At 37.7% G+C, this 72,089-nt stretch overlaps 1 protein-coding gene across 7 annotated transcripts; it reads left to right on the top strand.

The window, feature by feature from the left end:
• The first annotated feature begins 16,673 nt into the window (after positions 1 to 16,673).
• On the top strand, positions 16,674 to 59,609 carry CRISPLD1 (cysteine rich secretory protein LCCL domain containing 1). Of its 7 annotated transcripts, none has more exons than XM_087751262.1 (15): positions 16,674 to 16,867; positions 17,897 to 18,219; positions 40,013 to 40,131; positions 40,256 to 40,388; positions 41,864 to 41,979; positions 42,595 to 42,695; positions 43,818 to 43,997; positions 44,090 to 44,150; positions 44,276 to 44,342; positions 45,008 to 45,138; positions 48,447 to 48,490; positions 48,584 to 48,656; positions 50,589 to 50,664; positions 57,135 to 57,265; positions 59,175 to 59,609. In XM_087751262.1, the coding sequence occupies exons 2-15, from the start codon at positions 17,962 to 17,964 to the stop codon at positions 59,224 to 59,226; spliced, it is 1,542 nt and encodes a 513-aa protein (XP_087607388.1). In that variant the 5' UTR covers positions 16,674 to 16,867; positions 17,897 to 17,961; the 3' UTR covers positions 59,227 to 59,609. The 7 variants fall into 7 exon arrangements, with proteins under 7 accessions (XP_087607388.1, XP_087607383.1, XP_087607389.1 ...); XM_087751257.1 differs by having other exon boundaries at positions 16,674 to 16,922; XM_087751263.1 differs by lacking the exon at positions 59,175 to 59,609 and adding an exon at positions 51,924 to 51,972 and having other exon boundaries at positions 16,674 to 16,922.
• The last annotated feature ends 12,480 nt before the right edge of the window (positions 59,610 to 72,089 follow it).

Raw genomic sequence — 72,089 nt, 5'->3', positions numbered from 1 at the left:
ATCCCTTCCACACATAGCCCCTCATGATTATGTTGCAGCATCTCTGAAAACAAGAGGTTCTTACTTGCAATTTATCTTGTGTGTGCTCTTTCCTTTCAGACTGATGTGCCAGCAAGCCATGGTGAACCTGGAGGCCATTGGAATCATAGCTTATCAGTAGCTATGTGAAAGATGTCAGATATTGCTAAAATTTCCTATAACCTTGATCTAGGCCATATGATTCAAGCCAAGGAAAAAGTAGCAATTCCTTGCCTGTACGCTTCTGCATTATTGTGTTATGAAGCATTAGAAGTAAGCTGAGTCTTTGTCAATGCCAGAAGAAATTACGTTGCTTGAATTGCTCACTGCATACAGGAAGCTATCAGAAAATCGAAGGAAGTATGCGAAATGAGGTGCTTTCACATTTTATTCATTAAATATTTTCTGAAGGAAATTGTAGATGTTACAGTCTACTGTTGATTATAATGGTAGGACCAAAAGTGCTAGAAATTAGTCCACTGGCAATGTAAAGAAGATGAGGAACTGAGACAAAGTACAAAAAATGCTGGCATTCACTTTAAACCATTACTTGATGAAGGCAAATTTACAAGAAATATAGCAGTCAGGATGAAATGTGGATGGAAGTTTGCAGGTAACAGAAGTTTGGAGCTATCATCAGGAAAATACTCCATAGGAATGTGGCTAAAACAAGAACTACAGTTAAACCATCTTTGTGAATACTTTGTTTAATGAGATCTGGCTATTTGCAGAGACATAGAAAATAGGTTATTCACACTGCCTAATTTCAGGCACCTAAACTAGGAGTCTGAGCTCCTGCATAGTCAGTGTAGGCTCCTTTAGAGGGCTGGCCAAGATAAGGAGGTTAACTTTGATGTTCAAAGTCATCTTCATAATGGGCATATTTGTGATAACTGATGAAACAGTGAGATCATCCTTACTTAGCTACCTATCTCAAGTATTCCCAGTTAGAAGTTGTGAATAGCCTCTAGCAGATGCTATCACATTAATAGTCAGCACATTTGTTCATGAAGCAGAGGCCACATTCCAGGTGTAACCATTTGACATTATGTTAGGAATGTGTGTTCTGAGACTGTCATTTCAATTCACATAATTAACAAATGCATTATTTGTTTTATTAATGATAACTAAGTCTAAATGAGCTTATTGAAATAAATTGACTCTGATTTTGTGAAGAGAGTGAAAACCATGCTCCCCAATGAAAATATTAATATGTAATGAAAGGACAGAATAAGATTTAATTAAAAAGTCATATAAAAGAAGACAGAAAGGCAGAATAAAAAGGCAGAGAAGTAGCACTAATGAATAAATGCAAATGAGGTGTCTTATTTAGCACTCCAGGAAGGAACAGTGACAGACAAGAGTGTTTCTCTTATTTTAAACTACAAAGAATTGCCAACTATAGTACAGCCCTGACCTGAAGGAAAATATTCTTGTAAGTATGAAAAGAAGACGATGATGCAAAATCAGAGTTCTGTGTTAGATTGATTAAAAAAATGGCAAATTATAAATCCAGAGTCTATTAATAGTTTTCTGATAACTACAATTAATTCTTAAAAAGCAAGTATCTCTCTGAAACTATATCTGCATAGATCTAAGGTAGTCTTTTAAGAAAGGAGGATTACCTCATTAATGAAATATTATTACAGATTTTCTTTTAATGGGGGAAAAAAGCGAGGTGCATTGAAATCAGAGTTTCCTCACCAGGAGATCTTGCCTTACAAATAACGTAATATAGTTCATTATGGGTTGTTTTCATCAGCTTTTTCTCATCAGCTCATCAGTTTACCTGTGCCAAATCAACATTTCATTTAGTGAATTTAAAGGCTTACCAAAGAATTTTCTTTCCATCCATCTTGCTTTTAGAACTTAGTAACAAAACTATGGATTTTCTTCAAAGACAAGTCATCTTTGAAATGGTCACAATTAAATGGCACACCTGGAACTCAAAGCAGTGGAAATACTATAACCAGCATACCAGTTTGTTACTCTGTGTAAGATTTCTGAAGATGCTTTCAGAGAATGAACAGAAAACATCTGAAAAAAACAAGGCAGACTACATTTTTTTCAGTTCCTTAGAGAAATCTGAAATGGTGCTTGCTGTTGTTCTTCATTCACTGATATTCCATAGTATGTCTAATAACCAAGAACATCAAAGCCAGGATCCATATTATATTCTGTAGCCAAGTGAGAGACTGAAGAGATGATAGGTCTCAATCAAGGAGGTAGAGAGAATCGGCATGAGATTAGAAAGTGATTGTACTTGAGAGACACAGTATTATCTGTCAGAAGCTCCATACCCTCCCTACATGCTATGCAGCTTCTACTTCTGTTTTATTAACTATTTTGTAGCAGTGGTATTTAATTGATATTGTACTGCATTGCATCTTGAAGGGTAAAGATAAAAGTAGACATCAAAAAAAAAAGAAAATACAGGCACTTGCCATTTAACAATCAAACTTTTAGTAAAAATCCGATCTGTGTAACATGACCTGGCTGTCTTCTGCCCTTGCTATATTTGGCATTTATAGCTGGAAAGGACATGTTTTACTGAGTCTAATGCAATGGTATTGGCCTGAACTACCATGTCAAGCTGGTGGAGTAGGAGGGAGAGACAGTGGAGAGAAGATAATAAAAAAAAAGGTGAGGAAAGTGAAAACTGTTGGTGAGGAGTTGAAGAAAGAGAGACAGCAAAACATATGCCTGCTTTATTCCAAGAATGAAAGGAAAAGAACAGTGAGCATAAGAAAGGCAGCAGGGAAGAAGACTTCAGGATCAAAAAAGGAAAGAAAAACTGTGAAATGAAAGAGATTGAGAAAATTCATTCTGGCAGGCAACAAATGGCTGAAAAAATATTGTGGTGAGCAAATTGTGGAAAATATTTTTTAAGGGCTAACTGGAGAAAAATCCTGAATTTGATAAAAGACGGTTGTAAGTGCACAAAGTATAGGGTATAATATTGAATACTGCACAAACAAATTTCAATACATTCCAGTTAAACTTAGTGGATTTCTTGTATTCAGTAGATGGTATGGAACTGTTCATGGGTTATTTATACAAGTCTTCTGGAAATGCTTCAAAATGTAGCAGTCCTGGTTAGGCATTTTTTTAGGCTCTATCAAGAATAGATGGTTGTTCACGAGATCTGAAGTGCCAGCTGGCCTTTTTGAGGGTTCCCCAGGACAACTGGATACTTTCCGCTTAGACAGGAGACGTGTGCAGCTTGCCTTGGCTTGTGCTACCAAATGTACCGTGAGATTAGGGATATGTTGAATCACCAGAGGTCCAAAGTCTGGTTTGAAGAATTTCTGCAGTCCAAGAAAGAATAAACACTTCCCAAACAGTTTTGAGAGTAGCATCTCACATGGAAGGGAAGGTTGGGAGTAGGCATGGAGATACCTCTAAGAACCAATGAAGACACTGTACTAAGAGCAGCAGCCTGGCAAGGTATGGTAGGTATAAGCAGTTGGATATGGGAATTGTGAAATATAACAGAAATAATTTCACTTGGATGTTTTAAATCACTCTTCTACACATGGAAATATATACATTATAATTAAAGATTCTTATAAAAAAAGCTTTAAAATTAGAAGGAATTTGACCTTTAGTTTCCGTACAGCAATCTCTATAGACATTACCAATGCCAAACCATCTTTCCTGCACTTAGCGCTGTTTCCTTTATGTGCCTTTGTCCCTTAAACTGTCTTAAAAGTTGGAAGAACTTGCTTTCTCAGCATTTTCTAAAGAAACATGCTATTTATTATACATCTGGAAATAATGCATTATATAGCTCCCTCAGAGCATTTTTTCTAATGTATATTTTGGGAACCTTAGAAATTTCAGTTATTTTTATCATGATTAGTTAAGTATAGATGTGAGTCTTGCTGACAGGTCATTTTTCAAAACCTTATCATATGTCAGTGAGTGGGTGGTCCTGATGTCAGAAAGTGATTGTGAAGGCGAAACCTGGCTGAGAGGACAAAGTGCGTAGAGTTAAAATTTGCCCAGTGTCAGGTGGGTTACCACATTAATGCTGTGTGGCTTTTTATTATGATAATATTATTTTGAGTATGTGGTATGCTATCATTCATACATAGTAATTCAGTTGTAAATTCGTGTGATACGAAATATTTAGGAGAAAAATGCCATAATGCATAAAAAATGTCATCCACAAGTTTTCACCAAAACCACAAGGATTGGGTTTCACAATCTTCCCAAAAAACTTTCAACCTCTGAAAATTTTCTGAGAAGTATTTACCCCAGGCATAAGCACCTTTTAATAAAACCTCCCTACTATGCACCCTGACAACTTTGCACATAAGTGGCAGTATTTCACCATTTCATTATTTTTCAAAGTGCTATGGTGAGATTTTTTTTTGAAACTGTGTACACTTATTAGATCTATTACAGAATATATTACAAACCCCTAAATATTTAAATATTAAAACTTTACTTTCCTAATACTAGACTGGAGACCAGAAATTATGTGCTATTCCATTACAACACTGACAAGCAATAACAGAGAACACAAACACAGCAGTATTTTGATTTGGTAACTGCAAAGGACATACAGACTATCAGCAACTTTTGAGGGATACATCCTTTTTTCCTCCATTACTGAATCAATATGATTTGCGCAGAGGAAATGAAGGAATCAGAATATCCCCTTTCTATCCATGCACTCACATGTGGGGAAGTTACATGTCTAGCTCATTAGTAATAATGGAAGCAGACAGTGGTACCATTCCCATGTAGCACAAGCGTCCAGCTCACTGACCCTACCAGATATATGTCTCAATTGCACAATCATACTGTGCCAGCCACAGACTCCTTGGCACCCTCTTTTGATGTGTGCCAAAATAACTTGAGGAAGCCTTCTAACTCTCTGTCCCCACAAGATCCAGACTGTGACTCCGGCAGCCCTACTGCATTTTGAACATTTCACACCTCCTCTGTAGTCAGTGTATTTCTTGCATGGTACAAAGACCTGTCCCTTTTCCCGTTTTTTTCAAGGCAAGAAGGAACTGTGGTGTGAAAATATTGCAGTCCATACTCTCTGTAACTGTCTTGTTTGCATATATAAATATTGCTTCTTTAAGAAAAACAGACACTGGCACCAGTGTAAGAATGTATGTTTTAATATTTGCACACATACAGATATCAGTCTGTTTAGAGCAAGAAGGCTGAAGAACAGGCACACACAACTGGCACAAAAGGGAAGCTGACCTTTCAGTATTTACCCTGGTGGTGTTTTCAATGGCACCTACCTGGCTGACGTTGGCGATGCCGTTTCGGAAAGCGCCAATAGACTTTGCAAATCTGAAAGCTTCTTTGCAAAACGTTTACTATACTGCTTTCTTGAACTTCCTTTTCTGGGGCCCCACATTCTGTAAGCAATTAATTATGTTTTATAACATAAGCATTCAGAGAACAGGTCAGTGTTTTGATAGGTATAACCTGCACTCCTTTAAAGGTGCAATTCCGTCAGTGCAGCAACTCAAATCCTCACATACCCTCCTTTAGCTGTAGCTGTAGCTATAGCTGGAGCTGTGTGAGTTTGCCATTCACTGCAGCAACTGTGGATGCAGCATATTCCCCAGTCCTTGGCAGAAGTGCTCTGTTTTAACTGTGGGTCAGAGGAAAGGGAGAGTTGGGATTACTGGATGCAGAACAGCAGGGTATGGAAGACTGATGAAATGGGAGATTCCTAGGAAAAAGGAATTCTCTAATAAACATCCCTTTATATTTTTCAGCCACCTGTATACCCATGCCCATACTGCTGCCAAATGTCGGATTTTTTAATTTAAATAAATAGTGTATGTATGTACTTAGAAATATGTGCCCAGTTATTCTGAGACATGAGGTAGTCAGCTAGGGAATTGTAAAGAGATTGCTCCCGAGGAGGATTCGGAGGTCCCAGTATGAGGCAGGTAAGTACATGCAATAACAGAGTTGAAGAGGCAGAAGATAAACAGCTGGATCTTACTGTGAGAGAGAGGGAGTATGGGGTCTGGTTGCTTGTTGGTGGAAGGACACAGCAGAAGTGCAGAGGAAGGGGGGAAGCGTGGGACTGGGACAAAGGGAAGTAGAGAGGAGAATTCGGTGCTTGGCTGCTCTCATACAATCAACATTTGACGCCATTAAGTTTAAAGAAGAAATGAGGGAAGAACAGTTCTTCTTGCACTGCCTGCACTGCAGGTGCAGAGATGGAAGCTGCTGCTGCTGGTGGGGGTGGCAGCCCATCTGCATCACGGTATCCTTGCGATGGATGGTCTTACTCTTCTACGATCATATCCATCTCTCCTTTGTACAACCAAATGTGCCACATGGATCGATTCCCAAAGCCATCATTGCCTCAAAAAAAGATACTGCATCACAGACCTTTTCCTGATACTGGAAAATAATTACCCAGTGTGAGGAATGAGTATTTAGAGGTGCTAACAGTCAAGGCTACACATTGAATTGTAAATGACTGGCAAATAAGCTATTAATTAAAATAGAAATTGATTCCATCTTGTGGGATTTAAGGAGAAATAAGATTCTCACAAAGTCTCTTCTGAGTGTTCTTTTAGTACAGCTAAAGGCAGTATTTTAATTTTCAAATAATCCAACCCTATAATTAAAGTTACATTTTTGCCACAAATTTTAAAATATTAATGAAACTTGAGTAAGTCTGGCCGAAGCGCTCCCAGGCAAAATATAGAAATATGCTAATGAGCACCTTCTTCAAAGATCTACTTATGAAAGAGCCATATTCCAACTGACAAAGTTCATTGCTTTCGTTGTCCTTTGTAATTCTAATTAAATCTTCCTTTATGAATCAATTTTTAAACCATTCCTTCCTTTCATGTGCTTGTGGAATCACATATTTAATTAGATTTATCTGGAAATTTACAGGAAATATAATGATAAGAAAAATTAATAATCTTAACATCTTTGTTTTAAACATTGTGTTGAATTTTGCCATCTAGAATGAGTTGCTGCTGAAAACTGAGGTGATGTGTAGGATGACATAAATTAATTCTTAATAAGTGGATCATAACTGTCCATGCTGGTATAATTTATAAAGACCCTGTTTTGCACAGCAGGGTATGAGTAATTTATATAGAAGAAAAAAGAATTACTAACAACCTATAATAGAAAAATTAGCATGCTTAGTCATGCCAACATAAAACCAGAATTAAATATTCTTATTGATCCTTGAACAGTCCTGTTTCAGAGTGTTCCAGTTGCATTATCAGGATGTGGATAAAGGTAATTTCACCTGACCTTTAGGCTATGGTATCATGACATACTAAAGGACTCCCAGCACCAACTCAGAATTGTAATATTTTCCTGTCTGATCTATATGCCTGTACCAGTTCAGATTTGTTCAGGAGGAAAAAAAAAAGTCAATTAACTGTGCAGGAAGTTATTCTGTGTTATTTAAAATTATCCTGTGCTCTCGATGTACTAGCTGTACCACAGGCATGATCTCTAGTACTGCCTTTGTTCCTTTAGCTGCTGGTGCTCCTGGGGGGTTCTGCCCCCCAGTCCCTTAAAAGCATCAATCCTTTCCCTAGGGGAATGCTACCTATGATCAGTGGAATTATGATGCCTCTGTCTGGTTTTGTCCACATTAAAAAGACATTTGATTCAGCTGAAGCAAAGCCTGAGAGTTGTACATCATTCTGTATTTCACTGCAGGATCTGATATTGAACATCTGTACCTAGGCAGAAGTGCTGGATGTACCAGATCTCTAGGAGAAAGGTTGCTGCAAAGGAGCCGCTTACTAGGGTGGCACGGATGGTATGAGATGTTACAGATACTGATGCAGATGATTCTGTATTGGCACCTGAACATGTTTCTCTGATGAATATGCTCTACCGGTGTCACTATCAGCCCTATTTGTTGTTCTTTTCCAGTCATAAGAAACTTGGAGTAAGTAAGTAGACCTGCTCTTCTCCACCTCTCATTCTCAGCATGGCAAACAGCTTTGAAGACCCAGGATGGTGTGGGAAGCAGAGGCTGAGTCCAAGATAGAGGCACAATCATGGCAGAGGCTGTCCCAGGGTGAAAATGGGTTTCTTAGAGCTAGGTTGCTCCAGGCCAGTCAAGACATCTGAAGTCCTCTGATTATGCTTCAGGGAACTGTGAGAAAAGAAGAGCAGCCTGTGTAGAAGCAGTTCCATAGGTCCTTTTTCATATGTGTTTGATTTAAAAAACAAACAAATATGTACATAACATGGACAAACCAGACCCAAGCATTTCTGTCAGCAGGAAAGCCAAACATTTACGCCTTGCACCGTTTCTAGCTCTGGGGTCAGCGTAGTGCTACTTTCTGTATTTCTCATCCCTGTAACCAGCCACGCATCTCTCCCAGCTCACTCAAAAGAGCTCTGAACCTGCAGGATTTGGAGCACTGCATTGCTATTAGTTCAAGGTACCTCACAGCACTGGTCATACCAGGGCTATGTAACTCATAGGCCCACTGGAAAGAGTTGTCTTCCCCCTGTGTCTTTTACAGAGCCCCAGCCTCCCTAAAGAGGCCAAGTCCCTCCCCGTCAGAGAAAAGAAATGCCAGATAGCTGGTGGGTCAATGCGTCAGTGGTGAGTGGAGGTGCTGATGACAGAACGGTGAGGGAACCGCCTCTGAGGCCTCCCCAGCTAAGAGCTCCACAACTGGAGGAACAGCAAAGGAGCTGCTCCCTGCAGCTCTCTGTGCCTCTCTAGCCAGCTCTACCTCCTGGGCCATCTCTGGGCCATAGCCACAGGCCCACAGGTTACCTTCTCAGGTGTTACAAGACTTTTCCCACCTTAGTGAGGAATGTGCTAGACCCATGATTTAAACTTGCTGGTTTTGTCCCTCTCCCTGAGGTATCTGGCTAGGGGATCTGGACAGCAGGCCACATGGCAATATATGAAGAGAAAAGATCAGAAGGTAGGGGAAGGAAGGAAGGAAACGGTGTACCCCCTGGAAATTATCCTCTTCCGTGCCAGACACTGTTTCCTCTAGTTTGCTGTTCAAGGACCTTGTGTGGCTTTGTCATCTCCAGTCTGTTTTACTGGGTATAATGGGAAGGGTGTAGGTGGTGGATTCTGCACTCGGGTGAGCTCTTTGGATAGTGTTACAAGGGAAGGGTGACATTCAGCTAAAGTGAGTCAACAGCAATGCTGTAGTCAGTGCTATCCACTGTCTGGGGCACCGGAGCTGCTCCTTGCTGCACCAAAGGGCTGTCCCTCCTGAGGTATTCCCACAGCCAGCAGGAATAGCACCCAGCTGCTCTTGCAGAACAGTTCACCAGGTAGAGGGATCTCTCCCTTACAAAGAAAGGTGACAAAAAACATTTCTATTCCTCTCTGTCACACTGTGTGCTGCCACTGGCATTTGGATGATGTTTTGCTGGCAAAAGGAGAGCATGTGGTAGAAGGCAAGGTATTTGCAGCCCGGTGGGCAAGGGCTGGAGGTGAAACTGGCCTAGTGAGGCTAGAAAAGGGAAGAAGGGCAGCACGAGGGAGGGAGAAGAGGAAAGGCAGAAGGGGGATGAAGACTACTTATAAACATAGGGACTCAAAGGGGATGGTGATACTATACACTGAGATTTCCTTCTCCACTGCTGTCAGGGTGTTATCCCCCAATGCAAAGAAGGCCATTCTTATACATCTTAGAGAATTATCACCACAGCTGAGAGCCCCATCCTCTCCTCAATGTCTGTGTGAGTCTCAGGTTGGGGCAAGACAAGATGATCAATGAGGGTAAAAATTTGCCTTAACTCCCCCCCCAAACAAACAAACAAAATTTACCTAGATACTCAGGAGGAGCAAAGGAGAAAGGTGAAGCAAGAGGGAAACAGGACAGAAGCCAACAGGAAGGACTTCCCTCTGTCCCTTCCCTTTCAAGGGAGGATAAACCGAGGAGTCTAGGTGTAGCAGGAGATAGCATTCCTGGCAACACCGACAGTGGTTGCAACAGTTCAGACGGTAAATGTTTGATGCTTCTCCTCAGCCCCCAGCTAGGCAGTAGGGATTTCCATTTCTGTGCTGCTGTGGCCATCAGGCCCTGCCATGAACACAGGCAGTGGGGCAGGGCCCGTCCTTCTGTCCTGGCTGGCCTCTGCTGGGCTGCAGCTCACTCTGGCAGGGGAAAAGACAGCAGAAAGTGGCTGGCTCACCTACACTCCCTGCGCAGCCTCCTCTATGGCTGGCTTTGGAGACAGCGCACTGGGCTAGATGGACCATTGGTCTGACCCAGCAGGGCATTCCTTACGTCCTTCATTTATTCTTACTATTTAAAGTTTTCTTATGCTTAGATTTAGATGTTCAGAAGAAAAAAAAAAATGCTTCTAACTGCCTAAACTTCATAGCAGTTCTGTGATACTGTTTCTGTGCCAGCCAACTCAGACAAGCAATCAGGGTGCTTGGACAGATGGAATTTACTCCCCGGGGGAAAAAAACAAAACAAACCAAAAACCAAATGAACCAAAAGATCGCTAGCATTTTCTTTGGAAAGGTCTTGGTCCAGGGACATCTCCATAAATTCTCATTTTCAAACATTTTTCTCCCTTTTTATTTTGACTCTTTGCTGTAATTCACATGTTGATAAAGATGCTGCTTTTAACAGTGAAAAAACACTGATATTCCCACCTAACTTTAGAAATGCTGATATGGTTAAGTCAAGCCGTTTCTTTTCCAGGGAGTAAACAAGGAATTCATGACTCTCATTGGGTCAAACTGGACAGGACTGCACCATTACAATTAAACTGTTAAACTGTTAGACCACTGCAATGTTAAATGCTCTAATTGGCAGGAAGGGATTCAAACTTTGGTTTGCTCTCTCATACATGCAGCTCAAGTGATTCATACATATAAATTTATAAATAAATTGTCAGCCACATTTCATACAAAAAACAAGAAAAATACATGCAGTTCAGTAGTAGGTTTTGTTCAAAACTTACCACGACTAAATCCACCTATCTTGGAGTAGAAGTTGGTTTGGGGCAAAATGTGCCAGTCCTGTCTCTGCAGCAACACTGAGCACAACAGCAACATTTAATTCAGTTAAATTATTTCATGGGGCAAATAGCTGGAGACAATAAAAACCACCAACAAAGTTCTCAGTCCTATTCCAAATCAATCAGCAGCAAAGGGACTTAGAACAAAGTGTTTCTGCACATAAGGCTTGAATTTGTGGAGCTTTGGGTATATCTGTTCAGGCAGAAAAAAACAGCATGCTCATAAGTCCCCTATCCCCCCAAAACAAAAAAAAAAAAGAGAGAAGCATATGGTTGTGAGCTTGAGAGAGAGCAGAAACAGGAGACTAAATCAACAAGAATATATATGGTACTATATACCTTCCCCAATTAGTTCTTTATTTCAAATACATTAAATGTAAATACTGTTTTTCAGTGTGATTTCATTTTACCAGAAGTGCCCTCATCACTGGGTTACAAAAGCGTTACTACACATCTTCCCAGCTCAAAGTATACTTGATTATTTTGTGAAATACAAGTGACAGAGAGAACGCCATCCGGACTCACTGTAATGTACAGGTTGGGGGAACTAATCAAGGACAATCAGGCTCAAATTCTTTTAGAGAGGGGTGGAAATGGAAACCTACTCTTTCAGATGCTGACTGATTGTCTCCTGTGGTAACGTGTAAAAGAAAAGGGAGTATGCATTTGTCTTTTGTTATATTTTATGAACAGCCATTTTGAAAAAACGTGTATATGGGCTAATATCTAAATGTCAGAGACTGTTTCTGTGAGACTCCAATTGTTCTTTACCTCAGGAGTTTTTTTGGTAAACACAATACTTTTTGATCTTTATATGCTTAAGAGGCAAGGGGAGAAAAAATAACCAGTTTTATAATAAACAACATTTCATAAATCAGAACAATTTCTTCTATCTTTCTTTTAAAACGTATCTTCAAAGTAATTTAAATTATGACATTTTTCTTTTTAATGTTAACCTGCCTCCCATTCACCCCAGCTCCCCAGTGGCCTGCAGCTCTGACATTTCTCCATCGGTTAAAATCTTTCTTGGATTTCATATTAGTTGCAGGATGTTAACTGCTGATAACTTTTGTTCATTGTTGATCTTGGGCAAAATTAAACTAAAAAAAATAAATTGCTCTTAATCTCAATTAGAAGCTCCCCTTAGTAGAAATAATTGCTTCCAATCACTGTAAATACACAAGAATGACTTTTTCAAAGTAATACAATGATAATAAAATTATAGTTTTGTCCTCATGCAATCATTGTATTCAAATTTTAAAATGAAACTTTTTAAACTAGTAACATAAAAGGAAAATATTCATGCCATCGTAACTTAAGTATAAAAACTTATGTTCAAATAATTGTTCTATAAATCATTGCATGACTATTTCATGTATTTCATGTATCTTTTATAACCCAATTTATATTTGACTATTTACTTTTACAGACCTCTGTGATTAATTTTTCAGTCACTTGTGTGAAATAGCTGGTGAAGATGGTGCAGAAAAACATTTCTACCAATTTTGTTCTTCATCAGAGTGATGGATAATACATGATAATAGGTATGTCTCCTTTTTCCAAAGGCCAGGAACTGTGGAGTGTTATGAGTATCTTTGTTAAGTCCTGTTCTTTTAAATATTTTTCAAGCTTCTCGGAGAGACAATGCAAAACCATGATTTTTGTGAACTCTACTGGTGAAATACCAAAAGCAATGGACATAAAATTTTCTCTATGATGCTACAATGTCTAAAGATGACCAATTCTTGAATGAACAGCATGTTGCACAAACTGTGCTAGAGAAAGCAGTGATGCCTGTTGATAAAAGTAAATGCTTGGAAATGCTAGCTGGTACATGCAAAATGTCCAGGCACTTGAGTGACTTCTGATAGATGATACACGATCTTTATGCATCTTTTTATCCTGGTAAATCTGGCCATAGGAAAGCTATGTCCCATTTCTTTTTTTGGTTGAGTTCTGTCTCCAAATTACCAATATAGCTGCGCTCTTTGAGAACAAAACAGTTCACGAGGTCTTCAGCAATGGACGTGGTCAAGACATTTTCAGCTGAAGGAATCCATCTATCAAAAGATCTCGCAACATTGGAATAATTTTGTTTTGGATAAAGGTTTCCCACCACACCCAGAATAGCACAAATACCAATACCCATCATCTCTTTACTTCATTTGTTGTCCTTGCCAGAAGCCTTTTGTGACAGTTTTTTAAACCTGACCAGGCAGAAAATAAAAAATCTGCAGAGGCAGTTTGGGCAAAAGCTTAAAGCAAGGCTCTGAGCACAGTTCCCCCATTTTAGTCATCGACTTACAGATGAATATATTTGTTTTTTTCTAGTGCTATGTATATTTAATTGTAAAATGGAACAGATTAAACAAGAACCACTGAAAGCAAAATCAAATCAGACCTCTCAGCAACATGGTGGGCATATTTAGGTTCCAGCAAAGGAGCATTCACGAGCCTGCTCCAAATCAGGAAGAGATTAAATTTGAAAACTGGTCTCCCACCTTACAGACACGTCTCCTGCTTGGCCATTTTTGTGGGAGTCTGGAGCAATTTACCACATTGTTAGGACAGGTAGGCAGGGGGGCCCCTGATTTGGGGGAGTGACTGGAGCTTACGTGCCTGTCAGCAGGTTTGTGATACACACAGTAATGCACACCTCTGGGGGTCGAACTTTAGGTGTACAGCAGATTTTTATGGAAAAAACTGTTTCCATGATTATTAGTTGCCTACAGGACCAGGCAACAACTAAACACTGGTCTTATGGGTCTAATTTTTGGAAAAAAAAGTGGCACCAAAGTACTGTAATGGATCGGACTTTTTAATAGTTCTTTTTGGTCAATGTAGTGCTGTGATACTGTATTGTCAAGCAGCAAACCAGAAGGTATATTAATTAACAATGTTTAAAATCAACAGAAAGATGGCCTGGATTTTTCTTCTTCCATCTGTTTTCAATTAAAAGCCCAGCTCTTATAATTTAGCAGATTTGCTAAATATGTGTTTATATGTATTAGAGTCTTTCTCTCTGTCTTTCTTACTTGGTGGTGTCACTCTTTCTTAACCCAATTATCGACACTTGGGGGCCCTGTGTATTATTTCTATTAGGAAAACAAATTGATGATGAAGTAAAATATCTTTCATTCAGGCCCTTGTTTATTTACAATGACTGCTGGAATTCTGTCTCCTTGAACCCAGGAAGACTCAAACAGCAGAAGATACTCTTTCCCTCAAACTTTAAATTATTTTTTAGCCAAAGTTTAGGTTAAAAATCTTCTGTTCGAGGATTTTCTCAGTGCCATATTCTCAGCGCTTGTCCAGCATCTATGTGGTGACCCCTTAGTGATTTCTTTCAAGTGGATTTTTTTGTTCCAGTTGTTGTTGTTGCTGCTACAGCTATTCACAAAACAGTTACTGAATCTGTCTGTCTGCATATGCCCTGTCTGCATGTGCCTTTGGGAAGAGCGGACAGTTAGTTTTAATTTCAGGAGATGTAAATGGTGCTTAACTGTTTATTATAACAATTTTAAATTATGGGTGGCAGTTATATCCTCAGTGTCAGAGGTTTAAACCAATCCAGAATAACAAAAAAGGAGAAAAGGGAGTCCCCCAAGCTGATTAAGACAACATATCCAGGCAATTACATTTAATTATATACACAAAATTAGTGGATAGGTCAAAATAGCATTTGTCAAAGTCACAACACTTTTGCCTGGTCACAAATCATATAGCCATAAACCAATACAAAGGGCATAGTCACAGAGTGCAATGGGTTTATTCACTTACTGATAAACTAATTGATAAACAAAAAAAATCAATTTCAATGAGGCCTACCTATCTCTTTTTGTATTACAATTTATTTTATTGAATCTAAAACCTGCATTACAATACAATGAGGTCTCCAATCTGACAAAGACCAAATATGATCAAGTGATTTCTAGAAAGTATGATGAATACTCAAAATGAAAGATGGAAAGTGATGTTTGCTCTATATTCTATTTGAAGCCCAGGAGATGTCTAATGCTGATGGAAAGGGGCATCTACGGTGTTTTCCAATGATTGATGGGAACCCCATAAATATCTTCACTCCTTTAGAATTTTTCAGTTTCTTCTGTGCAACCATTAATGGCTATAACAGTAAACCTTTTCTGCTACTTTATAATGAAATAGCACTTGTGCCCGTACACAGAATAAATGGCTTGGTATGACACATTCTTTATTATGTGATGATGGTGAAGCTGTGCCTCGATGATATAGAGTCTATGTCTTGGCCTCCAGAGGTCTAAAGAGGATGGAAGTCCATCTAGCAAGACAAATGGGATGTATTACAAAAATCCAGATTTGACGTGTAGACTGTATCAAGTTCGTTTAATTTTTGGTTTCCTTCCTCTCTCTTCTAACTCTTTTGAATGAGCAGACTATAAGTAAGGCTCATTCTTCTATGTCAAAAATGTCAGACGTTTAGGCATCTTGGTGCATAAACCCTGAAAAAGCTCGCATCTAGTCTGTGTATCCAGCTGCACAGTGGCATTTCACCTCACACAGTTTTGCTAGGAAAAAAATCTAATGCCTGATACTTGAGTGCAGAAGCCCACTTCCCAGCATTGCAAAGAAAAAGTCATAAAGATCAACCAATATAGAGCATAACAATTTTTGCGTATCATGGTGCGTAAGTAACAAGAGTACCTACAGCATCCTGCAAGACAGATTAGTTTCAAAGTCTTTTGGGGAAATTATAACTAAAACTGAGAAAGAGAGAGTACAATAAGCAGCAGTGTGTTGCTTGCACGGCATTGTTTCTCTTGGGCCCATGAAATTTGGAAGCATTCATAGAGCTGGTCTGAAGCCAGTTGGATTCTGACAAATTTTAACCTCAGCCTCTCAGTTTCTGAAAATGAAAATACAGAAAACCTTTGGAAGCTGGTACAGCAGTCCTGTGAAGACTGGAAGCTGGTCAATCCTGCTGTTAGCTCAATGTACCAAATTATACTGAATAAATGAAACATTGTCCCCATCAGCTTGCATAAAAAATTCAGGCTAGAAGATTTTGACACAAATACAATGAAGAAGTACATATTTGATGCCTAGCCTTGCCGGAAACAGAAATGAGTAGCTACAAGCTTTTGAATTCTACTTCATAATGAGAAGCCTCATGTGGCTGGTCTGAATCCACGGTAACATTCCCGTCCTGATACCTCCAGCCATATTCACACGTTCTGGACTTTTGCGGAGCTCATGTGTGAACACCCATCTTTCTCACTCTGCTGTCTTTCAGCAGGAGCAGGCTGGCTTAGCATCCTCTTGCCAGCTACCAACGGACGGAGGCGGCAGGGGACGGGGCCCCCCTCGACCTTTTCTGGGCGATAGCTTTTCCAGGACCGAGGCCAGCTTCTGGCAGGAGGCAGGGGTCCCAGCCAACCCTTGCTGCCCGCAGGACTCGAAGCACCCCCCGGGGAGCTGCTGCGGGCTCCGCCGCCCCGGGCCGTTCCCGCGCCCGCCCGGGCGAGGACCGGCGGTGCGGGTGCGGGTGGCGGGGCCGGGGCCGGGCGCGGTGCCCGGAGCGCGGTGCGTCCCGCCCCGCGGGGTGCCGGGGAGGGGTGTCCGCCGCACGTCAGCGCCGCCCGCGATAAATGCCCGGCGGGGCGGGAGCCAGGAGGAGAAGCGCGGAGCTCCTCGGGGCGGCGGCGACCCGGAGGCCGGCGGGGGAGGCGGCAGCGGCGCGCTCACCGGCAGCCCCTTGCCGCGGCTCCGCTGCTGGACACGTCCGCACCCGCTGCGCCGCTCCCACCGCGGCTGCCCGCCGCAGTGAGCGGGGCGAGGCCGTGCCTGCGCCCCCCGGCCCCGACGCGGGCCTGGCGAGGAGGTAGGCGGTGGAGCGAAGCTGGCTGCGGAGAGAAGAGGCAGCCGCCGCCGGAGGGGTAAGGGCGTTGGTGGGGGTCGCCCGGCGGCTCCCCGCAGCATCCACCCCGCGGCGGGGGGAGGACGGGGGCCGGCGGCATCCAGGGCCCGGCGGCCGCGGGGCTCTCGGGTCGGGGAGCGGCTGCTCGGGGCCGGCTGCCCCACGGAGAGCGGGGCCGGGGCCGGGCCGCCGGCTGCGGGCGGCGGCAGCGCGCTGGGGAGGGCCTGGTTCTGCCCGCTTCGCCTCTTTTTGTTTCCCTCCCAGCGGCTGGGTCCAGCGCGGTCGGTGTGGCGGGATTTCGCCCAGGGTGGGGGAGTGACCACGGCTTTCCTACCTAAAGCACTCAGTCATGTAATAGGCGGTGTTGGAATGTTGTGTTCTTGGAAGTGGTACTACTTTTTCTGAGTTATCTGTGCTTCCCTTTGTTTGGTGAATAGGCTATAACCCCATCTCCCCCAGTTTTCTTGGCCGAGTTGAATACCTTTAGTTTTATTAGGTTTTTGATTAAAGCTGTTGTTTTACGATTTCCAAAGTCATATTTTGAAATGCACCAAGAGGGGATATTTCATATCAACTTCATTGTGTTTTTCAGTTCGCATTTTGGCAATGAATGCAATCCTTTTAACTTTTTTTGTTCTTAAATTCCAATACTGGAAGACCTTATCTACAGTCTAATCTTCATTTATGTCTGGCTCCTTTTAAGTAGATATGAAAAGCGTGCTTTCTTGCATGCAGGCAGTGAAACGTGCATGCCAATGTAGTATATAAAACCACTTGAACAAACTGAAGTTCATAAGGTTGAAGATAAGCTATCTTCCCCAAGCAACAGTGTATACTTATTAGAGTAAAAAAAAGTAGCGTCCTGGTTTCTCCCTCTAAAACAACAGTGGCAAACTCTGTACAAACTACAGTTTGACTTTTGTTGCTTACTAAGTTCATACAGGCCAGTACTTCAACCTCCAAATTACATTACTCTCTCTTATGCATTTACAGCCAACAGACCTGGAAGAAAGACTTTGTCTTGGAGCTAACTTCTGTGCATTTTGAGATCATTCATCATGAAGTATGTAGTACAGGAATGGCTCAGAGTAACTACCTTGCTATTCATAGCTCAAGCAGTTTCTGCAATGGTTCTTCCCAATGCCACGCTCTTAGAGGAACTTTTGGAAAAGTACATGGATGAAGATGGTGAGTGGTGGATCGCCAAGCAGAGAGGGAAAAGGGCTATCACAGACAGTGATATGCAAAGTATCTTGGATCTTCATAATAAATTACGGGGTCAGGTGTATCCACCAGCTTCCAATATGGAATATATGGTAAGGAAAAACCAATAGCGACATGCAGAAAGAAATGTTCTTAGAATAGTTACTGTCACTTTATAAAACAGCATACTTTCAGTCTTAGCTTGCTTGTTTTCTCATTTAAAGCACTTGTTACTTGTTTGTCCTTTTTTTGTACAGGGGTGAACTGTGAGATAAAAATGCCTGTTTGTGGATCACGTGTCATGTTCTGCTGATATTAATGGGTTTAATCTCTCACAGCTCTCCTGATTAAGTGGCAATTCCTCAGTGTAAGGGGCCGATTTCCAAAACTGCATTAGTCAAAATAGTTGATTGTAGCCTAAGAAGTTACCATCTAAGAAGAGTACTGAACTATGAAGTTTCAAAATGACATGGATTCTCTCCCATGCCTCTAGGTTGGATGGAATTTCTGAGCAAAATGAAGCTCCTCTAACAAGAAAGTTGTCTATTTTAGTTGACATGTGCTACTAGACTGGAGTCCTATATGTTCCTATGTTTAACATTAATAATGTAATACATAATTTCTCTTTATGTTTTTCCCTTAAGAAGTGTCTATGTTTCATTTGTTATTAGTAGACTTAAATCTCCCATGATTTTCAACTTTGATTTTATGCGTAGTTCAAGGCTAACTATATCTCTCCTTGTTAATTAGATCAAATCAAGTCATTAGAGCTTTTAAGAAGTCCAGACGTCTGACAAGAATGGGCAACTTTTCTTCTGTATTCTTATTTCTGCAGAAAAGCTCAAGTCTTTTTCCTGTGTCCACACTGTGTTATCTGTCCAGGCACCAGAGAAATAGCATTATTATAGGTTGGGTTGTTTATACCAAATATTACACAGATTTCCTGACACCTTCCATTGTAAGGTTATGACAGAGGATCATATTAACACATTTCAAGATGTAAATATCTTTCCCAGCTTGGAGTGATGTCTCTCAGCTTGGAGATCTGATTGAACTGAGCATATATGTGTCCTGGAGAAACCATCCTTGCTTAAACTGTCAATAAAGGTAGTTTAATTAAGTTTACCTATATGAGTGTTACTATATTAGTCTAAGAGCCATCAGAGAATTAGTTACCACATTCTGTCTCCAAACAAAGGGGTGATAATATCTGAAACCCCTTTAACCCTTTCAGTTATGATTATCTGCACATATCCTTAAACTTTTTTTCTGTTGTGAATTTTTTCAGACCTTTTTGTAATATAGGTTACCTTTTTGTTCCCAGTAACTCAGGTTGATTTATTTCTGGAAAACTTAAGAAAAAGCTGTCCAGCCTTTTTGTAAATTGAGAATAGGGAAGATTATTGTTTTCCCATGTTAAAATACCACAAAACTTTTTACTGAGATTCTACGAAAGGGTAGCTTTGATTTTTAGTTATGCTCCTTTTTCGATTCCTAATGCCATTCTACATTTGCCTGTGTTATATATCTCAGAAAGAAGGATTTGGATGTACTCACTGGAGTTAGATTTTTGACAGCTGTATTCTTCAAAGATTCCTCCTGCACTGCACACACTTTGGCCTAAACTTTATGTTAGGTCTATATCTGGAACAAGTTTTTTTGGTTTTGTTGTTGTTTTTTCTGTGCTCCTTAATGACCCCTGACCCAGAGTACAAGTAGCATGGAAAAGAGATTACCCAATTTTAGCATTGAGGAGATACTCTTATGTCCCATTATTCAGAACAGGACAACAGCTTTCAAGAGAGTGGGATTCAATTTTGGCACAATATCCAAGGGGATCAGAGATTGGGATGGGCAAGAGTTTGAGATTTGTGAATGCAAAGGGTCTGGCCAGAGGGATGGATACATGTTCAGGGGCAGGGACCTATGAGAAGGGAATGGAGAGAGGTTGAGAGTCTGATCAGGAGGGTGTTGAGAAATCAGTGGTATGGAGGGAAAGAGGATTTGATGAATATATGTGGTTAGGGGAAGAACTGTGACTCTCTGGGCAGAGAAAAATTGGAAGCAGGAGTTTTTGGAGGGAGGTTAAGAGCACAGAAATTTACTAAGAGGCTATTTAAAAAGACTGAGCCTGGGAGTAGGAAGGGAGATTGTACCTGGAAGAATCAGGTGGGAGTCGGTGTTGGGAACCAAGAGAGGATGGTTTAGGAGACAGGGGGAGCCCCCCGCTGCTTGAACAGAAGGACGAAATGACAGGATTTCTGATTGTTTGCACATAATATTTTTATGATGCAGTTTGTGATTGTCCACCTTCTTTTCTATACAAGGTGTCATAAAGGAATCATGGCTGTTTTATTGTTCAATAAGAGCGAAATTTGAGTACAAAATTGTAAATGTGGTGTGGAGCCACAGATTGAACAGCCAAGGAGGAGCAATAAATGATAGCTCATTAAGGAAGTGTGATTCGTTTTGTGCAAAGAGACTCCTTTGGAAAAACTAATATCTAGTCGTCATCATAGTGCACATAGGCAAGAAATAAATTACAGAGGCAAACTCCATTCTATCATTTCATAACTTCTGACAGATATAGCTGTATAACTATTACTGCTAGCTTTTTTGTCCATAGTTAAAACAAATGCCTGTTTTGACACTTAACAGTCACTTTATTTTTCTAGATGCATATTAATAATAGGACGGACAAGTTCCACTTTTCCAGGTAAAGAAATAAGCACTCTTAGATCTGGTTTTCCAAGGGTCTGTGCCCTCTGGATCAGTTTTGTGAATGACAGAAAGTTTAAGCACCCAAGTATTGATAGAATTAATACTGTACTTGGCTATTTTTTTGTAAAATAAATGGTGGAGATAAATGGGGATGTTTAATTAAAAAAAAAGTTTCAGCCGATAGACCCATACCACTTAAAAAAAAAAAATCCTTGCAATGTGTTACGTCGGGTCTTACCAAAGGTGAATTCCTGTGCTCCAGAATAGGGAAACAATCCCCCTAAATGTTTGCCTGATGTTTAGTGAGCTAGATAAGTAAAGCTGAAATACTTTTGTCTCCTTTTAGGGTGCTCTATTAGTATAGACATGCTGGCAAAAAAAATCTCCTGCTGTGAGCACAGTCATGTCACTGTAAGCTGCCCCTTGTACTAGTAAAACCTTTCCTTGTAAATAGAGTTAGCTCTGCTTGTGGAAGTGAAGTTTTATGCCTTACTGAATCCAAGTGGAGGTGATCAAGGTCCAGGTGCCCCACTGGTACACCTGTCTCTCTAGAAGTCTGTCATATAGTTGAGAAGTTTAAGATATCCAAGAGTGCTTGGATCTGGGAGAAAGTATGTGGGGGCTGCATGCTCTCATTGCACTGTGTGTGACAACTAAGCTCACCTAACAGGTGGCTCTGGCTGAAATGCCTCTCTCCTACTCCTGCCACTGGCACCTATCTGAGTTGATGATGAGACTGATCCAAGTACTTAAAGAATCAGATTTTATTTTTTTAAATGTAATTTTTTAAATTTTTTTCCAGTCTGAGTCATGAAACTGGCTCCCTACATGGCTGAATCAAATGAGTACCAGTGCTGATAAAAGAGGGTGGGAATGCATAGCTAAGGAATGGGAGGGATGGAGAGAGAACTGCAGGGCTAATGCCACATTTTGGTTTAAGTTGTGCAGAGGAGAAAAGCTTTTGAGGATGGTCTCCAGCATATAAGATCTTGGTTCTATTGAAAAAAAAAAAAGGAAAACAAAAGGGTTGAATTAACTGATTTTCTGTACAGCTCTACACTCTTCCCTTATGCCTTGAAAAAGAAAAAGGGTACTGGGTTATCACAGTTCAGAGACCTAAAGTTACGAGCTGCCGTCAGATTCACAGTAGATATGTCTAATGAACAGAATGTTCTCATGGTTGTCTGGCTGAACTTACCGGATGAAAAGTTCATCTTCCCAAGTACTGTGGCTCTGGTGGTGAGCGGTAATGGATTCCTAGGGTAAGAGGATAAGAATAGAGCATGTGAACAGTGAAACTTCTGCAGTGAAACCCCCCAGCTTCCAGCAAACAGCAGCTTAGGGACTTCCTAAATCTGCTGTTGTACTTTTTCTGTCCAATAGTCTTAGGTGGAATTTTCTTTTATGAATCTCAACACTTCAGGGTCCATTTATAGTCTTTGAATCCATGGCATCAAATTGCAGAGCTCTATAAATTTAATTATGCACTCTGCGAAAAAGTACTTTTTTTGCTTTAAACCTATTCTTTTTTTTGATGCCTTGGGCTTTTTTTTTATTGTGAGAAATAATAATTTCCTCAGTGGTCACATCTTTTTCAGCTGAAGAGTCCTACTTCTCTTAATTGAAAACTGTTCTATCTGAAAAGCTATTCCATTTTGTTTTCCTTCTGCATCTGCTGTGGTTCTACTGTTTTCCTTTTAATTCAAAGGGAACAAACCAAACTGTTGATAGTTACGGCATACTGCAAATTGATATAGTTGTATTTTTTTTCTTTTTTTGGCTTCCTAATAATTTCTAACATTCTTTTACTTTTTGACTGTGACTAAACTAAAGCCGACATTTTCATAGAGCTATTCACAATGGCTTCAAGATCTTTCCAACGTACTAAGAGGTCATTTACTACACTACAGTGTATGTATAGTTGGCTGTAATCTCCAGCAGTGTCCTCATTATTTTGCATGTGTTCACATTGAATGCTATCTATCATTTTATCTTCCAATCAGTTAGTATTAGTGAGTCTCCTATCTCTATCTTTTAGTTTCCTATCTTGTTTTTAACTACCTTAAGTAGTTAATATCATCTTGCATTCCCTTTTCTTGGGCTATTCTGAAGAAGGTATACAGCAGAGGACCATGGACACATCTTGCAGGGAATTTTAAAAATGATTTTGTATTCTTAAATCTGTTTTCTGTCTTTTGTCACTTTTTTTATCTCATGATAGCTTAATTTTATTCATTTATTAATTTTTAAATAATTTAGGACCTTCGTAGAAAGCTTAACTGCACTTAACCCTTTTCCGCATGTTGTTGACACCTTCAAAGTCTAATATATTTGGGAGGAATTCATATTATCCTCATATTTAATATGTTTTTAACTTGCCCTATGAAATCATCCCAATGGAAGTCAGTTTTTAAGGATCTACTGGAAGCTTTTTAAAATATTAACACCCACATGCTGTTTTTCTGTTACTGTGGTAATGAGGCCATTTTAAGAGAGGTTGTATACCACACAGTAATTCAGAAGTTTCATGATCAAGTTCTTCCAGATTCTTGAAGGATATTGTCTGGTCCTGGCAATTTGATACAGTTAATATTTTCAGTTTCATCTAATGTATCTTAAGTCTGATACGGATCCTCCGACTTGCCTTCTGTCTCTTTCTCTATATAGAAGGATTCTGGCGTGAGAACCTGTGTAAGCCCCTCTGTAGGGAACAGCAGTCCAACAAATTCAGCTAACTCCTCTGCAGTGGCCTTATGTGACCTTATGACTGCATGTTAGATCATTCTTTCCTAGACCTCTTCCTTCAATGTTGAGAGAGTTTTTGAGTTGTCAACATTATGACTTTAATGGAAAAAAAAAAATCTTCCTTGAGGTTATGATGAACAGTTTGTTATGAAAATGTATGGCAGATGCATGCTGTATATCTGTTTATCCTGCCATATGCTGTACACAATTGTTTCCTAGTAAAGGAAGGAGTAAGGAACATTTTCTTTTGGCATACACTAGAATTTAACAGCACTGGAAAGAGAGCAGAGACGGATGATGTTTCCCTGCTGCCCTTCCAAAATACCCAAACAATGCTTATCAGAGCATTGTATAAAATACGATGCTTTCACCATTTCCCACCCTGAGCCATTGACGCCAGCATGGCCTTCACACTATGTATGCACTTAGGGTACATCTGTATGGAAGAGAGATCTGGGCTAGTACTGAAAACAGAAGCCAACTGCTGTTGGCAGTAGTCAGTCGGACCAGAGCAGTGTGCTGTTGTGGCTGTGCTGCTCTGAGGCTGCTCTGCGGCTGCTCTGCTGTCCCTGCCTGTTCCTCTAGTGTGCTGGAGCTGTTTGTGCCTGCCCAGCCTCCCTTGGCAAAGACCTAGCTTTTAAGACAAAAATGGGAACCATTGTGCTTTGTCATGTGCTTGTCAATATATGTAATAATCTTGGAATATATAAGGCAATGCATTCTTTCTGTGGTTAAAATTGTTATTTGGTGGATTGACTTTAGGCAACCTTATGCACTCTACTGCCATCAATCCCACCCTTAAATAAGTATCATACAAAGAGACTGTGACCAAATCAGGAAATCAGTACATTGGTTAGTTGTTCAGACTGGATGTATGTGGAAGGCCTTATTATACATTATTCAGTTAGAAAGGGGTTTTATTGAATTATTAATAAATTCTTACTAGATTGTAAAGTGTTAATAAAACTTGAAAAACTTGTTTTAGGCACCATAACCCTACAACTTCCTAACCTCTTGATCTGTTTTTGGTAAGCATTATTTGTGTATCATGGACTGCATTTGCAAAAACTTTTTTTCCCTGATAATTTCATTGGCAACATTGCACCTTAATAAATATAAACATTTTAATGAAAACTGAGATTTTTTTTTCATGGTTATCATGGTCGACACTTTAAAAATAGTCATTATTATTTGGATAGTGGAAGTTGTTACTTCCTTTATATTCCAAACAGTTGTACTCTGCAAAATAAAAGGACCCACCAAGAATAAAATTTATAAAAGCAATTTTGATTAATGAATTTATAATGCATTCTATTTTAAACCATTCTTTTAGTATTCATTCCTTGATTTCATTAATATTTTCCCAAACGAATAAGTAAAATAGCTCATGTGAGATCCTCATTCAGTGCATGTGCTTTTGCTATACTGGAAAGTGTTTAGGTTCCCAGCTTGATAGATAGCAATGCATTTCAACCTGGTATTTCGTGGCACCTAGCCACACACTGCATTTTGTAATTACTGTAATTGGAGAACATCAATGTCTTCTAGGGCAAGGAAGTCTTTACTTCTTTAATTATTTTTAGTTGTCTTTCGGCCAGATCCTGATGATAAATGCAGGAATGTCATTGCAAAGCCCGTACCTTGCTTCTATAAAGTTTTATTTTGCAAACTTTGTGAAGAAAATACAATCTTCTAGAGGTACTTTTTTAAAAGTTCAGATTAGATTAATTTATTTGGTATAGCTGCATGGTTCTTAGGGACAATTATGAATGTGTATCTGCCAGCAGTATCGGATCCATATTTTGTTCACAGGGGAAAAAAAAAAAGAAATATAGTTATTCTTACTTTGTATTGGTATAATACCTCTGAAGGTCTTAGTTTGAAACCTTGACAGTGATATGTTGAAAGTCCTGATACCATATAATTCCTTTCAAAACCATGACTGACTCGTAACTTCTGTGAGGCCTTATATTTTGGGAGGCTTGAAGGTTTGCCTCGCCATTTCAGTAACTTCATGAAGACTTCAGAAGATTAAAATTAAGAATGACTGTAAATATTTTTCATTTAGATTTTTCTTAATTTTTCCTCAGGCAAATTCCTACTGTATTTAAATACAGATCACTGGGCTTTAGGTCATATGATAGAGTTCTTGCATGGATAATAGTAAAACGTTGTTCATGTCATCATTGTGACTGGATAGGGATTGAAATAAATTTTTGGCTATTTTGTGATGCTTTTAGATCCTGTGATCCGCATAAGTCTGGATGTAGCAGTTTCTCTCTCTCTCTCTCTGTGTGTCTTCACCTCCCAGCTCAGATATTTTTGTCTGTAGTATACTTAGGAGAATTGAAACAGCATTAGGAAACATAAAGGAAACAAAGGAAACATAGTGGACTTAGACATTTTGGTGAATTTTTCTGTGCTGAACAGAAGTGCCCTGTTAAATTCCCTAAACCTTTCTGACAAAACTTTTTCATGGCTCTGTTTAGTGTATCTTGTCCATTTTGCCAAAACTCTTCAGGGTTGCTTGATTAAAAACAATTCCCATTCCTTTCAAGCAGAGGAATTTGGTTTGTGGAATCCCTTAAGTGGCTGGAGAGCACTTTGGGTGCCAAGAACAGAGCAGTTCTTTTCAGAGTGAATCTGCCTGCTTTCCCTCTGGTTTTCCACTTTTCTGCTTCACTTCAAAGGTTGGTGGAAGTGCTTCAGCTCCTTTGCCTGTGCTCAAAGGCTACTGACACTGCATCAAAGAACGCAGTGACGTTGACTTATCCTCTTTTTCTCTCTGGCAGTTTTAGCAAAGGATTGTGCAATGTGAAGTGGCCAAGAAAGCAAGTGGATAAGTCCACGGTATGACTTTTATTGATGTAATGCCAACAACAACTAAGCAAGTCCAAGTAAAGAAACTGAAAGTGGAAAGTAGCAGAAAGGCTCACTGTCTCAAAGTTGAAGGGAGCCTTCCCAAAATAAAATAATTAACAACACAGGACAGATACTGTTCATCTTTTATTTTGCTGTCAGAGAACTTCTTCATCCCCCATATCGAGAAGATTATTAAAAATTAATCAGTAGTAGCAGAATCGGAGCTTAAATACAAAATACGAACTGAACACTAAAAGAATCAGTGAGATTTATCAAAGGAACTTCATGTAACCTTTCATCTTCATGATATCTGCCTGGGAATCTTCTTTAACTTAAGATTTTTTTTTTAATTGAGAAAAAAATATTTATTTCTTAACATACTTTCATTGAAATGCTAGATATGAATTTATCCTGTTACCTTTAAATATAGCCCTCAACCTTAGATTTGGCATAAGTAGGGTCACTATCATAGTTAGAAAAGCATGATTCATTAAGACTGTCTTCTGTACATATAGAGAAGGACAATTTTTACTTTATTATGAAGGAAGATAACAGTTTCTTAAAATGAGTCTTTTTTACTCATTAAATCCAGAATTTTGGCTGCCTGATACATATCACAATATATTTGTCCTGAATTCCCTGTTGGATCCCCAAATGGTCAGGAACTCCTTTAGTACATTTTCCAACTCTTTTTTTAGATTTTATTTAAACATATTTCTAACAGTAGTGCCAAGTCACATATGATCAACGGGTGCTCTCTGGCAGTAAGTTCAATTCGCCTATGTCAAATCACAGTGGTCATCTTTTAAAAGCAAACAGTCACTGTGACACATATTTGAGATACTGCAGCTAATTCCTGTTCAAAGTCCAGGAAATTCTGCAGCATCTCTAAAACTGCTGTATGAAAGCAATCAGTTACAGCTAGTTTATTGTGGTAATCACGACTAGGATTTGAGGTAAGGACCCATGCTCTAGTCAATTTGTAATTAACGATAAATATTTATGAATACTATTTGTAATGAATGTGTGTAATTCATACTTTGACAATGGACAAAATGCAGAAATCAAGATCAGCTTTCACACTGTTGCTTTTCTTCCATTCGTGTCAGAATATAGAAGTGAATAGATGATTTTTAGTCATGTTCTAATAGAAAGTCTTTATGCACTGCTTTTAAAAAGTAGCAAAGTAAACGCACTGTTTCAGAACACCTTGGAAAGCTGAATATTCCAGCAAGGTTTTTTTAACATGCTTAGAGTACACACAAAATTAAATGTGATTAGTCATGTCTGCTGGTTCCTATTCCTGGTTTTACTTTTTGAACACCAAAAGCTCAAACACATGAAACGCTAATAGGGAGATACTTCTAAATATTGGTGCAATTTATTCAGTGTTCGGGAACAATATTTTTGGCCTCATACCACTTTCCTGTTTCCAGGCAAAAGCCACAGTTTTCCTGCTTTTTACTCTTTTCCAAAAGAGTACCTGAAACCTCAAGGTCTATTCAGGGATCTCTGCCCAGTTTAAAGCTCTATAAACTCCAGTCTACCACATGGTAGCATGTCAGGTCCTTACCATTTCATTTCTAGACAGGCAGTAGTCCTCCAACAGAAAATGGATGCCTAACTTTCTTGGTAGTGGAAAGTTTAACAACTTTAACTATCCTCTTTCTTTGTGCTTAAAGGATATATCAGTACTGGTTACTATGGCTTGTTTTGTGTTTTCAAGGAGAGTTGTCTGGTGTTTAAGTACTCCTGAGTTTTTGTGGTCACTCTGCTGCAAACTGTAAGGGACCTCGGGCTAGTACGGAGGCCACATTTTTTTTTCAAATTCAAGTGACTGAAGGTAAGCGTCTGAGTTGTGTGCAAGTTATTGACTTTTCAGATGTGCTAATTATCATTGGTTTCCATGGACTTCCTTCAGCAACCTTGGTACAGGTGAAGATGCCTCACCTAAGCGTAAATGGAAGCCAAGCTGATTAAAACTGCCAGTGTCTGTTCAAGAAGAGATCATGTCAAACCAATCTATTTTACTTTTCTTTTGACCCAGTATTTAACCAGCATAGTGTATCAGAGGGAAGTTGTAGGTGTCATATTTTTGACTCTGGAAAGTTTTTGACACTTTCCACCCCGACATTTTTGCAAGTGAAAATTGACGGAAGATCCCTGTTAACTGGCAGAAGACCGAAGGGGCTGAGGCTGTTGGAGCCCATCCCTTTTTGGTTAAGCACTTAGGTTATGACTTGTGTAAGCAAAGAATACTCTTGAAAACTGCAGAATACATTAACATGGGCCCAGGTTGGGCTTGTTTTAGAGAATGTGATCAAAATTAGAAGAACTTCGCAAGTGGAAGTAATGGCCTGGAATCAACATGATGAAATTTAACTGCAAGGTATGGAATAAGGAAGAAATCAAACAGGTAAAATACAAGGAATAAAATGTAGAGGTAACACTGCAATAAAAAGATGCAGGAGTTGCACTGAGTTAAAAAATAATATAAGGCAGCAGTCTTTGAAAGGAGACTTCTCTGTGTGAAACGGGTGAGACCTTGTCTGAAATGCAATGTCCAGGTTTGGTCATTTCTTAAGAATGGTCTAGCTGTTCTAGAGAGAATTAAAGAGATTAATGGGACACAGAATATGTGATTTATGAGGAAGATCGAAGGAATGAAGCAGCTGAATTTGTTTAATCTGGGAAATAAACAAAGGTTGTTACAGGAAAGAGAGTGATTTCTTTTTTCTTAGCAGTAAAACATCAGCTAGCATTGCAGGGCAGGAGGTTTAGGTTGCCTACCAAGGAAATCTTCTTTACTCTTACAGTCATAAAACTCCAGAAGAAAATGACAGTAAATATTCTGAAACTACTGTTATTAGTTTTAATTTTAAAAACGCGGATAATACACATATATTTGATTCTGGCTCGGTGGAAGAGGCTGGATAGACTACAGTCATGATCAGTCTCTTGAAGTCATTTTCAGCTCTACCTTTCTGTCATTCTGTGCTGGTGCCATGCAGCTCATTTCTAGTTCTTAACTGTATTTCTGGCTTATTTGCTCATGGCATTTCTCATTCTATGTTTCATCTTTCCTTTTTTCCTTCTCAGTATCATTAAAGAATACAGTGGATTCTATTAAAAAATAAATAAATACCCATACTGTACAGTGGTATTTACTTTACCACTCTCTCCCTATATTTAGAATGTATACAGCAATGAGGTATTTATACTATGCCATGGTAAATGTTTACTTTCAGTGGTGCCCACTGTACTTACTTTTCCATCTTTACTGAGCTTAAATTTTAGCTCTTTTTTTCTTTCCATATAGTCCCATTCCATATGATTTTTTCTGCCTTCCTACATATATGAAAATCTCTCCAATTAAAATGTTATCACTGTATTCTTTGTATTTTAATGGAAAACATTTTTTGAGCTGCCGGGCTTGCCAGTTCTGTTGCAGTACCAGTTGGTATAATTGGTGGACTCACTTATGCTGACTGGTCTGCCTTGGGTGAGAATGTATTCTTTTGATTTAACACTCGCACAAGACATCTCACCAAGCTTTTGAGGTCTGTGGTGTAGATCTTTGCATTTGAGCCAGTCTTCTTTATAATTAGTAGAGAAAAATGAGAATTTCCAACGCACAGTTTATCTCAATTAAAGGTGGGTAGCTAAAATTATCTCCTTCTATAGATGCTTATTTGTCTATGTAACTGCAAAGGTAATTTAGATAATTAGCTCAGATGTAGGTATCTGCTTTGAGGCTGTTTAAATTCAGGGGAGGTTAGTCCCACCCCATGTGATTAGTTTGGCTGTTGATGAATTGTAATTTAAGCTGCGGTATGCTCACTGAAACATCAGCTCCTCTATAAGCAGAACATTGGTTGCAGCCTACACGGTACTTGGACCCCATGTTGACAGAGGTTAAATACCACAATTTGTAGTCCAGTCCGTAAAGTTAAACTGGTGTTGGTTGTGGTTTATTTTAATGTGATATGTTGTAAACCAGCAGCATTCAGAAGATCCATATTGCATGCAAAATCCCTGCTGCAAAACTTGTAACCTTCTGGGGTAGAAGAAGAGCCGGCAGCTGGAGTCGGTAACTGCTGCTACCATTCAGTTTAATCTGCCACCTGAGTTCTAGCCTCAGCTAGTCTAGCATATGTGGAACATTTGTGAAACACTGATAGTGCCATTTCTGTGTGAATGTCTTTGATGGTCCACTAGGTTTTAACGAAATACTGGTGAAGGCAATGCCTGTGTTGGCAAGTGTTGTGGTGTAATAGGAGCAGATTTGTAGAGCAAAAGAATTGGTGCTGAGGACCTGAAAATCAGGCTGCCTGCATTTCAGGATTTTTTTTATTTTGAACTAGGTCTAATCTGTGTGGACATGAACCCATGAACAACCACAAAGTGTTAGATGCACTCCTGGAGCACAACTCCTGGCATTTTATCTGGAAAGGATCCAGTTTGTACTCCAAGAGCACTCTGTGATGCACAGTAAGCGGGACTGATCAGGACTTTAATTTCAAAAGCACATTCCTGATCTAAATTAAAAAAAAAACAAAAAACAACCAACAAACCTAATCCAATTTGAGTTCAGTCATGGTGCTATTGCAACCCAGTCTAAAAGATCAGCGTTGCTTCCTGACTGCTGGCTTCATGAAAGGGAATGTTTGAGATAGTAGATCTGTGAGAACTTGAAGAAGTGCAGCAGAAATAGCATAAATAATCACGATACTCGGATGATATGCAAGTTGTTTTCCAAAGCTGAAACAGGAAGACACTAGATAAAGTATACAAGCCTACTGAGACTGTAAGGCTGAAGCATGTAGAGCTAAATCTTTTCTTCTCTTACTGTGAAATAGATGCTTGCAGGGGCTGGAAGTTTAAGCAACACTCCTGCTATACATAGTGGCTCAAATATAAGTTTGAAATAGCAGTTTTACTGTGTGGCTATACTGTTTTGGATAGCAGAAGCATTTAAGCTTTAGACCATGCCATCTTGTCAGTGGTAGACTCTTCAGAGTAGATAATGAAATTTAAGCCTAGAGCAGCACTGAGTCTTGAATGAAGGATTTTTGTGTGTGGATGAATTATACCATGGGAGGAACACGCCTCACAGCAATGGTACCTAAAATGTTAATGTAGACCATTTCTGTCACACAGGAGGATAAAAGAGTAAAAGGGAAGTGGTTATGCTGGTAACTTTGTACAGAGAAAGATATGTCTGCTTGAATGGCTAAGAAGCTGGTTTTCAGCATCTGGATCTTCTGTTCTGAATGTGCATGTTTCATCAGAAGAAAAGATTGTTATCATAGAGAGGGTATTACTTGAGAACTTAGTCATGTCTGCATGACCTAGGTGTTTTACAAAGAGTACATTTGGCAAGCTTAAAAGCTAAGAGAATATCTTCAGTAAATATTGGATAACACTTGCTTGAGGAGGTCCGCCTTGCAGGATGTTGATCTTAAGTATCAGCAAACTCAATATTACCTATGCCTGTTTTGTTGTTTTTTGGTCCTCTCCTTCTGAATTTGGAAATTTTTATGTCAAAAATAGAAGAACAATGAGCATCTCTAAAATTACGATCAGCATCACTACCCTACCACTCAGCAATCTCTGCCAGATATTTAAGTTTTTCATTTTGTTCAACAAAGCACAAACATGCTCTTGTGAATGCCACAAAAAAAAAATCCCAAAAAACAAAAGCCAAAACAACCAACCAACCAAAAAGGCATTAGAATAATAAAAACATGATTTGTTTCTATAGAGGAAGGTCTCGATTAATGAATCTGTCCAGCACTTGGAACTAGTCCAGTAGGCAATAATGGAGGAGGGAGGAACATCATCCTTCATCTTCATAAGAACCTAGATGTCTAAAGTCACTTGTTGCTGCAGTCTTCAGGAGTATGTGTGCACTCAACACTCCAGCCGTCAGCTATCAGCATAACAGTACCCAAAACCCTTTGGCAGTTAGGACCATTTAATGTACCAGGTGTCTAAATTAGTTGTGAATCAAGAAATGTATACCTGTATGCTTGCAGAGCAAACATAGACTTGTGGTGATAACCATCATCTGTAGCTGAATTAAAATAGTATTTTTTAAATTACATAGTCCATCCTTAAAGCAGATGTGAACAAAAATCTAAGAAAAATTTCAAAGAGATGAAACATCAGACACAGACTGGAATACAAGAGATTAATATCTTTCTAGTTGAAGCCAGGTCCATAAACCTGTAAAACTGGTACATTACTTGTAAAAGCCATGTACGTGACTTGTAAAAGTTGATAAAGTCAAAGTCTGCAGGACTGCAGTTGTAGAGAAGTCAATTTGTTGGATACAAATAGTTATCTGTGAAAGCTGAAATTAGGAAGGATTCAATGCCTAAGTATAATATAGAAAAGAAGTAAGATAATGGGATCAAGTTTTCCCAGACTGAAATTTCACATTTCAAAGTGTGATCATTCATTATTTCCTGGAGTTTTGGTGCACAATTATTTAAGTATGCAGAAAGTTAGAAAAGACTGAACCAAAGGCCATCTTGAAAATTTTACTCTGGGAAAATGTAGTTTATGAGCCAGAAGGCTGTATTTGTCATGATAACCCTGTATTCAATAGTATCAGGGAAAAAACTATGGCACTGAAGAGATTGTGGAGCACAAAATGGTACCATTTTCTTAGACTTGAGTATGTATTGATTTGCACTTGTCTTGTCCTCTTATGTCTAAAGCAGAGAAGTGCATTTCTCAGGCTGGGTGCAGGCGTGAACTTGATCTACGTGACAGGGAGGGAAAGAGAGGTGCATAACTTGGTAGCTACGGCCACTTTGACATTGTGACTACTGATGGACGAGAGGGCAAAAAGCCTCTAGTTTCTCCCAATCTCTGCAGCAGCACTGCATCTTCCCATTGGTAGGTAACATCTTTTGGTCTTTATAATTAGCATCACTGAGTGATCTTCTCTTGGAAGTAAAAAATGGAAGAAATATTTGGAAAGTAGAAGGACATTTTTCAATTCAAGACACACTGGCAACTCCTTTTACATTTATTGCTAGTCTAACAGAGTTCTGTGAAACAAAAGGAATAGCTTCAAGTAGGTTTGTGTTCCTGAGCAGTTAGCGATATGTTTGGTGTCTACCTGTCTTTCTATTTCAATGTAGAAAGCCAACCCTGATGATGATCCCTTATCCAAAACGTAGACCACATGTAGTTTTCCGACAATGTGAGCAATACTTTTTCTTGATAAACAGGTTGAATCATCTTGCGTGTAATAACAAACAATTGCTGGTCAAAAAGCTTGTCAGACCTGGGAATCAGCTTCCTAGTTGCACTTCCATCTTCTTGTGCTCCCATCAGTACCCTGTATTTACCAAAGAAATCTGATAGTGCAAATTCATTGAAACCTGGTCGTGGGAGCATGAATAAGGGAGCTAGCGGATGAGGAATCAGGTGCCACACACACGCACATTTCAAAAGACCATGGTCACCCTTTTTATGAAACAACTTCTGTTTTTTTAAGTAATTGTGTTTGAAGGGTTTATTCATCCTTCGTCAAGCAAAAGGATCCTTGCCTATAGCTATGCAGAGATTTCTTTTAAACTTTTTCTGTACCAGTTGTTTCAAAGAGTTGTTTTAGAAGTGTCCTTAGTTTAAATCTGTAAAATACCAGCTGCTGCTGAATGTTGTGGAAGAACTTTCTGAATTAAGTTTAAAGCATCAGAACTATGTCAGCTCAGTTTATATTTCAGAAGCCAGATTTTAATATCACTAATGACAGTGTGGTTAAAGCATGAGAAATGCATACTTCTGGTAGGATGTAAAATACCTATGTTGCTGTGGCTCTTCATGTTCTTCCATTTTCATTCTGGCTTTTTTGAAAATGCCAAGCTCCTTGGCATTGTAAAGATGCACTAATTAGTTCGATATTTATTTGAAGTTCTTCGTTGTGTAACTTGCTCTGAATGGACCTTTCTATGTGTTTTTGGAAACCTTTCATTATATATTTGCTTTCCTGCCTTTATCTTTTTTCTTCACTGCTTTAGGGAGGAAGGGAACACTAGGAGAACAACAGCCTTTTGAATTTTATGAAACGAAACATGAAAACATATGCATATATCTTTCTTTGTATATGGAGGTGCTTTCATTGTTTGAAGCTAAAAGCTTGCCATCATGTAAGTGAAACAAGGGAATGCTATTAAGAGCACAAGAATAAAACTCCTATTCCAGTAAGGAGATAGGTTTTATGTACTTATATAGTTTATTTTACATGTTTGTTTCATTTAGTCTGCTATGTGAGCAAACACAGAACAAATATGATAGAATGCATTATATTTAGAGCTAATCTGGCTGGATTGGTATGAAAATACTTTAAAATTAAGAGTCTTCTAGTCCTTAGAATTAACATGCTCAGTTTTTCTTCATGTAACTTCAGTCAGAGTAATTAATTTAGGAAGGAAATTTGGATCCCCTATTTTAAATACTGGAAGAGAAGGACAAAACTGAAGGTGGCATCACTGATGCAAAACAACTTCTTCCTGTTCTTGATCCAATCTCTGAAGCCATGATTAGCCATGTTGGCAAAACAGTAGAAAACCTTTTGAATTGTTTAAGTTCCAACTACGTGTAACTGTAGAAATCACCTTTAAAAATACCTTTAAGCTAATTTACTCTGTATCAGCTGTGATATGGAATTCCAGTCTGTCAGATTTCTTTTACAAGTTTTTACTTTGTTTTGAGAAATTCCATACCTGTTCATAATGTTATTAACACCTGTGTAAAATTTTTGCATCACTGGAGTAGTCAGATATAAATTTAAGATAAAATCTTCTCAAGAATTGTATCAGAAATTAGGATATCAGTTTCCCCTTTTTTTATTAAAAATCATTAGAGTGATCCTGGAGATTGAGAAAAACTTTTTCATTTCTACACTGTGATTTGGAGTTGTGTTGTAGTGCTTCTGTCTTGGAAGGGGTTGGAGACCCAAGTAACGGATTTCTAATCCCTTCTACCTTTTTTTACTGACTTTAGGAGGTTATTGGTGTTTTATCCCCTTTTTAATTTTCTTTTGAAAGTCTCTGGCAATCAAGAAAGTCAGTTGGATCTCTAGGAAATTCTTTGGAACGGGGACATTGGGTCATTTCTTCCAGAATATTTCATAGGTTTGCTGTAATTAAGGAGAGGTTTTATTTTAATTCTAACTTCTGTTACAGACATTTCGGGAAGCAGTGGTTTTGATGAGAAAATGAGACAGTTGGATGATGAATACTGCAATTAAAGAGATTGTTTCCTATATGTGATTTACACTTCACAGTTTTTTTACATCTGAATATGTAATGGCTTTGAGATTTACCGCATCACACCCCAAAACAATACTTAAATAATTAAAATGAAGAATAAATTAACCTATATCTTGGTAATCTACTTCATGTACCTCCATTCTGTGGACTGCAGTTTGGCACCGAGATACCTGAAGTAGCTTTGAAATAACTGGCTCCATTAACAACAATAGTCATTGTATATTTGAGCACATTTGAACTCAAACATAGTCTTGATGAAGAAGAAACAATGTTAAGTTGTACTGTAGGTTGATATTTCTTCATGACCTCCTTCTCATCCAAAAAAAACCCTGACTCAAACTAAACATTGGCTGGCAAGATAATAGGCCGCGTTTTCTGACAATAAACTCTGCTAGCTATGTGTGCACGATACCCATGCCAGGTAGTTTTTGTATATGGCTTTAGAAATAAGGGATTTAGGTGTTAAAGGCTGAGAAACAAATGAATGAGTCCTTTCTTCTGTGGCACACACAGAGAATTTCCTGAACAGCTGACTGTTCTGGAGTGACTTTATTGTATGGTACATGCATCGCGGAGAAAAACAAGACATGTGGCGTCATTTGCTGCAAACCCAAAATATATATGCAGGTTTTTTGACATCTGATTCATTACAGATATCTTATAAGATTTTGAAGTTGGGATTATCTGTTGATTGATCAGCCTACTGTGCATTTGGGTTAGGCAATGAATTCAATCCTTACACAGCAGCAACTATTTACTGTTAGATTTCTGATTATTTTTATCATAAAACTTTTTATTCACTACTTTTAATCAACATTTTAGTGATTAAGCTTAAATCAAAATTGAGTGTATGAAATGTATGCTGTGAAATTTTATGGTGTATTTTTGATAAAAAGATACCTGTCTTTTTATGCTTGTATTTAAATTCTGGTTTATGAGACAGTTCCCATGAGACAGTATCACAGACATTTTACAAAGGTACTGAAATAAGAATTACTCAGGTTTTAAAAATCATATTCTTTATCCAGTGTTATAAAGATTAGATTGCTAAAGCTGTTTTTAGAGAACAGCTGATAACTGAATAAATGATGCAAAGATATTTTTATATAAAAATTTACCATGCTAATTAAAACAATGCATCTCATTAGGCTAAATAATGACTTTCTTAGTACGTTTTAAAGATTTCTTATTTCTTTGACACACTAATAAACAACAATTGTCTAGTTTGTTAATGCTAGTTAGAATACTTTTTAATTTTTGATTACAGAAAGGAAAATTGAAAAATTTCAATTGAAACAAAGTTTGTTTTTAATCTTCTAATTATTTGTTTTCAATGAAAACTGCCAAAAATTGTGATTAGCTCAGTTCTCACGCCTCTGTTACTTTATTCCCTTCCATCCCTCTCACGTATGTCATGAACTGATGACTCTGTGGAGTTTCTGTCATTAGACCTGCCATTATGATTGACATGGAAGGGCAGTGACCAAGGAATGCTGATGTTATCACTGTCTTAGAGGACTCCAGAGAAGAAACATAAATGAAGCTGCTTCAAGGAGAGTGCACTATGATGAGGCTCACTTCAGCATAAACAGTAGTAAATAAAACCCCTGGAAGGTACCAGTGGGACAGATTTAAGCTCTAACATGAAAAGAAATAAGGCGATTACCTCATCATGAGCCTTAAGCTATGACCTCTTGCCCTTCATTAATTGTGCCGATTCCTCTCTGAGATAATCTCGCACACATAAACCAATTCTTGGGGAGAGTGGAGATGGCTCTCTAGCTCATATACCAACCTTTTCTGGAGTCAGTAATGACTGTGCAATGAGCGAAATATCCAAGCACCCCAAGCTCCTCATTACTGATGTTGTCTCCTGTGCTGTGCTTCCTGCAAAGACCTTCGCTGCATCCCACGTGCTCAGCCATGAAGATTATTTCTCGGCTGCAGCTAAGGTTGTGGCTTAGAAGTGTGCCTGTCTCTGGCTAGGCAAGCAGGGAGGAGTGAAGACAATATTTTATACTTGGATGAAGGCAGAGAAACAGTTAAAGGTGGAACTTTTTTGAAGACAGTATCCAATCTCAACAGTACCTTGGTGTGTGTATGTTCATCTGTCAGGAGGATTAGCAATGAATTTAACTTTTTCATCAAAAGGCTATTCTTGCAGAAGTCTGGATGGCTCTGTCATGCAGAGCTATCATCAGTCTCTAAAAGAAATTTTTGTTAAAGATAACTACTTCACAAGCTTGAGGAAATGATTCAAGCAGCTACTATTGACTACCTAGCTCTGATCTTCCAAAAAAATCACTATTTCAGTTCAAATAGCTGCATAAAATATTTTGAAACTTGCATGGAGGAAGAAAACCCACAACAACAGTACAATTCCTTTAATCGTGACTGCTGTTTTCAGAGTTCAAAATGTAGAGGGATGCTTTACAAGACTATATATTGTGGAATTTGTTTTAAAATGTTATAGTCTCGTGATTCCGTTGTAGAATGATGAAGCAATTGTACCACAATTTCTAAGAAAAAAATAGGTATGTGGAAGAAGTGTGTTAATCTTTGTTTTTTACAATGGGTACAATAGGAAGAACTATTTATGACGGTGTGACAAGGAAAGGGAAGAGGAAAAGATTTGTACAAACTATCATATAAAACTTTCTTATTTAAGAGTAGAATATTTTCTTATGAAGATTAAAGAATTTTATGGCTTATGACATTGAAATATAGGCCCAGTAGGGTGAATAGAAAATTCCTACTGTTTCCTAAAGTCAGTGGGTTTTGTATCCATATGTGGGTTAAAAGCTTTATTCTGTCATTATTATACCGTTAGAGTAATTCTGTCAAAATAAATGTTGCATTTTGGGAGTTAAAATGTACCCTGTGCATTTCTTATTTGCTGATAATATTAATAATAACAGACAAAATGGAATTCAATGCATTAGAGACTTCTGAATAAGAGAACTAAGAACAGATATTCTAGGATTAAACTGGGTGATATTAAAGTCTTTACATAATCATGGTCTTGCATAACCAAGGAGATATTTGTTTTTAATGAGTAATATGATTAATAAGGTGAAAACTCAATGTCAAAATCAATAGAAAAATACATTCTAGCACATGGAATTTGTCTGTTATATTTCTGTTTTCTTTGGCTGTGTTAAGGAGTTTTTTACCTTTAATTTGTGCCAAAAATTTGTAGACATGATCTCCAGTGTCTGCATGGGAATTTGCATTTGGAAATACTGAATTACTGTCATTTAGATAACACAGTCTCACTCTAAGAAACTTAGTTTGAACTTACGATGAAATAATTGAGCTTCTATCAAGAAATGTGTTTCCTTCCTGGAAATATTCAGTTTCCGAACCTGAGCATTGGTATCAGAGAGTCAGATATCTGGAAACTACTACTGCAACTATCAGGAGATTTTAAAAGTCAAGCAACAGTATGGATACTTTATACAAGAAGGACCACTTTGAGCAAACCCCAGCTTACTGCAGTAAAAACTATGTATACAGAGTATGGTGTAATTTCTTTCAAGAAGAGTAGGTTTTAGTATGCTTGTGAAAGAAAGAAACTTGCGTTTGCCTTTCAGCTGCAAGCCTATTCTTCCATGTCCCTTAAAGAATAAAAAGTAACCATAAACAATTGTGATAAACAATAATTTATAATCTTTTTCTTTAATTTGTCCTAAGCATGCCTCTTACCAATGTGAATGCTTCCTTTTTTGCCAGCCTAGCCATAAAACCCATGAATGACAACCTTACTCTAGTTTTCATATTTTGTGTTTGCACTGTGTATTATTTCAACAAAAGCTGATTATAGAAAAGGGAGAGAAAAGCTCTTTCATTTCAAATAAACTATTGGTTTAGATGAAATAAAGCCTTATGTTGAAAGTGTGTTGGATAATACCCTTTTGGCTAAGAAAAGTGCCTATTACTAAATAGAAATCTCACAAGACAGAAAATGCACTTAATTTAGCTTGGAAAGTTGAACTAAGCCTTTCAGTTTCATATTTGTCTTTTAGTCACTGCAGCATGGCTGCACATGCTTTTAAAGAGAATGCTGTGCAGGGATTAAAACTTTTTTTTCTCTTGGTGAAAACTTCTTTTTTTCCTTACGTAACACAAATGGGGCATACAATTGTCAAGTCCCGCTTTTTTCTTCAGTTGTCTGCCCTGGTAACAGAAGCTTTAAAAATGGACAATCCTCTTTTTTTTCTTTTTTAAATAAGAGATACCAACCAAGTATTTTGAAGAAGATGTCCCTTTCTTTTCTTTCAAATTTCAGACGTGGGACACAGAACTGGAGAGATCTGCAGAGTCGTGGGCTGAAACCTGTCTATGGGAGCATGGGCCTGCAAGCCTTCTTCCATCAATTGGGCAGAATTTGGGGGCACACTGGGGAAGGTAGTTTAAGATACTGTTTTATACTGTATGTTTGTTTTATTAAGTCTAACAAAATTTGTTTAAAGTAGAATGATAGAAGCCACAACTTTTGAATGATCTAATAGACTGCTACTGGCTTTCATAGGTACAGACCTCCAACATTTCATGTCCAAGCATGGTATGATGAAGTGAGAGATTTCACATATCCCTATCCTCATGAATGCAACCCATATTGTCCTTACAAATGCTCTGGTCCTGTTTGTACACATTACACACAGGTATGTAGGTGGGTTTGTTTTTTGTTGGCTGTGGAAAAGAGTGGTCAAGATCTCCAGTTACTTTGTTGTATGACATGTAGAATTTATTAATCTTGCAGTATATACCATAGCCCTAAAGCACAAAAGGGGCTTGTTGTTATTAGACTCCATAGTTACAAGCATAGGGTATTGGTGACATAGAGTAGGGCTGTCATACAAATCACTTCCTTAACAGGATTAAGGAAAAAGCTCACAAAACCCAGTACTGAGTGTTACTGCTCAGTGCACTTTGTGTAATGCAGTCTCTGTGCTGGTATGCTGGTAGTCCTTTCTGTAATATGCTGAAGAAAAAGCACATTTAAAAAAAAAAAGTTTTTCTTAGGTGAATTCCTCAGATCAAACAACAGTTTTTAACATGTTGCTTTAACTTCAGCAAGATTTTGAAATTGCATAAGAACTAGTTTATTTGGTACTTCTGAAATCTGTATATTTAGCCTGAATTTTTCCAGCAGGGAACATATTTCAGTGAATGGGAAATACTTGATCCTCAGATTATACTAAAATCCACATATAATATTCAATATAATATTAGAAAACTTAAAAATTATTACTTTTTAAACATTTCTTTTGCTTGTTTACTAGCACAATTTTAAGACAGAATTACCTCCATATTCTTATTTACTATTTCTGTAAAAATACCTGTAATGACACTTATCCATTACATGCGAGATCTACAATACCTATATTTAGTTCTTTGTGGTACTAATTCTTCACAGTACCTATTTCTTTCAACTCTAAAATCCTTTTGAACTACACAGTTGGCTTATCTTGAATTAATACAAGTTTAGCACCTGTCATATTTGTCTAATTTGAACGTTCCAGCCTTTGTCATTCATATTAGTTTGAGATCTGCAATGAAAATGGTTTCAACAGATGAATAAAGGAGCACAGCCACTTTAGATTGCAATGACGTGAAAGCATATTCATTTAAAATCCATGACTTGAGTCTTTTCGGTGTATGAGTTTTTTTATGAATAGTTTTATTGTTTATGTTACCTTCTTTAGTTGCTGACAAATATGTATTCTCTCAGTCTAACCAATCTAAACCCCTCTGGGTCCTTAGGTTGTGCTGAGAACTCCAGGGCACAGGAACCTAACTTCTAACTCATGATTATCTATTAATTGTAATTCCAAGATTCAGTTCTTCAGATCATGTTTTGTAAATATTTTGCTACACTTACAAATACATGTGTAGACCATTTATATAAAATGAAAGCCACATCTTTTGTATCAAGCTAGAGCTTTTCTTTCTAATAAGGATATAACCGAATGGCCTTTTGACAGTTGTAATTAGGTCACTTCAACCCATTTATAACAGAGGGGAATATAACATTACTTTTGTGATTTGAGTTTTATACATTGAAGTTCAGAGACAGTTTTGATTTTATGTTAATCAACTTTGGTTTTCACATGCCTTTCTCTTTCCTTTTCCATAGGTTGTTTGGGCTACAAGTAGCAGAATCGGTTGTGCAATTAATTTGTGTCATAATATGAACATCTGGGGACAGATTTGGCCAAAAGCAGTCTATCTTGTATGCAATTATTCTCCTAAGTAAGTAGGCTGAAATCCAATAATATCTTGAGTGTGCAAGATACTTTATAATAATCCAGGCAATAATCTGAAAGGAAATCAGTCTGGGTTTTCTATTTTTTGTACTATTACAAAGTAGAGTATTGTTCCCAAGGCAGTCTTAGGTTTGCACAAATACTCTTGTGATTTTCTAGAGCTTCAGTTTTCTGGTCTGTGTTTTAGCATACAACATCAGAGATCTTTGTTGTAGTGTGATATTTGTCTGAAAAATTAGTGTATCTCCCCATTGTGACTTTAAGGAATGTGTAACATGAAGCCAATGGTTAAGATCAAATTCTATAGAATATTCCATTTAGGAGTGTGGAGCCTGTTCTCATGTAATTGAGGAATTTAGTCTAGTGGTGCTATGCCAATCTAAAAAGATCTTACAGCAGCTTATGGCAGTACTTCAGTTTTTTCTTCATGAACTTTTCAATTACTTCCTGTGCATTGGGTATATCAAAACAATGTTATAGTCTAAGTGTTTGCTGTTTTTCATCATTTATTTGTCCATATATTAAATGCTGTTTAATGTTAAAATGTTCATTCATTAAGGCATGTTTTACTAGGGTGTTTTTTTTTTTTGTTTGTTTAAAGGGGTAACTGGTGGGGTCATGCTCCTTATAAACCTGGCCGCCCTTGTTCCGCATGTCCCCCTAGTTTTGGAGGAGGTTGCAGAGAAAATCTTTGTTATAGAGGTGTGTACTATTTCAACAGTATAAGTGGACAGAGAAATGTAACTTTTCTTTTGCTTTCTTTCCTCATTATGCTTTAACATAGTGGAATAGAATATATTATGCATGTGCCCAAAGACCTGGTAGGGGCCTACTGTACTATGGTGAATGAGGTCACGTACTTATGATACATGAGGCCGAGCCTCACCAGAGGGAGTGGAGTGTACTGAACTCCTGATTAAGTGCTGATTGAGGGCTTTTAGTACATAAAGATGTAGACTGTCGCTGTGTGCTATTTGTATGCCTTCTTGTAATTATAGTGGAAGTCTATGCAGTGATTTGTTTATAGGGAAACATGTTCTCTCAGTGACATAGCCATGTGCATTGCCATAAGAAAAATCAAGAACAAAATGAAGACGTTAGTAATTAAACAAAATGTCAGCTAGGGTGATTATTAACTTCTTAGAATTTTCATAATCCTGTTCATATTTTATAGCATTGAAACACAGCCTATTATGCAGCTGCTATTTCTTTTTGGTTTACTCTGTGTACAAGTAATTGTTTTTGTTAGTAACTTTTGAAAGTTATTCATCTATTCATATTGACCATAAATGTTTCACCAGTGTGCCCAAATACCTTCCTTATGGTTCTTGCTTAAATAAGAAATATATATTCAGTGATGAGTATTTCAAAATTATTTTCATTATGTGTGAATAGAAGGGCCTCATTTTCAGGTGTATGTTTTTATGAAATTGTCGTCTTTAATTACAAGTTATCTATGAACTTGCTAAAACCTCTCCCATGTGCAAGAGAAATATTACCTTTGTTCTATTGGTTTTTGGATGGCATAAACAAGATACTAAAACAGGAGTGTTAAGAGCACTTTAAAACCTCAGTTGTGCTGCCTGCCTGTGCTAGAAAAATTCTACCTTTTGTCAGCATCAGAAAGATACTTGAGATGTATTATTAAGCTTGAGGTCTTCAGCTTATGAAACAGTGGAAAGTTTTCCTTGCTTTCTTGCTTGTATTCATCCACCATTTTGTGAGAACAAAGCCAGGTTACCAAAACATGGTAAGGGATTTACATTCCACAAACACTGAACTTTTTTGCCTGAGAGATTATTTTTTGCCCGTTTTCTGAAACAGAGGACTCAGAAAGGCCTTATTCTCCCCATGAACCAGAAGAGGAAACCAATGAAATTGAACGGCAGCGATCCAAAGCCCAAGATGCAGCAGCGCAAAGCCGGCCAAGAACTCATTCACCTTCAGGCTCCACAGGCAGTGATGACAGTGAGAAAAATGAAGTAATAAGCACACAGCAAATGTGTAAGGAATTTACCTGATTTGCAAGTGGTCAACAAATTTTAATTCTGTAGTATCAAATTCATTGCAGTGAAATTGCTTTTTGCTTGTTTTAGCTCAGATTGTTTCATGTGAAGTAAGGCTAAGAGATCAGTGCAAAGGAACAACTTGCAATAGGTATGGTAAATTTTACAGTTGTCATTCTGAGATTATTATAAAAAGCTATATTTGTATGTGAGCTGGAACATTTTCCCTTTTTGTAATCCCAGGATTTAAGACCAAGTTGTATTTTATTTCCTTAGATATGAATGTCCTGCTGGCTGTTTGGATAGCAAAGCCAAAGTTATTGGAAGTGTACATTATGAAATGGTAAACGTTTTTAAATTAGATTTTGTATCAGTAGATTGTTTAATGAAATGTCTTTTCTGTTGGAATACTAGTTAAAATCATATTAAGAATGGATTTTGAAGAAATCAATATTCACCAAAAATAAAAGCCTACACCAAATGTTTAAGATAGCATCAGACGATCTAAGTTTGCATCTGCTGTTCTGCCTGTACTGTCTGAATGTACTTCATACTTCTTATACATGCACAGAAGTAGAATTTTTGTGTCCACATATTTGGGTGTAAATAAATTTGGGTGAAAAAAAGTGAAGGTGCGACTTAAGGAGAAATACAGCAATTTGTGGGTATATTCATATAAATTGTTTCAGTAAGGCAGGCCTACTTGTGTAAACTTAATGTTAGCTGAAAATATATATTTTACTCTGTAGAACTGAAAAACAGTATAGGAAATAACAGCTACTGTGAACAAGTACACTGTAAGTAAGTATAGTTTATCTCTGAGTAAGGCAAAGCGGTGTTTTCTTCATTTGAAATAATACCTACATAGACCACATCAAACTTAATAGACTATCTATGAAGTTTTTAATGACACATTCTAATTAAAACCTGATTTTTTCACAAATAAATTACAAAGTGAAATAGTGGCTTTGTCTGACATGGAACTGATTTTCCTTCTCTGTTTTTCAGCAATCCAGTATTTGTAAAGCTGCCATACATTATGGCATCCTAGACAATGAAGGTGGTTGGGTTGATGTCACTAGGCAAGGAAGGAAAAATTACTTTATCAAGTCTTACAGAAATGGCATTCAGTCAATTGGGTAAGCTTTCTTAAAATTAAAATGTATAGGAAGTTTTTCACCTGTTTCTTTTTATTTCATACAAAATGTATCATAGTAATAACATTTTGTTCATACTTTTTATCATAAAGAATATGAAAATGCTATAAAAAGGCATGTGGATATCCAGGTATTGTACCCATTCTGAAACTTGAGACATTGTCTAATGATACACAGAAAAGTGATGCAACAATGATGCGAAAGAAGGTGAAATAATTTACAAAATCATTTGGGCAGTAAGTTAGTATTTGTAGTTAAATAATCTCAATATTTGGAGTATTCAGTTAATTCATTTGTAAGTGTATGTATTTATTGTAGAAAACTAATACATATGGGCACTGAACTAGATTGTTTTACATGTTTTGGACAAACCTGGTAGTATTTCTAGGGTGGGCCAATGGACACAGTAATCTATGACAGCTAACAAGGCAATAATCTTTCAAGTTTGTGTTTGGAAGTGACCCTCTTGTACTGTGCACATGAACAATATGAACCAAGTAGAAATTACACCTCTTCCTATATGTTTGATAGCTTCATCACAATTCCACAATTTACATATGATATTTTGTGCCAATATTTTGCACAATTTCTGCATTGGTCAGTGATGGAATAATAGTGTATACTGTGGAAGCGTCATATGGAGGTGTACCACACTGTTCAGGTGCTTGCCCCAAGACTGGTATGTGAAAACAGGTCCAAGTACTTGTTGACATGCTAAAAGAAAACCCAGAAAAGCAGTGCATAAAAGTGGAGAATACTTGGCTGTTTCCATATTTAATCATCCAATGATAGGACAACATCGATATTAGTATGTTTGAATCTGAGATATTATTAGTATTTGCAAATTACACTTCACTATATCTTAATGTATTCTCCAGAGATGTACATTGCTGTCCTTATTTCTGTCTATAGTTGGTATATGTGTAATAGTAGTATGTGTGTAACAGTTAATGTATGAGTAATATCGAACTGAAAGAAAACAGAATTTTGCTGAGAATATTTGGCTCAGGTGTGAACCTGAGGGTAAGGAGACAGGTAATTGTTAGAGGCTGTGCTCTCACTCTGCTGTGCAAACAAATGCCACATGCTATGACACCTTTCATAATTTCTGTTTTCAACAGATTTAGCTAATCCAGGATAGAGAGAAACACTGACCAGGTAGACTAAATTCAGTGGCCTATAATTTGGGCTACCTGGGTAGCACTTAAGGCATTGATATCAATCTGTTTCTTTGGGTCATCTGATGATCTGACTGTGGTTTAAGTTACCCCCCCAAAAAAAATGAAGATACAGACAAATATCTTTTTTTTAAATTATTTGAGACAGAGAGAGAAGTAAATCTTGATTATATCGATACTAACATACTAGAAGCCAGCTTTTTTATAAATGTAGGAGTAGTTAAACTATAGAAAATCTTCAAACTAGAAGGAATTGATTTCCCATCACTTGAAATCTCTGTGTTTCTATGCCATCTGAGACAAAACTGTACCAGTGTCCAGTCTACAGATTGTGTTTAGCACCTATTGTCTGAGAATCGGAACTCAAAGCGAGGTATTAGCACTTAGTTTTGTTTGCTGTGGGCATGGATAATCGTGTCATTGCTGAACAGTAATGGTCATTTGGATTTTGGTTTTGTGATTCAAATGTTGTAAAAAAAAATTAAATGCCTTATAGATAAAAGACTGGTAAAGGACCAAATCTATGCCTTCCTATCTACAAGTATATTTCAGGAAACTCCTGCTGCTATGTGTGCGCATAGATGACATAGTTCTTCATTAATGTCCTGTAGTATTTAGGACATCACCTTTTAGAGTGAATTTACAAAATACTGTGATGAGGCATCAGCTTTATAAGTCAGTCTATAAATCAAAGTCTTTGGGATAAATAAAGATGATTTACCAAAGTTTCCACCTTCAAAAGGCCCATCAATAAGGACGGGGATACCTTGCAGCTACCTGACTCTTGCCGGTGTCTCTAGATGGAGAGACCTTGCATAAACTATGTATCTATTCAATGAGTAGATGAAATGAATCGGATCTCACCTCTACTGCATATTGCAAAACAGAAAGGCAGAAAAGGGAATGTCAGTGCAACATACAGCAAATTTCCTTATCTTCAGCTCCTTTGATTTATAATCAAGATTGCCAATACAGGTGTTTTTTCAACTGTTGCATTTTCATAGTATAGAATACCATTTTTAACAATATCTCAGCCAGCTAATCAACAATAAAATACAGTGAACTATTCCCACATCAGTGTTTGACAACGCTAGGGCAAAAGAAGTATGAGCTAACTCCGTGAAAGCAAATTGGAATCCAATAAGCGAGCAAATGTGAAATTGGTGGGCCATACAACTAAATAAACCAGTGCAATAAAAATTGCAGTGCTATGGAGCACACAGGAGTAATTTGCTCCAAAGGAGCAAAAAGGATAGGGAATCCTTTCCTTGTTTTTTTTTTTTTAATATTTTTTTTTATTTTTTAATAATTTTTTTAATAATAAATGTTGTTGGTTGTTTTTTAATAATAAATAACTTTATGGGTGCCAAAAGCATCATCAGCTTCTTTGTTACAGATGAAAGATATTAGAATCAGAGGCATGTCCAATGAGTTAAGAGGAGTAAAAGAGAAGTAAAATAGAAGATAAAAAGGAGTAAAATAGAAGTGTTTATCAGTTGTAATGTAATAACAGAATGTATGTACCTGATTTTATATAACAGCAGGAAACAGATACATCTGAGCACCGTATAATTACTCAGAAAAACAGACTTACATGTTATACTGGGTTTATAGTGATACTGATGATAATTTAACATAGACACAAGATCCAGAAGTGAAATTTACTGAATTTTTCAAAAAGGCTGCCAGGAGAAACTCTTTTCAGTGTTGGAGCTGTTTGTAGGAATGAACCTTTGGGGGAAAGCAAATGATCTCTTCTGGTAGATGGATGCTTCTAGGCAATTCTCAACCACAGGTTTTGGTTGCTACATTTTGATGGACAAATAGATTGCGTAATTTGTTCCTAGCACATGTATTCTCTTAGCAAGTTAAATTACTGAAAGAGTTTAACATGCATTCCTGGTTTTCAAACAGATTCACTAGGAGTACGAAGTAAATGTGTCATTGCATTAAATAGATGCACAACCGGGGAGAGGGGATGCAGTGAGAAAAAATTGATTGAGGACAATGTCTTGCGTTTTTTTCTCTAAATTCTCTAATAACAATTCTCCTAGATAGAAGAAATCATTGAGAGGTGTTATTTACTGACTATTTCTATTATTTCTTTTTCAGAAAATACCAGTCTGCTAACTCCTTCACTGTCTCTAAAGTAACAGGTTAGCATTTATTTCTTATAAACTCAGTACTACTACGAGTTACATTTTTTCTAAATAGCACACGTTTATTCGTTTCTGTTTTACTTTCTTCAGTTCAAGCTATCACCTGTGAAACAACAGTGGAACAATTGTGCCCATTCCAAAAACCAGCCTCACACTGCCCAAGGTAAAATTCTTTGAGTCTTATTAATTCAAAGTGCTGCCATATTTTCTGTCAGTTACTAATTACCTATAGTTGTCATTGATAAAGGTGACAACAGTAGCTGTACAAGTGAATCTATGGACCTTGGGCAAAATACATTTTATTTCAGTTTATTTGCTGGTGAAACAGATACAAGAAAAGGATGTGATACAGACATTTATCATTAGAAGTTATCAACTTGTTTGGGAATTTTGGAGGATAGAGTAAGCAAATATGTTTGCAAAAAAATTGAAATATGTATTGTTAAGATAAGGTGTGGTCTGCAGGTCAGTTAACAGCTTTAAATATATGTGCCATTTCTTTGAAGCCTACATTTAACTCTTTGAAAGGAGCCGTGTCACAATATTTTGAGGAAGGAAATCAGTAACAGTTCTTAAAACCATAGATGAGTCAAAGGTAAATACACTGTAGCATGATTTACCACAAGCTAAGCTGGAGATATCCACAGGATTACTTTCATAGCAATCCTACAGCCAATACAGGAAGCAAGTACAAAGCCAGAACTGCTAGGAAAACATCCCTTGATGTAGCACTTGGGTCCGTGGACTTGTTTGGTGTTTGGCTATGACTCCTGGCTTTCTAGCTGGAAGATGTGGAGAAGTAAGCGAAGGAGCGGAATGCAGGAATGGATGGGTACAGTCTCATACTTCTATCTTTTTCTTTTTTTCTTCATTATTAAAAACTAAAACTAGCTTCATTAAGAGAAAAATAGGGTCTGTCTTTAAGAAAATTTAAAAATAAAAGTAAGGTTGAAAATGACTGATTAATTTTGATGCATCAACTTAAGGAACTTCACAACAGCAGTGATTCATTCAAGATTCTGTGCATGCTCTTAACTTAATTCTGAAAATGTAGTCTCAGGAGTTACAAGCAGTAATCAGCTACGGCATTGATTGCACAACCTCATTTTTCCCTCTCATGCCCTAATCATAAATCACCAGGTCTTCAAAAGGCCTCTTTGACATCTTGTTTCCTTCAGACAAAAATCTCTTTCCTAGCTGCATCAGCCTGTTTTAATTACCCATCTAGTAAGACTGTAGCATGCCCAAGTGGTGTGACATGCCGAACATCGATTAGAGCATGGATGGCATCCCGGAGAATAATGCTTGCCCAGGGCTGCCCTGTGTAGGATGGCTCCAAAGTCAATAGGGGCATGACCCATTTTTTAAATGAAACAGCTCAGAGTAGACCTGGAGCTGATAGGCACTTCTTCCTTGTAGCATATCACGATTACCAGACAAGATGCTTCCCACATGGTTTTCCTGTGCATTTTGGAGCTATAGCAGGCACAGATAGAGTTTTTCTCAAAGGTTAACAAAATGCAGTTGAATAAAGACAGTCTTTGTTTCAGTGGATTTCTAATTTCCTAGAATCAGCTGGGAATCTCATTACCTTCCAAAGTTTTTCTTTTTAGCCCCAGATGCCAAGTGCTCACCCTCAGTATAAGTTGCTAAATTGGCTTACATCACCAGGTCATCAGCATCATAGCAGGTCCTCATTCAGATATGCTTGTCCTGTGAAGGTATTAAACTGTACAGTTTGTATAGGATGCTGTAGAAACTAATAATAGTATGAGTGAACAGTCTCTTCTCTCATTGGCTTTTCTACTGGCCTCACATACGTTGAACAAGAACACCATCTGCTTATCCAAAGGGAAGACCAGACCTGTTGAAGTATGTTTTCAAGCACTTTATTATGAACCACAAGTTAAATCAGCAATGCTTTCACCTGTATTGTCAAAGCCTCAAAAACCAACAGCCTTTTCATATCACTATGGACCCATATGTGTGCATCATCAAATTGATTTATACTCAATAATGCTGATGTTGAATATGATATAGTAATACTCTGATATCGTTCTTCCTAACTGTGTGTGGTTTATTTTTGATATTTCAGGGTGTATTGTCCTCGCAACTGTATGCAGGCAAATCCACACTACGCTCGTGTAATTGGAACACAAATTTATTCTGATGTAAGTATAGTGATTTACATTGCATTATATAATGAAATATAAAATCCTATGAAAAGCTATAAAGTATTGATAATAAGATATAATATAGATGTCCAGTTTTTCTCCATATGCTGATTTTTTAGTCTTTTCAGAAGGTCTTTTTCAGGGGCTCCCATTTAAGTTAGTAGTACTCAGCTGCTGAAGATGTGGAAAGATTTTTGAAAACTCAGTGTAGACTTCAGTAGTGTCTGGACCCATATTTTCAATTTTTTATCAAAATTCCCACTGATTTGTTCAGTATTGGCAGTGCATACTCATTTAAAACTCTTTAGACCCTGATGCAGCCATAACTTCTGTCAGATTAAACTAGCCAAAAAAAATTATTCTGAAAATAAATGCCCACAGTCTCATTATTTTGGATATTTCTTCTCTGTGCAGATAGCTACATCCTTTCAGTAGGATTTTGATATATATGTGTGTGAAGTATCTCACATTGTCATATTATTTTAACAGACTAATACTGTATTTTTTTTGTCATTCTGTTTCCTAGTCAGCTTTTTCTTTCTGTCTTTTCTACGTCATGTTTGGTTCTGAAGTGGGTAGAAATAATGAAAAGAAAGTTCTTTTTTATGCCTCTCCTTTGTCATCTCTCTATGGAGAAGCCAGGATGTAGTGGCAGAGATAGCAGTTCACATTTTTGCCAGTAAACTGTATGTTTTAACCGTCTTTTAGCTGTCATAAGGAATAGTATGGCAACCAGCTGGATCAGGTGATGATTTTCACTACTTTCCAGCACTTTGAAATGTGTGAAAATAATATGCAAATATTTATTCATCATTATTTTGAAACTAACTAATGTCCATTAGATTACCTGAGTAACTTGTCCTGAAAACACCCTTGTCCATGAGTAGTGATACATGTATGAGAAGTACTTCCACTTCAGGAAGTAAATTGATTTGTGCATGTGGAACTGGGTCCTTAATGTGTATAAGAGGGGCAGTGAAAATAGATTCAGTAGAAGTCCATTTTGTGGAAGATATAATTTTCTTTCAGTCCTGTGGTTGCAATCAAAGGTTAAAGCTGAAGTTTCCCAGCGAGTTAGAAATGATTTTGTTGTAGGAGAAAGAAGACCCATTTCTGTTTAACTTACACAGGAGAACATCTCAGAATATGTATTTGCTTTGGTTGGAGTAGTCTCAGGTGATTTCAATTAGTATTATAGAGTTATGCTTTAAAATTATTTTAGATGTACTATCTCATTATTCATCTCCATTGTATAGAAATGTGTGCAGCCATACTGCTTTTAGGAAAAAATGGACGTAAATACAGGTAAGCAACCAAGGATGGGAGTCATCTTATCAACTTCAGATGCTGTCAGGGTAGATATCTACACTGAAGATGCTATTCTAGGTTATGTTTATAGTAGTTTGTAGTACGTACAGTATAGTAGTAAAGGAGATAAGTAGGCATCTGTAGAACAGAATTCATTTGACCTTCTCAGAGCGTCTACCTCAGTATGAGATGAATTGCCTAACAGAGAGGTCTATTCCTCTCCATTTCCTACAGAAGGGGTCCTAGGGCACCTACCTCAGCTATAGACAGTGTCTTGCCTGTATTTGTATAGATGTTCCCATCAATGGTATCACCATTATGCAATTTTCTATAATGTTCCTGTGTTGCCAACATTTAAATTATTTTAAAGCTAAGATACTTTTTTGTTGAAATTTTCACTAAATAATATGATTGGGTATTTTGTGCTTTATAATTTATTACTGAACTAGTTTCAGGTGAAGTGTTTATAGAGAATAATCTATTTCATAAATGTATCCTCTTTTTCAGTTTTTCATGTATTCACAGAAAGATCTGTTCGTAGATACAGAGAATTGAACATTTGCAGTCAGTAAATGAAGATGTTGCAGAGATATTAAGACAAAAAGCAAATAACATTAATAGATGTCACTAATGCAAAAAGATATTTTTACAAGACCATTTTTGTAGTATTCATGAAAATCTAGTTAAACTTTTCCTTTTCTGGCTTTGGTCTGATCGGACATTCATTCTTAAATTCATTTAATATTTTACGGTGACTTCTTTTCCTCCCTGTTCCTGAGAAGGGTTATTCTCTGGTTTATCAGTAGTGCCCCACAGAATTTCTACCCTTTTTTTTCCTCTAGTTCTTTTTTTACTTTGACATTGCAATGACTGTCCCTAACTCAACTGAAACAAAAACTCAATTGAAACAAAACCCTCCATTATTTCATCCTCCATTCTTCCATTCTGCTAGCTATTGACTCTTGGTGTGTGACCATGGTTCATATAGCCAGCATCTATAAACTTGTGTGTGTGTGGAGTTTTCATGTAATATCCATCCCATGGGCTCTATACCTTCTATTTCTTTTAGTTGATCTCCCTTTGTTTCACTTGTCTTGAGGTAGGTTGCAAGATCTTTAAAACAAAAGTATCTCTAATTCTGAGTTTATGATACAATTAGTTTCCTTCTGAATAGAGCTATTATGATATGAATAAAAACTGTAGTATGTGTTGTTCTCAGCAGACAGAAGTACAAATTACTCATTCTGCATGTGGCCCAAACACATTGCCACCTTTGTGCTTTGTGTCTCTGCTGGCCCCACTGCTAAGACTTTCCACATGGCAATGCTTTCTCTTGTTGGGAGGCGAGCAAAAAAGAAAGTTTCCTCCGATCTTGTGCTGAAGAGTTGGTTCCACCTTTCAACTTGGTTAATCCATTTTGTCTAAAACTTTTTGAGTCTTATTTCTGGAATTTCAAAATCATGTCATGTTGACAAGCATTTTAACAATATCTGCATTTTTAAAGCACTTTTCAATATAACCTCATTTGTGAAATAAAATAAAAACCTTCCCAAGAACTGAATCATGTCAGGCCCGATGTGGTTGTCTGAACTCTGCTGGAGATGATCTTGTAGTACCTGCCTGTACAGAGATTGTCCTCTGTTTTTGCTGTTAGTCCGTGGATTATCGAGGTACCAAAATAATAAACATGTCATAGAGAGAAGGAGAGGCTGCAATAGTTGAGTTGAAAATTCTTTCCCTTGCAGATTTTTTTGGTAAAATTTTATTTTAATGGACACACCTTAGATGTGTAGATGGTAGAAGTTCTTAACTACATTCCGGTTGCCTTATAAGAATTTCTAAAGAAATTAAGGTTTATATTTATCCTGTTGTTTTCACAGTAGGCAACATTTTCCCAAAGACAATCTCTTACCAGTAGTGACTCTACATTATGGGTGTTGACTGAGCAATTCTACAAAAAAATTGAGCCTCCTTTTGGGGGCTAGAGGTCAACAAAGGTCTTTTATCTAAAGAATTTGAAGGAGTTGTATAATTTCATACCATCTGAGGACTTTGGCCATATTAATTTTTGTTTCAGTAACCATATATGGAAATATTTCCCTAATACTTGTGCAGAAGTATTCATAACTCTCTACTTGTGGTGAAATATAAGCAATATGATGTAAAAAAGCTATTAAATAGTTGTATAGTCCTGTGTTGGTGAGGGAGAGACGCTTGTGGTTAAAATGCCTTTGCAGAGTACTGCTGTGCTGTGGTAGATACTTGGTATTTTGCTGAGTAGCTGAAGAAGGAAAATAATTAAGCAGCTTGGTATTCAGGTTCTATGACCTGTTAAATACTAACGAACTTCAGAGGGTTCACAGCACAGCAATAAAGTGGGGTCATATAATGCTGTATAAAATGTTTATGTTAACTTAAAAATACTGCCTTATATATCCTTTGGAGTGAGTTCATCAAAATTAAAGAAACAACCCCAAATCTCTGATGAAGACGTCCAGAGAGTGGCATAAGGCTGCTAATATAAAATACCAATAATATGCTGAAATTTGTGATAGAGCTAAGTGTGAAATCCTGCTCTGCTTAAATTAACAGGAGGTTCACCTTAACAGTTCAAGGAATTTGTGATCAGGATGACATAATATTATTAAGTATAGGAAATATTATGGCATCGGTACTGGAATCTGATTCCATTTAGATGAAGATTGCTCAAGCCAGTGAGAAGTTCTTGAAAGCTGAAAGCAGATAGTACTTTCTCAAAAAAATTATATTCTGTATATATTGATAAAACTATATGCATTTATTCATCTGTATTCTTACGAGCTAATTCATAATTATGAATTTGTACTTATTTAATTGTTCATATACTCAAAAAGTATGCACATTTGTTCTCCAGTCTCATGTGGAAAGCAGAATCAGAATAGCAGTTTATTTTTCATCTGAAAACAGCCTCTGAGTTGGCCTCATCAACCCCGTTCTTCTGACCTCTGCTTTTTCACATGTTGCATATAAGCGCCTTGCCTTTAGCTTTAAAATCTTGTGCATTAGCTTAGCCGTTCTTCATTGATCCGGTAACCAGTTGTGGTACCAACCCTAACAACGACGCCATCCTTTACTGGAAATAGTTTCCAACAAGTAGTCAGCCTCTTCTGTCAAAATCTCCATCCCTTGACTTCTCCTTTCTTTTTTACTTGACTGGAAACTTCCAGGTAACGTTGGAATAGCCAGGTATCTATCTATCTAATGATGTACACAAAGTGTAGCCTTTTGGTTACTATTACAGAGGTGACCAACTTTAATCTTTCTTTTCCCTAATTGTACTTCTAGGTTTTTTTATATCTCCAATGTGAACTGAAAACAAAGTTGCTACTATATTACAGTACTAGTAATTAATAGTGTTCTAGTTCTTCACTGCAGTTAATTGCTTGTAAATCTCATCTTTTGTTTCTTTAGACTGTAATCCTGTATTGCAGAGGCCATTTTTTTCCCCTGTATATTTGAAATTGCAGATGATCAATCTGATCTTAAGTTACTCCCATAGTATGAATACATAAAGGACACTATAATCCTAAAAATAAGGCAACCGCTGGTTTTCAGGATATAACAAAAGTCTTGTAGCCCTGGGAGGAGGAGAAAAAAGTACAGAGAAGCATAAATGGCATCCCTTCTGGCATTTTCAAAAACTGCAACCAGCAGGGTGAAGAGAAAAACTCTAAAGTGACTTTGCAAAAGATTCTTTGCATAAACAGTTTCAAATCTTTGCTCCTAGAAATGCTGTAACATTAAAAGACAAACTATATAACAGTGAAACTGGCAAGTTCTATGCTTGGAATGAGAGTAGGAAAATCATTGCTATTTTAAATTCCTGATTTTATATAGCATTGAGATTACAAAATAGCTACGGTAACAGATAGAAATTATTCCAATTATAATTGGAAGAAATGCAGTTCTTGTTTAAATAGTGGTCTGTGTGACCAGCTATTGATATTTATATTGGCTAAGTTTTTAAGGTTGGTTGAGGAGAGACCTATTGCAGTGAAGACTTTTTCCACAAAACAACTTGGCTTCAAGTGGAGATTCACTGGAGCTGGAGCTACACTTTGCTATGCTGTGTATTGAAGATTGGGACCTACATTCTGCATGTCTAAGAAGTTTCATTCTTCTGGCAATTAATTTTTAAAATGCTGAAAGAGTTGTAGAGAACAGCAAGTTTAAATCAATTATTTAAATGAACATTATCAAGATTGTCACTGATCAGTCCTTCTGTGGATATTATTTAGGTTTGTGAGAGGAACTAATAGCCAGAGAATCTAGGTTTCACCCAGATGAAACTGCTGTTAACTTCACAGAGAATTTTGCCTACATAAAGTTTGTGGAATTAGACCCTGATTTAAAAATTATTCTTTTCAAGCAATTTTGAAGTCTTTACCTCCTGACTGTTGCCTCACTCACAGTTAAGGAGCCAAAGCCATTAGTCTGCCATTAACCCACTGTCATAGCTAAGGGATGATTTTAGATCTCTGCCTTCTGTTTGATGCTCAGATTATACCTTTAATCTAATTAGCTTTTAATATTTTCCCATGCCTGGATAGGAAACTGTGGTGTTCCCTTTGAATATTGAACTGCTGTTTGAGGTTTTGCACCTAGAGATGGAATTACTGCGGTCTATCCTTCACCTTTGGGGTATGACATCCTCCTAGAAACATATGACTGCAGTGTGCCTTTGCTGTTCTACGGTTCCCCTGTTTGGCTCTGGCTGGAGATTAAACTGAATCTCCTGATCTATAATAATTAATGGGACTAAGGCTTGAGTTTCACTACCTCTCTGCTGTTGAAGTGAAGGCTGATAGAGCCCCAACATTTTGAAAGGCTCAAGAATTCAAACATGTTCCTGGTCCTTGAACTGAAATAGCCTGAATTAAATGATTTTGGGGTCATGCTGCAGGAGATTTTTGAAGAGGCAGTATCTGTACTGCTATAAATTGGCCTAATTCCTATGAAACTGAATTAAATACTGTAAGATTAATAAAATTAGTCATACAATAAATATAATTATTTTATGTTTCCTAGAACTTGGTTTAAATGTCTTTATTAGTTTTCTTCTAAACAATTTTGAAATAAAAGGATGAATGAAAACTAATCTTCTCCTCATTCTTTCTTAGATATCCAGTATCTGCCGGGCAGCAGTACATGCTGGTGTAGTCCGCGACCAGGGCGGTTATGTTGATGTTATGCCAGTAGACAAAAGAAAGGTGTACGTTGCTTCCTTTCAAAATGGGATATATTCAGAAAGGTACAGAGCCCAGTTTCAAAAATTACACTTTACCCTTCACCTCGTTAAGATTTACAAAGTCTTGCATTGTGTCTGTTTGTACCTGAGGCAGTGCTAGAAACCAAACGAATAGGCCAACATGGGTGATTTACAGAGCTTGTGTAACAGCTGTGCTGACTTTGGAGAAGCTGTGGTACCAGAGCTGCCTGCCTCCTCTAAGCTCATAAATCATTACTCTAAAAAGCTGCTTATGAAATAAAATAACCCTCTTGTTTACTTTGCTGGTTCTGTTGCAACTAACACAATATTTGATAAGAAAATTGCCTTTGCTTTCTTCAGGATTTTTTCAAAATTAACATTAATGATTTATTCTGTCCAAGTTAGAGGATCTGCAGTAGACAGTACTAGTAGCTGATGCAAGTTCATTGGTTCATGATGAAAATCAGTAAATCATTACTGATTTACATGGTATTGAACCAGTGAGCCTGGATCATAAATAATATTCACAAACATTAACATTCACAATCATTAAAACATATTTTTTAATTTCTTTTTTTTTAATGGTTTGACTGTTTTTAACAGTGTTTTTCTGAAAGACATGGAGAAAGTTCATTTAGTTGTATTCAGTGTATTTGTACGTTATCATGATGATAACATATGGCTGCATGTTGCAGATTAAATTTAATCCCGGAAAGAGTTCACCAGGTTCTAAAGGAAGAAAGAGAAATTACCTTAAAAAAACTTGTATCACTCTTTTAGTCCTGTAGAGCTAAGAATGATTGTTACCTCTAAAACTATAGGCTTTGCAAGAAATTTGTGTGGGGAAAAAACCTCCAAAAGTTTCTGTAGAGAACTGGGAAGTAGGAAAAAATAAGAGGTTTTTTGTTTTGTTTTGTTTTGTTTTTTAATGGGGTATAGGGGGATGTCTTGCCTCTTTCCCTAAAACCTTTCAACAAACCTGGAAACTTGTAAAATACAGATTTCCTTTGCTTAGTGAATGACTTGGTTTACCTACTCTTTGGCCTTTCCACATGACCATCCAGTTCTCTCAGAAACAGTGCTTCCTTACTGACACTTTTGTTCTCCATCTAAATCTCCTCATTGAGAAGAGATGTAGCCAGGAAAAGTGTTGCAAATTTAATCATTATTTGTAGTTTACCATCTTGGTAAAGTTTGGAAGGTCAGCGGTTTGGAAAATAGTCCTGTGCAAGTTTTCTGTGAAGCAGAAGAAGATGGACTGTAATGCTGTTGCAGGCAACCTGTTTCATTGTGCCTTTCCTTACTTTCACCTCCATTTGCCTTTCCTTCCCAGATATGCCTCAGACAGGGTTTGCAAAAGAGAAAACAATGGGAATATTAAATATAACATGCTAGTTCAGTTTATAAGACAAAAATATTTATTCTAAAAAAATTTCATTGCAGTTGGGTATTTTTGTTTCATTTCTTTTGAAGCCAGGTATTTATCCATTCAGAAGGCATTTCCTTTGTTTTTGTAAAATATTAATTCTCTTTAGAAGCAACTAACAAACAAGTGATCTCCTAGGTCTGCAAGTTCTATCTGAATATAGTTATTAAAATAGTGAGCATAAGATGCATGCTTTCTCTTTTTCCTAAAAACTTTTTTTAGTATTTTGCTTCAATAGAACTTTATTCTTTAAACCAGAATCCCTCGTTGCAAAGGACTACTTGATTTTTTTTTATGTTATGATTTGTTCCTAATAAGCTGCTTGGAAGAAAAATTAATCTGAAATTTATGTAATTTTTTTTGTAACAGCTTTAAAAAAAGTTCTTAGATAGTTAAAGGTACACGTAGTCACAGGAAGGATCACAGGAGTGGCAGGATCCTAGAATTGTGTTTAACAATTCACAAAAGTCATCATTGGAGTGTTGCAGTCTTAAAAATAACACCAGGAATGTTTTTATGTTTCAGTTTACAGAATCCTCCAGGAAGCAAGGCATTCAGAGTATTTGCTGTTGTTTGAGTCTAGCAAGTAAAATGTAAACAAGCAAGTGAAACCAGAGCACTTGGAAGAGAATAATAAAGGCCATTTCTTATAATTCCTAAAGTTTGTATAAAGCTGTAACATTATTGTACAGAAGATGTATACTGCTTTCCACCAAAAAGTTTAAATTACATATATATCTTAATGAAAAAAATCTGTAAAAGTAAACATGGGAGAAAAATTCATTTGAAAATCTGATATATAACAATATTTTGAATCCTGTGTTAAATATTGCTATATTTTCTTAGCAGTTACTCCTATACAGTTAATTCAAAGCTCATAAATGTTCTTTGTTTTCTTCATCTGAATATATTATTGTATGGTGCTTTATGTATGCCACTAACAGTAACCTTAAAACTATACCATAGGGAGGCCTGAGTTTTTATTTCCAACGTACGTAAAAGAAGCCATCCAAATAATTCAATAGAATAAATCATGCCTTAAAGCAAAACAAATATATATGTAACTTTTTGATGATTTACAGTAGCATTAGCCACGCAAGCATAAATGAAGAACTAGACTGTTTTCAATTTCACACTAATCATAAGTACAAATACCTATTTTGAAGTAAAATGGAAAATATAAAATATAGGGAAGTCCTGGGTCATATTAGCATGTTTTCCTCTAAAGAAATATTTTTAGAGACTGGGCCATTCGTGTTTATTATTTCTTAAATATGTTAATAAATAAAATGTTTATTGGATGCTGCTAAGCTCTTTAGTTCAAATAACCAATTCCTTATGGCCTAGTCCTTCACAGATATTCAGCTATCTTGGTATGGGTGAGTGAGAGAGAGACATATATAACCCTGAAGAATCTAAGAAAATTTTCATATTGAGAAGTGGAGTAAACTGAAATTAAGGAATAAGCCATCAGTTCTGCAGTGCAGCTCTGCACACATACATGCTTTATTTTTGCCATGTGACTCCTTCAGTTTACCTAAATTTGGTTTCAGCAAAAATGTAGAATTGTACACATACATAAAAATTTGCAAGCTTGAGGCCTTAAGCTGTGCATGGTATCCGTATACTATACATTAATATGAGGGTAAATGTTTAAGAAAATCTTAAAAAAAATGGTAACAAAGGCTAACCTTGCTCCTCATGACCTGGCAAATACTCCTGCAGGCCAGGAAGTATAGTGGTACGGAGCCCAGTGATGATTATGTCATTTGTTGCTTCACCATTTTTAAAAATGTATTTATGGTGAACAGCCTTGTGCATTGATTTTACCATATTATGGTATATGAAGAACATGTAGTGGTGATACTATGTTTCTTTCTATGAAAAGTGTATTGGTGCTTTAAGACTGAAAAGCTGTTAAACTTTATTTTTGGTATTTTTTGTTTCTGTTGTTGAATTTATTTCCTTCCAACTTGTAAACTTATTCGTATTCTTCATATTTCAGAATACTATATTCTGCCTTCTGTTTTGCTACATGTACTACCTCATGTAGTTAGGCAAGCTTTGTTAGTTTTTTTAATCTGTTTTGAATAAAATTAATTTACATAGTAAGAGTACCTTTGACAGCCTTTATTTTTGGATTATTTGTCCTGCCTCTAGAAGAAAAAAATAACAGCTACCCAAAATTTACTTTTTTTTTTTCTGATCTAAACATTGCAAGTTTAGGACCAAGCAGTAGACATAGTCTGAGGTTTCGAAAGCTGTAAAGGCAGTTTAGGCACACAACTTCCATTAATTGCATTGGGAGTTTATGGATAAATCTTCTGGTCATTTTTTTGACCAGGGTCTTTGGGAACAGATTGCTTTCTCATTTTAATGGGGAACTCTGTGTCAGGAAGTAATTATAAAAAAGCCACCACCTTTTATTCAATCCAACTCTTTGCTGTTGTGGTAAATGTTTTTAGTGCAAATGTTCCTAGATACATTTTTTGGGAACGAGCAGGTTTTTATATTACACATTTTTTTGCCTCATAAGACTAATGGTCAACTCGGGAGTTCCAATTGGGAAATCTAGTTAATTGATGAGGGAGAAAAAGAGCCTTTGATGTATAACTCCTTCTTTTGCAGGTGGCGGCAGGGGGGCATTGGAAGAAGCTTTATATAGATTTTGCAATACTGGCATTAACCGTTTTTCAGAATTGAAGCTGAAGTGCAAGTAGACTTTGACTATAATGGGACTCCAAGTCACTCAAAGGTTTAAGATAGACTTGCACTGCCTTTCCTTAAAAGCACCAAAGCAGTAACACAGAAAGGCCTTGCAATACCTACAGCTGGGGTTATCAGAACAAAGTGGAGTAAGGCCACTTCTGAAATTAAGGACATGCAGAACTGCTGAGGGAGACATTTGAAACAAAATTGTGTGAATGCAACTGTAGTATCCTTTTCCACACAGGTGGGATGCTTTCTTGCAGCAGCTCTCCATGTCCCCTGCCTGGCCCATGGTCCCCAGCAGTTGCCTCAGGAGCCCATGGGAAGTCTGTTGGGTGCTGTAGAGCCTGGGCGGCAAGCTAGCTCCCTGCTCTGCTGATGGGCAGTAGGGTGCATGCCTTTCTTTGGGCAGAGCAGAGCCTGGGGTGAGGGAAAAAATAAAACAGTCACACCTTCAGTCATAACCACGACTTCATCACTTTGGGGAGACGGGTGATTGGATTCACATGTGGAAACACAGTTGCCACACAAAATTTCTGCCTTTTTCCTCCATTTGTTCCTGACATCTTTTTTGTTCTGCTGCGTATCTTTGCTTCCTCTCCTCTCTCTCATCTGTAAAGTCCCACCTGCATTTGCTGGGAGTTCCTGTGCAAGGGGGCAGGGGTGGACCCTTGGTGCCATAACAACAAAGTGCTTGCTGGGAAGAGAAGTGGGGGCTACCTTCAACGTGTGTAAATGGTTGCTGAGAGCAGCTCTACTAACCAACACAGTGATAAGAAGAAAGGGAGGTAACTCTTTCTCACACCTGTTGCACAAATTTTAGAGTCCTGTTGCTTTTCCACATGCAATGATTCTATCCTATTATAAATATTCCAGCTAACAATGGCTTTTTGAGAAATCCTCTTCTATATTTACTTTAAGTAATGAGTCAACGAGTAGACGTTTCCAAGCAGTTGTAGAGTGAGAGCTACACATTGGTATTTTTATCTGCACCAGCAGCAACTGTATGCCAGATGGTCATACCTAATTCACAGCCCAACTGAGTAACTAGCAGTATCAGAAAATTTGCTGTAGCCTAAGGACAAAATATAGAAGTCACATTTTAAATTCTGAAGAATTGTTTGGTTAACCAAACAGTTACAAAATTATGTTCTCAACTTGAAATTAAAAAAATAGATATATCAAGAAGAAAGTACAGCTTAATTCATGCTATTCATAATATTTAGCTTGCCTCCTAGGAAGGACCTATAAGTAGCCAACAGGAATTATTACAACTGATATATAACAATCCTCTGCCAAAAAAAACCCCAAGACAAACCAGAACTGTTTTAGTACATTGATATCTGCCATTTATAATTTTGAAAGGGCTAAAACATCAAGAAATATAAGCCAGCTAAATGCAGTAGGCCCTTGAAAGTGTATGTATGTGAAGCAGGGAAGAATACATATGAACCTTTTTCCATTACATTACAACTTGCTCCAGGAAGAATCTTTTCAAAAGAAAAGCATAGGGGTCATTTGGAGAGGAGTCAAGTATTTGTCTCAAGCACAGTTCACTTGCCTGGTGAGCTTTTCTGTAAGGATCAATTGAGGCATTTCTCTGCTGTGCTGCATCCCTTCCAAGTGGAGTAGCTAATTTCATAACTAAACAAGAGTTAGTATGAAAGAAAGTGGTCAGACCCAAACAGATGATTCTTTAACACTCTGTCACCATTTTCATAGCTATATGAGAATACATTTGTTTTAGGGAACTTGGGACCTATAGTCCTGTCAGCAGGCAGCTCATAGTACTAGCTGGACATAAACTAAAGAAACTAAGAAACATTTCCTAAACTTTGTGGATACTGAGGAATTTTAGAGAGTTTACAGACTTCCTTGTGTCTGATTTCTGCATAGCGGACAGTCTGATCTAGAAATTATACATAAAGTATTTTTGGAACCACGCCTGAAACACAGGTTGGGATAACGTGTGTAAGTTTGCAGATTTTTAACTGATGAAGGACTCAGTTTCAAGTTTTATGTAAATGTCAGACTGTCAGCTGTCTATGGATTCTCAGTGGATTTAAAAGAAGAAAAGTAATATCAGTTTTTTTGCGTGTATTAATACATATGCTCAGGAAGATGCACGACACTTTACTTCATATGGCAGAGACGTAACCAAGTTACTCACATAAACAGTGTCTTCTGTGTGGCAATTGCTTTTGAAGTATGTTTTGAATTTGGCTTAAAACTCAGATAACCCAGCTTCCTGTGAGTACACAAGGGAAGGTTTATTTCCTACAATTTCTGTAGTCCTACAAAAGGGTCAGATTTAGAAATGTAAATATTTGGAAGTTACAAAGATTATTCATACAGTGCAATATTCTTCAGAAATTTATATAAATACTGTATGAAATACTGTACTGTCACACTTCTATGTCTTAAGGCTTTTTATAGCATCTGTGGAACTCTAGGGAATTATACAAGGAATGAAAAGCCTGAAGAGTTTTGTTTCATTCAGTGTATAACATGCATTTTACAGGGCTTTAGATATACAAATGATAGCATACATTAGTATTCAGAAAATTGCATATGATTTTATAAAGACATACATTGTGCATATGGGAAACAAAGCCGTGCTGTCAGCCTTAGCTTTAGCCTGTCTTTGCTGTCAGGAATAAATGATGGAAATAGTATTTTAAATATGGTCACTATTGATATTATTGGTACTATTGTTATTAAATAAGAAGTCCTTGTCATGTACTAGGGGGCTGTGAAAATACAATAAAATGTGATTCCTGCTCCATGTTAACATACGATGATGTGACACCTGAAATTTGCCATCAGCTGTTCAATGATCTGTGTTAAATGTCTTGTTCATCTTAGCCTGTTTGCTAGGAGACAGTGCCTACATCATTAAACTGTCATAGCACTTTGCAAAAAGTACTAGTAATGAGTCTTAAATTTTCAGAAGCTAGCAACCCCCTTCCGTCAGACCAGTTCAATATAATAAGGCACAGGAAAATACAAGAGACCAAAGGAGGAAAGTAAAGAACATGCAACCAAAACAGCCAGTCATGATGTTCCATGTCTTACTGTCCACATTGATTTCTGCAATCATTACCCTAGTTATTCAATTCAGTATCTGCCCCCAGTGCTGTATCCAATATTGGTTTTCTCTTTATTAACAATGGGTAAGTGTCTGAAAGCTGGCAGCAAAGTTGTTGGTTAAGAACTGAGATACACCAGCCAAACAATATGAACAAGTTTGCAATACTGTGTCTTTTAATAGGCACACAAAAGTCTTCAGTTGCCAGTGGCAATAACTCTTGGGCTTTTAAATTCACTAATTTTATTTAAAGCATAAGCATTATAATAAAATAAAAATGTCAGCACATGCTAACTCTTTGTAAGAAATTCAGTTGTTCAGAGAATTCCCACTTCTTTCAGCTGAACAGAAATTGCTGTAGTTAACACCAGCAATATTAGCAATAATCTCCTTGAAATTTTATTTAAAATAAAGACTTCTTATGCAGTTTAACAAACTTTATTTGGTGTGTTTGCAGTTATTTCTGAATGAATGTTGTTTATGAAGACAATATCCTTATTAAGAGTATCATCCTAGAATAAATACAAGAAATTTCATTAGATTTGCTTGCATATCTTTTTAGAATTGCTTCCAAAAGAGACTCTTAAGAATTTGTACTAATACTAATTATTTTTAGGATGCTCAAGAAACAAAAAGTGCTAGGAGGTAGTAAGACTTCCAAACTTCACCTACAGTTTGAAAAACAAGTACTTCAGTTGCTTAATTATTCACTTAGGCTTGTTTATATGCAATGTAAATAGCAAGCTGGCTTTGACTTCTCATAAATTGCTGCTACTGTACATCCCAAAAATAAATTGGAAACAGTTGCTAAATAAATATCCTTGTAATCAGTTCAGTCTTCATTCCTTATTTATCTGTTGAAATCCATCTGTTTCTTGGTGGTGGTGGGTGGGTAGTTTCCTACTGAAAGATCATGTCTTCTGAATAAGTGTTTCTTTTCTTGTGTCAGAACAACCCCAAGACCTTTGGGGCTTCAGGCTGCACTAAGCACAAAAACAGAGCAATCATTTTATGCAAAAGGGCTTAGTCTCAGATTTTGAATTTAGTCCAGTTCAGTACACAAAGAAGTACATCGTAAGAATTGATTTAGTGCTTGCTGTACTGGAGGTTATAGTCCTACTCCAGCGCGGCTATAACTGAGCCAAGGAATAGTTTTGCAAAATGCTCTGACCCCCTCTCTTATCCAGTAAGAATTATAGGGTAAATTAGATCAGTTTGCATTTTTAAATAAAAGGAATAACTAGACAGGTGCGTTTGGTGGCTTGCTGATGAAGACTTACCCTTCTGCCACTGATCGAGGGTTTAAGTATGTTATATCAAACGTTCAATAATGTGCAGATTGTGCAGATGCAGTGATTTTTTTCCTTGGCACTAATGTTAAAACAATTTATATTTAGAAGCTTCTGCTCCAGCAGCTTCAAAGCCCACATAATTTTAAAGCAGTTTTCTAAAAGTTACAAGGCAATTATTTTGGAATTTGTTATTATTTTGTAATATGTAAAGATTTGTCCAAGACATGAGGAAGTCACACCTTGAATGAGATGTGCGGTTGCATCTACTACACAATAAAAACATCGCTCTTTGATTTAGGACTTTTTTTCTGCTAATGCTTCAGTTCAATTTTTAGTTTTCATTACAGTCCCTGGAGAAGTACAGTCCAATGAAAACAGCTAAAATATACTTAAGGAAAACCACCATCTCTACCAAGGTCTCTCAGAAGACATTCAGCTCTTATTTATCTCACATCAGTACAGCACATAAACAACAGCTCAGAACCACTCCTGTAAAAACTGCAATCTGTGACTCCCCAGAAAGCTGAGTTTCCAACCCAGCTTCTTAATTAGCACTAGTCAAAAGCATAGACAAAGGACTTACTTAATGTCTCTTGTAATATACTGAAAAACTTAATATCCATAGTCTGTCAAAGAATCAGGCTTTAACAAGAAAGGTGAGACTAATTTGTGGCTGAAGCCTAGAATAGCTGAGGTCTCTGAGAATATGAGAAATGCCTCTTACAGTAAAGCATGGCACTTTTTGATGTATTAGGAGACAAACTTACGTGCCTCTGTCACGTGATCCATGAGTAGAACTGGTAGATGCTTCTACAATGCAAAGAATAAATCTTAATAAAGATTGATCTCAGCACTTTAAAACTGTCTGGTTACTATCCCAAACCAAATAACCTTCAAATAACATTTCAAAGCTCATTGTTTTTCTTCAATGTGTAAAAATAGGCAAATACCGAGGTCAGTGGGGCTGAGGAGAATTTGTCTGTAGTGTGACTGGTAGGTGGATAAGAGCTCGCTGAGGTATACTGGTGCCTGAAAATCTGATGCATATTTTAAGGTTCATTCACAAGCACCCAAACTCTCTGTAAACAGTTTTCCAGTAAGCTTTGTTCTTTGTGCAAACAGATCACTTAAATGAGCGTCCATTTGAGTTACATTTACCTGTTTTGTAGGGCTGGCAGAGGAAACTGATTTGCAATGAGTTTTTGCAAATATGGCTCTAAAAGTATTTAGTGATAACTGTAAGGTGAAATAAGAAATATTCCTCATTGTATTTCAAAAATACATCTTTATGCCTCGAAACTCCTTAGAATACTGAGCTACACCTCTCAGTATCCTCTAATGAAATAAAAACTATTAGGTAACTGGTAACTTTTAGAACTGCTCTAAGAGTCTGGAGGTGTTGGATCATGAAGGTCAAATTTTTCACAAAACAGGACAAAGTATCCACTAAGCAGAAGACAGGATGGAGGGTCATTTGTTTTATAATTTTACCCTAGCTTTCCCAAATTGCTTAGGTTAGTTAGCAAGTACATCTTATGATGTCTTCCGAGCTGAACAATCATCAAGTCTCTCTTAATTTCTAGAGCTAGATATTTAATGATTTAAATTTGTAGATATAAAGGTGCCAACCCATAATTTTGTTTTAACTCAATTAGCACTTAAAAATGAACTTAAATTTCTGTAGTCTGTTCAACTCAAAACTCTTCTCCTTGCTTGTTCTTTCCCATCTGTAGTACACTCTGTATGTCTAGCAGTTCATTGATAGGCAATACTCTCCAGACATACAAATTCCCAGATAGCAATTTTTTAGGAGTGAAAATCCAGAGAGTACGCATTGGCAAAAAGTTATAAAAGATGCAATGATATGTGGGTTATCCTCACAGTGCAAGGAAGATAATCTGCTCATAAGGAATGCAGTTTGTGTTCCCAAAAAGTCAATGTAAAGGAAATCGCTTCCTTCAACCTACTGACTAAATGGTATGTGTTAGCTGAAAGACTTGTTATTCAGTACAACTTCTGGGTTTGACCCTGGAGTTAGTAAAAGTATCTGCACAGTTGAAGTTGCTACCCAACTCTCATTCTCATACCTCATGCCTAGTGACAGAAGTGACTGTGAAATAGAGGTAGTGTCTCTCCTCCCACCTAACCCAGCTGCTTTGAGTCTCAGCAAGAGCATAAATGCCTCTTTTCCTTCCTAGTCAAAGGTGGGAGTTACAAAGAAAGAGAAAATCTTGAGAGGATGTCTGTGGTGATACTGCACTGCACAGCGGGGCTAGAAGGATGGCAGACTTCTTGCAGGGCTCTGTCACTGGAAATGTTCATGTGAAATCAGAGAGAGGAGAGGGAGGGAGGGAGTCCTGCCGTACCATGAGCATGTACAAGAAAGTGTGATAACAAAGGCATCTTCAGCACAGTAACAATATTGACAACATACAGGTTTTGTGCACTAGGAAATTCAGCAAACTGTATTATGAAACAGTCAAGCTGTTTATTGTTAGATATAATGCTGCAAATATGATAAATGAAAGGTTGGGTTATCTGTTCAGTTAAACTGGTGTAAATCATTTAACAGAATAATCCCACCAATATCTATGACGCTCCTCAAAAACTAGGGTAAGGTTAGCTTTGCCTTTCCTAATTGTGAGAATACTTCTGAAAGAAGAAAGTTATTCACCAAATTATGACATCATCATAAAATTTTAGCTATGTCAGTGTTTCAAATGTTTAGTGGAAGAAGGATCAGCATTGCCTGTTCTGAATAATGTCTTATCTTGGTACTAGGTGCTTTAATAAGAAGAGACCTTTATAAAGAGGTAGCTAATCCATTTCACTGGGACATTCAAGTCTACAGTGATCACAGAATCACAGAATAGCTGAGGTTTGATGGGACCTCTGGAAGTCATCTGGGCCAACCCCCCTGCTCAAGCAGGGCCACCTACAGCAGGCTGCTCAGGACCATGTGCAGACAGTTTTTTAATATCTCCAAGCATGGAGATTCCACAACCTTCCTGGGCAACCTGTGCCACTGCTTGGTCACCCTCACAGCAAAAAAGTGTTTCCTGATGTTCAGACAGATCATCCTCTGTTTCAGTTTGTGCTCATTGTCTCTGGTCCTGTCACTGGGCACGACTGAAAAGAGCCTATCCCCATCCTCTTTGCACCTTCCCTTCAGGTATTTACAGACATTAATAAGATCCCCCTGAGCCTTCTCTTCTCCAGGATGAACAGTCCCAGCTCTCTCAGGCTTTCCTCATAGGAGAGGTGCTCCAGTGCCTTAATCATCTTTGTGGCCCTTCATTGGAGTCTCTTCAATATATCCATGTCTCTCCTATACTGGGGAGCCCAGAATTGGACATAGCACTCCAGGTGTGGCCTCACCAGTGCTGAGTGGAGGGGAAGTATCACCTCCCTCAGCCTGCTGGCAATACTTTGTTTAATGCATCCCAGGATACCATTAGCCACCTTTGCCACAAGTGCACGTTGCTGGCTCATGTTCAACTTGATGTCCACCAGGACCCCTAGGTCCTTTTCTTCAAAGCTGCTTTCCAGCATATGTTGGTGCACGGAATTGTTCCTCTTCAGTTGCAGGACTTTGCACTTCTTGTTGAACTTCATCGGATTCCTGTCAGCCCATTTCTTCAGCCTGCTGAGGTCCCTCTGGATGAAAGCATGAACCTCTGGCATCTCAGCCACTCCTCCCAGTTTTGTGTCATTAGCAAACTTGCTGAGGGTACACTCTCCCCCTTCATCCAGATCATTAATGAAGATCTTAAGCAGGATTGGACCCAGTATAGCCCCCTGGGGTACACCGCTAGTTACTGGCCTCCAACTGGACTTTGTGCCACTCATCATCACTCTCTGGGTGCAGCCATTTAGCCAGTTTTTAATCTACCTCACTGTCTGCTCATCAAGGCCATAATTTGCTAGCTTCTCTGTGAGGATCTTAAGGGAGACAGTGTTGGTCTATTGACAGAAAGTATCCTTTTTATGCCTTGCCTCTAGTGCTTCCTACTAGTCTGCAAATAATCTGCTCAAACAGTGGCTGCAGGATGAGGAAGTTTAATGCAGGGATTAGTAGGGATTAGTTGATCTTTCTCATTCTTTAGGTGAGGGCAGTCTACGGACACGGACAAACACTATTCTTGATGTTATACTACAGTCATATTTTCATATTATTCTCCATAAAAAAAAGTTCAGTCTCATCATATGACTCTTCAAGCTGGGTATATGCCTGTGACCTTCATCTAGCTCTAAACAATGTCCCAGCAATGTCCACTGCCAGGAGCCCAAAAAACCCACCTGAGAAGATGTCCTTTACAAAATGGGACAGTCTACTGAAAGTGATGACCGGTTTTGCTACTTCATATGGGTGTTATTCAGTCTAGTTATTACTGGCAGACCTCAAGTATTGTGTCAGTCTGTTTATGCCTGTTTACATCAGCTGAAACATAGAATCATAGAATCATTAAAGCTGGAAAAGACCCTTAAGATCATCGAGTCCAACTCAGAAGATTTTATGTAAAAGTGGGAAGCCTTGCAATACCATGAGATAAGATAATACTCTGCAAAAAGCAAATCTTTTCTGCATTAGCTCCATAAACAAAACAGAGAGATTTAAATGTGATGAATGAACTGATGTAAGAAAATGTTCTTTGTCTGATTTCACTGGAACAGCTCTGTGTGGAACAGAGGAAGTGAAGCATTCAGGGTTAGAAATGTTTGAGGAAGTGGCATGAATTATAGAACATTCATAACAATGGGAGATTATTTCAGAGGGAAAAAAGACTAACAAAGAGGTATACAGATTATTCAAAATGCTTCTCTTGGAGGCAGATCATTTGCTTTGCTATCACATAAGAATGACTGGCTCTCATTTTACTTGAAACAGCCTGAGTAGGACTGTTTATAATTCCATCTTCTTACATCTTCTCACATCTTGCTCCTTTCCCTGCACTACACACATTTTCTCAACAGTCTTATCCCCCTATGCCTTTTTGAGGTGCTATGCTATGATCCAGTTGGGTATATCCCTCTGGATGCCAGCTTTTTTACACAGAAAGCCCACTAATCTTGGTACCTCCTACTTCTGTGAATAGCATTAGTACACCAAGACACAGGAAAAGCTTTTTCCAAGCAAGGCAGGATTTACTTTACCTAAAGGAATGGAGCAGACATGGGAATGGCGTCATTGCAAGAGGCCTCTCTGCCCAAGATATGCCTTGAGCTCGGCCTTCACTGTGGGCTGGTCTCAAACTTGGCATGCATGAATCTTTTGGGGGTGAAATTACATTTTTTTTGACTTTCAGGCAATCTCTGTGTTTGACACAGCTGACAGCTCCCTTGACCTCTTTCTACCAGGGCATTTATGCCTTGGTATAATGAACAGGGTTTATTGGTTTAAGGGACACAGCTTTAGTAAAACAAGATCTGCTAAATTTACTGTCATGTGGAAGGAGAAACTCCCTGTAATGGCCCATTGTCCCAGCTGCCTTTGAGATACATAGTTGAAACTTTTCTATGCCTGAAGCTTTTGCTTCATTTTCCACTTTGGCAAACAATGTTGCTCAAGAAAAATAACACCAACATTTAATCACAGTGATTTTTAAAAGCTCAAGCCAGATTTTCAGCTGGTGTCAATCAGACAAGCTCTCTTGACTTCAAGGGAAATTTGCTAATTTACACAAGCTGATGGTATAGTCTACATTCTTCAAAAACAAACAGAAAATCAACGTTGCCAAAGCTTCTTAAAAGGACATCTAATTTGGATTCATAGTCTGTCACCTCCATAAACTTATACAACAGAGCATGCATGATTTCCCGTTCCCAGGCTCATTTCCTGGTCAACAACACAAAATGGTAACGCAGGAAGGAAACAAGACTCTCTTTAAATTGATAGTATTTTTAAAAACTTACTACTATTGAAATAAATGTTTCATAAATACCTGGTTATACAATGGAGCATATCTCTTTCAGCATGAAGATTTCAGGAAACAAAGCAGGAGAGAATTGGATTTGCTGCATAGTTGGGGCAGAACTGCAAAGCAATTTTACTGTCATTAGTTTTCTTTGACTGTGAGAGAGGAGCTCTTTTGGCAACCCCTGCAGAGCCCCCAGCACACAGCCTATTTATGCGGGCTGAATGCAGAGCCAGAATTTATCCTAAGCACAATAAAAATAATGGATAATGTAAAAAGCCAGCTGTTTAGAGCAGTCTCACACAAACTAATAGGTACTTGTTTTTATAGACATAGGGGACTCATGTTGAGTCAGTTCTAGGTGATATTTTGCCTGGCCCTAAAAGCGTCCCAAATCCCATGGGAGTGCTCTGATTTTTTTCTCTGCAACTAATGA

This window comes from Nipponia nippon, unplaced genomic scaffold (assembly GCF_047370975.1).
Source record: "Nipponia nippon isolate SJK-2023a ecotype South Korea unplaced genomic scaffold, ASM4737097v1 scaffold_1, whole genome shotgun sequence".
In the NCBI taxonomy this organism is placed as follows: Eukaryota; Metazoa; Chordata; class Aves; order Pelecaniformes; family Threskiornithidae; genus Nipponia; species Nipponia nippon.
The sequence above is the reverse complement of the archived record's forward strand: the minus strand, read 5'-3'. Positions and strand labels throughout refer to the sequence as shown.

What these genes read in the sequence shown, in the direction of transcription:
- CRISPLD1 (XM_087751262.1), top strand. Translation starts at nt 17,962, where the DNA reads ATGAAGTATGTAGTACAGGAATGGCTCAGAGTAACTACCTTGCTATTC. An exon ending in GTATGCAATTATTCTCCTAA is followed by an intron (nt 41,980 to 42,594) that starts GTAAGTAGGCTG and finishes GTTTGTTTAAAG; the next exon opens with GGGTAACTGGTGGGGTCATG. An exon ending in AATGGCATTCAGTCAATTGG is followed by an intron (nt 45,139 to 48,446) that starts GTAAGCTTTCTT and finishes TTTCTTTTTCAG; the next exon opens with AAAATACCAGTCTGCTAACT.